A 72,089-nucleotide genomic window follows, 5' to 3' on the forward strand; every position below is an offset into this window, starting at 1 on the left:
ATGCACGCATAGTCCTTCACTCTGCTCACTTTTGTCAGAAACTGTATATATCCTGTCAGTAAATTTTGAACCACTCTTTACATAACCCACTATGAGTACCCCAGCAGTCAAGGATGTTTGGAAAAGAGAGATTGAACAATCACCAATAAAAAAATAAAAGTTCGAAGATTCCGCCATCTCCAGAGAGGATCTGGATGCTGCTATAGCTAACGGTATCAAGCTAGTGCTCAAAGAGCAACAAAGTACACTGGATTCAGTTGTTGCTAGAGAAGCAATAGACTCTGTACTGACCCCAGCACTCCGTGATTTACATTTGGATATACAAATGACCAACGACTCACAAGTTGAAAAGCTAACCAACATAGCAAAGCAGACACGGGACCGGGTCGATTCATTTTAAAGCAGCTGCACATGAGGATAGGAGAATAGTCACAAACTTAAGAAAACAGTTGGAACAACTCACCGAAAAAATTAAGGACATTGAAGATAGGAGCAGGAGAAATAACATCGGTCTGGTACCGCAGTAAAGATAGTTTGCGGTTTGATAATCAGATTTCTTTTGGCTATAAATACGCAGTGACGCTGTCTTTCGGGCCGAAATCAGGGTTTTTTTTCATAGCGACTCTTAATTTTATAATGCCTATAGCTCCAAAAGTTGGACACTTAGAGGAATGAAACCGGTGTCATCTTCACCAGCTTGATCTGTGAATTTTTTCACAGCAAAGCTCTTGTCCATAAACCCCTAAGTCTGCCAGTAAGGAATGTGAAAGAAAGGCGATCTTCATGTTTAACGTCTATTACCAATAAACACGCAGACTGCAGGAATACAAAAACATTGTTTTAGGTTGAGCTCGATTCGTGAAAACTATATAATATATATAATATATATAATATAATATTGTCATACGGTTGCTGTTCCAGTGAATAACGGTTTCCAATTCATTAGGTAAATGTGCTTATACACATATATATAGCCTACTTATACACTTTGTTTGACAATAAAGTTTAGGTTGTTTTGCCTTTGCTTGAGTACTTGGCTTCAATATTCTGATTTGCCAAAGTTTCACAGTTTAGCTTTTGTCAGTTAACCCTTTCTTGATCCCTTAACTATTCTGATCTTAAAAATTTGGTCAGTTAACCATTCCCTGATTCATTTACATCACTATTTCGATTTGTGAAAACGTTCACAGTGCAGTTATGGTCAGATAACGGTTTCCTGAGTCAGTAACATCACTATTCTGATCTGTGAAAACTTTCACAGTTCAGTTTGGGTCAGCTGACCCTTCCCTCAGTCATGTACATCGCTATTCTGATCTGTGAAAACTTTTACAGTTAAGTACAGGTCAGCTGACCCTTCCCAGGGTCATGTACATCACTATTCTGATCTGTGAAAACTTTCACAGGTCAGTTTGGGTCAGCTGACCCTTCCCAGGGTCAGCAACATTATGTACATGACCCAGGGAAGGGTCAGCTGACCCGTACTTAACTGTGAAAGTTTTCACAGATCAGAATAGTGATGTTAGTGAGCCAGGGAAGGGTCAGCTGACCCGTAGTGAACTGTAGAAGTTTTCACAGATCAGAATAGTAATGTACATGACCCAGGGAAGGGTCAGCTGACCCAAACTGAACTGTGAAAGTTTTCACAGATCAGAATAGTTAAGTTAAGGGCTCAGGGAAGGGTTAGCTGACCCGTAGTGAACTGTGAAAGTTTTCACAGATCAGAATAGTGATGTACATGACCCAGGGCAGGGTCAGCTGAATTGTGAATGTTAATACATTAACTAAGGTTAACTAATGAGGTTTTATTGTAAAGTGATACCTATGGGTCATTATAGTTCTTTTGCACTTAAATATGTGTAGAACGTTTAACTTTATATATTTTTCTGTATTGCTTTGTTGTATTTAAATGTTCAGTAATTTTTGTTATAAGAAAAAAGTAATTTAACCTGTTATACTGTATTATTACCACTTTTTTAAAACTAAATTTCAATGCATGATAAAAGCATTATCAATTAATCGCAACAGGAAATTTGATACCGGCATATCCCTACTGGCAGCCTTCTCTTGTGCTCCTAATAAAATTAAGGGGCTGCTTATCTTAGTCGATAGGAGGTTACATTTCACTATTGAACATACCGGGAATGATGATGAGGGTAGATTTGTTTTTATACGCTGTAAAATACATAATGACAGGTTAGCATTGGTCTCCATTTACTATCCGAATGAGGCCGAATGCACTGGATAAATCTCACCCTGATACTACAGCTAACCCATACTCTAAGTTATTGAATAATTTATTGCGGAACTTAATGTAATCGATCTTTGGAGAATCCAGAATACTACCTACTTTTTTTTCTAATAGACATAAGACTTTCTATAGGATAGATTACATAGTTCTCAGCCCATCTCTAATTTCATCTAACTCTTCCATCTCTATATTACCAATTTTATTGTCTGATCACTCTGCAGTGTTATGTAACGTTCACCTTCCCAACATTAAGACCAAGGCCCCTAGATGATGTCTAAACACATCATTACTAAACAATCAGACATTCATTAATTCACTAAAAGATCAAATAAAGGAGTTAGAAATTAATATATCTTGCGATGCAGACCCTCAAATATTGTGGGAAACGATGAAGTGTGCAATACGAGGATTCTGTTTATCTTTTTCTTCCTCTTTTGCCAAGTGAAAACATGCCAATTTACACAATTAGAAATTAAGATCTAATCATTACAAAACTTACAAAATCAACATTTTTCTGATCAACAAGTTACACGATTGTCCTCCTTGAAAGAGGAATATGACTTACTTTCACAATCAAAGGCATTGTTTATTTTACATAGGACGATGCAAAAATATTATTCAGAATCGGAGAGACGTAGCCACTTATTGGCCCTCAGGCTTAGGGAATGTGAGTCTAAGGCATTCATCAGTGCAATAAAATCTTCGGATGACCAGGTAACCACAAATCCTATGTTAATTAACAACATATTTAAAGGGTTTTACACAAATCTGTACAAAACTGAAACCAATTTTATTGAGTCAGTTTGTAGAGAGTACTTGGATTAATTAGAACTGCCTCGGATCACACAAATGGATAAAGACTCTTTGGAGGCCCTGTTAAGTTTGGAGGAGCTTCATGAAGCACTAAAAAGCCTTCAGAAGGGCAAGTCACCAGGCCTAGATGGCCTTCCTCCTGAATTATATTTAGAAATATGGGATGTGGTAGGGACTCTCATGCCTGATTCATTTAATTTCGCAATTGAGCATGGTAAATTTCATAGAGACCAAAAAACATCTTTGATATCATTGCTTTTTAAAAAGGGTAAAGATCCGTTAGATTGCTCTAACTACAGACCAGTATCACTCATCCCATGCAATCTAAAAGTTTATGCTAAAACTCTTGCCTCTCGCATGAAGAAAGTAATTCATAACTTAATCAAAGAGGACCAAACCGGTTTTATTAAGGGATGTCACGCGTCCCTTAATAAAATATTAAGTAATATGCGTTGACTGTTTCATGTTCTCAATTTTGCAGACTCTCTTCCGAGCACTTGACGCAGAAAAAGCCTTTGACAGGCTAAAGTGGAACTATATGTGGGCAGTTCTGCAATGTGTTGGATGTGGTGAACATTAAATTTCTATGATTAAGACTTTTTACCATTAGTCTTAACTGGTAATATTATCCACCCCCATTCCTTTTACAGCATGGAACAAGGCAGGGATGTCCACTTTACTTTAAGGAGATCAATTCCATACTTTCCCAGTTTATCTGGAATGGTAAACGACCTAGAATAAAACTTGTCACATTGCAGCTTCCTATACTTTCAGGAGGATTGGATGTACCAAATTTTGAATTATATTATTTGTCATTTCAATTTAAGGCTCTTCATATTTGGGTTGATCCTCAATCTAAAGCTTCATGGAGAGTAATCGAAGCTGACAAGGTTGAGACACATAGGCTCCAAGATATTTTATTTGCTGGCACAGGAAATAAAAAGGATAAATATAAATTTGGCCCAGTTGTGGCCAATTCTATTAGAATCTGGAAAAGGGTGGAACGCCTGATGGGATCGATTTATACATTTAATAAATCTGTATGGAATCATGAATTAACAGATTTTGACTGGGAGAGGGTGTTGTCTAATCTAATCTTAACTTCTAAAAACTTGGCTCATCCATTTCACAGTCATCCATAGAGCATATATAACTCCTTACAAGACGTTCAAAATAAAACTGCAATCGACCTTCTTTTCTCCACATGTTTTGGGAATGTCCAATTGTTGTCAACCTATGGACACATGTGAATTCTGTTTTACCCTTTTTACTACAAATTGATAACATGTCTAATCCATGTTTATGTCTTCTCAATGACGTTTCTAACTCCTGTTTAAGTTCATTAATGAGAGAATTTTGTCTGCTGGTTTTACAGCTGCAAAGAAGATGGTAATTGTGACGAGTGGGGCGGGGTCGAGAGCTGTGGAACGGAGCGAGGCCGGTGGAGTGATTGGAAAATGAGCGACACCTGCTCCACTCACCAGTCCCACGGAGGAGATTGGGAGGATACAAAAGAGGAGCGACGACAGTGAAGGACGAGAGAGGACCAGGCCTGGGTTTTATTTTGTGGTTTGGTTTTTTATTTGTGCACGGCAGTCGCCCATGAGGGGCTGTCGTGCTGTTTTGTGTTTATTTGGTTATTAAAGTTTGATTTGAATGTTTGCCGGTTCCCGCCTCCTTCTTCCCATGATTGTGAAGTTTTATATTGTTACAGTTATATAAAATTTACCACATATCGTGTGCAAAAATATTTTGGATCCACAGCCTCCTTAAAATAGTGACTTGTGAAGGTACAGCAGCATGAATGAACAGGGCTAGGCCTAGTACCATCAATACATGGCTGTGTTTTTCTTCCAGGATTTTGGACTATATAGACGAATGAACACAAAAAGTTTTTTTTTTTCCAGATTGTAAATTTATTGATGTGTCTGTTTCTCCTCCTTCCCTGTTTGGTTTGTTTGAATAGATGTTGTTTTGTTACAAACTAAAATGCAAATAAAAAAGTTGATCACACACACAAAAATACGTATACAACAATGGCGGAGCACATGGTACACTGTTGCTGCTCAAGAGTTTGCTAATGCTTCTTCAGCAAAGTGTGGACTTACTTCATCGATATAACCAACAGCGGAGATGCATCATATACAACATTTAATCGTCACTTCACTACTGTTACTGTTTACTAACAAGGTGACAGCGCCAACTACTGGCCTGTCATACAAAGTAATACAGCAATTTTGGTAATTTTTCGTGGATATGTGTAAATGCGAATTGTTTTAAAATCATTGTCGTAAATACATAAAACATTTTAAAAATGCAAGGGAAATACTTTTCCGTTTTTGACTACATCGTTGTCGTGTAAACATAGACTTAATTCAGCCTTCCACAATTTAAGACCTTAGAAAAAGGTCTTGGTTAAATCACAGCAGAAAAGTCTTAAATTCATGGCATTAAATGTTTCATGCACTGCAAAAAAACCTTCTCTATTTTTGTTTTCCAATTCAAGTATCTAAATTTACTTCAGTCAAAAGACATGTACTTCAGTTTTAAAAACTAAACCAAATTAACTGATTTTATACTTCAGACCAGAATACACATCTGTCAATGGAGTATGTAGGCAAACTTGTTTTTCCTTGATTTTCCTGTGCCCATTGTTCTTGTTTTAATCATAATCAAAACGGTTTGATCAATTTCTCATTAAAAAAGATTTCATCTTGTGTCATTTTGCTTCTCAAGTAAATCTATCTTGATCCATGAATCTTCAGACATTTGCACTTTGATATAAATATGTATGAAGTAAATTTTTTTTCTGTGTTGTGATAAGGTGTTGTGGTAGTTGTTTTTTATTTTTTTTGGTTGTTGGGAGAGGTGGTAATAATTTTTTTTATTATAAGCTTTTGTGTTTCCTTTAATGTATACCTTAAATTTTCTTCATTTGGTCTTGATAAGGTCTTTAAAACGTCATAAATCTACCTTCATAAAACCTAAACAACCGCTGATTTTTAAATATTGTTAATCAATTCTACAAGGTTGCTACAGATTGACTATATCACAGTGCAAATCCATCTCAGTAACTGATGTTATTGGAGGCGTCATATTGCACAAACAACACACATTCATCACAAGTCAACATTCAAACTAACTGCACATTTCATACTGCGAAGGGATGGCTTTCATTGCGTGAGAGCGCCCAAGCATGTCATTTGTTACATTTGTTCTCCATTACTTAGAATGTTTCGCCATCAATAATTTTGTTGTTTGTTGTACAGATATCACCTGATCCATTTGTCTAGTATTCACTCTTTCTCTGGGAATAATATTCTTTATTCTGATTCCATCAGTTAATAAACTGTATGTTTTATGGGGGGTTGAAGTTTCAAATCAAATACAGAAACCATAATAATCCAGATATACAATGAACTCTCTGTTACCATCGATTTTGTAGTGAAATATGGTGTACTTCATTTCTGTCTGCTTCTTTTCTTTCTATTAAAGGGGAATTCCATATTTTTTAGAGCCATTATAACACTCATCTGTGGAGTGGAATAGTGGAAATCCCCTCGTCTGCATCTGTTGGGGTACGTGCTGTTGCTTTATTATGTATGTAATGATGATGTGCAGCTTAACATCTGACCCACACTGAATCACAGTTTGTATGGAACTGATACATGAGATCACAGATGACATTATGTTCCAATCAAATTATTTTTAAAGATGCCAAAAATGAAATAAGTCTTTAGTCACTTCCTTTCTATACACAAATTCATCATAATAATACTCTAAGGAAAATCCCTCCTGCATTTGACTCCATGTTAAGTAGAGTGAATTTTAAGTTATCCAAGATTATCCAAATCTTCCACTCCCTGCTTATTGTTCATCTTGTCATAGACTTTATATTGACATAAATGCTCACAACATCAAGGTCATGGTTTTGATAACTTAATATGTATCTTATACACAGAAAAAAAGCATTTGCCAAATGCAAAATAAATTGATATTCTTATACACTGGACTCAAATATGTTTAGTGGCTTAGTTTTGCCTCTCTTGAAACCAATGTAGCCTATGTATCAAAATGTATCAATTTGTCAGTCAATGTAGCCAAATTTCTGTTATTTTAAAGTAAGGTTTTGTTATCTTAATACACACAACAACAGATTATATTTCTATATCGTTATTGGCCGACAAATCAGTGTCAGTCAATCAATATCAGTGTTCAATTAAAGTTGCTAAATTGGAGTTTAAATATGTTATTTTTGCGTGACTTTAGTAGCTATAATGACAGTGACAAATTATAATTTACATCAGATCTTGAAAATATCTTAAATAAATAAAATGAACAAGAACGACTGCAAGAGACAAAATGAAACAATGGGAATGATAAGACCGACCGCGACCCGAATATCATAAAAAATATTTTTGGATGACTCGTAACCGTGGGTAACCGCAGGCACCTGCTCATTTTGGATCAACCAGCGCATCACTGCTGGGAGGGGACATGTTTAGTTCACTTAGTTTTGTCTTGGCCACGAAAAATGGATTTTGTTCCCTCAACATAGGATCTCGAGGCCACGACTTCACATCGTGCGGCCACGACATAAGGATGTCCTCGACAAAATGATTTTGTGGCCATGACATATTATCAAAATCCCACGACAAAACGAAGTGAACCGAACATATCCCCTCCCGGTCACCATAATTTTCTACCCCTGAATGTAAAAACGAAAAATTCTTGTTTTTTTTTTTTATTTAAAAAGAAAGAAAGAAACAACGAAAATGGTGTTCATGTATCTGTTTTCAACATTAAATAAATAAAAAAAATTTATGAACGCAACGTAACATGGAACTGTGTGCTTATTTGGTTTTCTACCAACGTTGATTATTTTATAAAATGTATGTAGAAATTTTATGAATATATATAAAATATCATATATATTACGACGATTTTCCACAGCCATTACAGTGGTGAACATTTTCAGTTAGTAGAATAAAGAATAGGGAAAACATTTGATGGTAAATGTTTGAGTGCCTGTCCTGATTGTTGATATCGAAACATCAAGTGAAGGGCTTGATAATGGTTATGATGTGAATACAAAGTGTTGAAAACATTTCATCACAATTTCAATGAGTCATAGAAGTGTCAGTGATTTTAAGGACGTGGAAAGAGTGTTTTCTCAGACTCAGTGTTTTCTGTGACTTCCCAATTTGAGTCAGTGTTTGGACAATCACCCAACTTGACATAAATAGTTATTTTGTGTGATTATAGTCAAGTATTTATATCCTGTTTGATGTGAGTGAGAGGTTAAAGCAAGGAAATTATTTGTATTACTGTTTGCTCACATTTGCACCTCAAGATTTTATTTACTTAAGTTTCATCTTTATCCTTCAGGTGGAAATGTCATGTCTAGAAAGCTCCTTTAGTCTGTGGCCGACAGACTGTGTATGAATTTTTTTTCTTGAGTTCATCTTTATCCTTCAGGTTTTTTTGTTGTGTATAGGACTGGGAATTCTTTGGAAAGTGTAATCAATTTTAATGTACACAATCCAGGACATAATATTAAAAGAATCACTTCTGGATGTCAACCTGGATTTATTTATCAACCTAGAGAAACATTGCAGCCCTCCAGGCATACTGTATTGAGAGACTGGAAATGAAGCAATGACACCATTATATCATATCCTTACAATTAATTTAAGAGGGACATGATGGAAAACCAGGACAGGTAGTTTTAATAGTAGCAAGCCCATGGGAACTTGTGGACGGAAGACAAGAGATGGAAGGAACAAGAAAAAATGGAAGACATGAATGTAGGGATGATGGGCTGGACGATCACCCAGAACACCCCAGCAACCGTCCAAAATACACTAGCAACCGCCTAGGAATCACACAGAACACCCTATAAATTAAGTTTTTAACTGGGCCACAAGGGAGTCCTTTGGTCCACACAAAATTTTGTGGGGAAAAGACATAAGTGTTTTTGTTGTTGTTGTTTTTTTTTTTTTGCATTATCAAAATTACTTCACATATCGTTTATGTTTTTAATACCTTTACCAAATGAGTAAATGTTTGAGACATGAGATTAATCAGAACTATTTTACAATTAAATTTTAATTAATAATAAAACATAAAAAAAACATACTCCTAACATTATTAGTGGATAGAAAATATACACTTTCAGTGTAATTAAATAAATATTCAGTAAAATGTACAAAATAAAAGACAATTATTTAATATTTTAATAAAATTTAATATTTTATTTTACTGTCATCATAATGCGTTATGATGTTCTTATAAACCCCAAAATAAGTTTTTCACACATGAAATTATATAGCTGCCATAAAATTATTTATACAGATTATTTTATAATGTAAGAGCCGGTATTTACGCACAATGTGTATGGTTTGTCATCTGCTTCCACTTATTTTAGCAGTATGATGTTGCAAACTTGTATTTGTTATCATATTATTTTCATTTATTATCATATTCACAAACACACTGTAGTTTTACTGTTTACATCACTTTGTTATTCTTTTACAATGTTAGAAAAAAAAATGTAGATAATCAGAAATACCAGGTGCTGGTAATTTTCTGTCAGGACATTATCCGTTAATTTTACAAACATTTCCTTTAACCTTAAAACAAAACACAATGCAATGTATCATTTATAAGGATTATAATTATTAATTCCTTCATATTTACACAGTATACTGGACCTTATATACATCTGCTAATGAAAGTTCTGCGCATTCACAAATATCTTCTGCATTGAAAAATAAGTTGGATAATATACTTGGGTCCTTGGTATCAAACGTTTTGGCAACCTCTGCCCTGCGAGTTTCTTTCAGATAAAACAGACATGCATTTTAGTCTGGGACTAGGCTTAAGTCTTGTCTGTGAAACCGGGGGTTATGTTTTGAGGGCACAAACTGCTGCATTAATAAGTGTCTACCTTTCCGTTTCATGCTTGTCAACCTCCACTAGTTTCCCTCATTAGGGGCAATAAAAACAGTCAGCAATCAAAACAATAGTGACTTAATCAGGCAGACATATTATTATCCCTGTTGGCATAATCATGAGGGTTATTTGAAGGACAGCTATCCTGATGTTGTGAGGAAAGACTGATGCATAAAAGACAGTGGACATACAAAATGTTGGGGAAAAATCAATAATAATAAAAAAAAAAAAACTCTTGTGTCGTCTTTTAAATATCTTGATTTTATTAGCAGTATTTTGACAGTTAAATGGTCCATTTTTCTCAGGCTCTTTATGGTTGTGAGGAAATAAAGCTCAGGCTCTGCTGGGGTTCTGTGCAAATGTTTAACAACAAACCTTTCTGGCAAAATGAAACAAATCAAAAATTATATTTTGGCAAAACATTTTTATGAACTAGATGGAATGACTGTTAAAACTGTTAAGAATAATAAGTGCATTTTCCAATAAATTACCCATGATGCTGTACAACCAGAGTATAACAGAATAAGGAAAAAGAAAATAGATAAATTAAGTGTAAAGTCAAGTTTTCATCCACATGTGCAAGAAAGTGTCTATAGATGGCGCTTTTGCAGGTTGTAAGGTAAATCAGCAGACTCTGAGGCTTTAAACCGGGTTTCTTCATTTGATTCCTCTCGGTTCATCTGTTCATGCTTTTGGATGCTCATTGGATGTGTGACTGACGGCCATTTCAGCTTCATGTCGTCCATTTCAGAGTTTCTGGTCACTGCAAGATAAAATACTGATTGAACACATTACCATAACTATATAATACAGTGCTCTGGATGAGTGACGTTCCAAAAGTGATCATATTTCTTACAATGAAGTTATTGTTTTTTTATGTAGGCCTACTTCCATAGTTCCATTACACAAAGGCACAAGGCAAACATAGGGAAAAGTTGCACATCTCAAAGCATGCAAAACAGAACAACAGCAACAATAAAAACACAAAATGAATTAGGGCAGTAACATAAATTTGAAAAGCTTTAGAATTTGTATTGTTTTTATAAGCTTCTTATTTTGTGATCTCATATTAGAAAGGGTTTCTAAGTATATTTTAAGATCAGTTTTACAAAATGTAATATATGATGGTTTCTTTTGAATTACTTTTGACTTATGAATATAACAGATTTATAATGTAAATCTGTTTATCAGAAAAAGATGGGTTTTGATAAAGTAAAATATCATGAGGTTCTAAATTAAGGGCTTTGTTTAATTATTATTATTATTATATCTATTTTAAAGACATAATTAAACTGTTTGTCAAAAAAGGAGAGACCATTATCAAAAAATTGGATATTTTGTACGCTTGTATTATTAATATTTACATCAGAGAAAATGTTTAAAATTATTATGCCACTGGGAATAGCCTTAATTACTTTTTAAAATTGTTTTTAGTTTACAAAAAAGCCACATTTCGTAATAAAATTAGGGTAAGTGAATAATTGCCCATTCTTGTCAATAAGCTGGTTTAAAATTAATGTTATGCTGAACCCAATTCTTCACATACAATGACTTGTTATTATGAGTGATATTACCATTGTTCCAAATAAAACACCTGCTAGGAGAAAAATTGTGTTTGTACAAATGTGACCAGTAAAGTAATGCTTGTTTGTGATAATTGGCCAAAGCTATAGGAAGTTTGCCAGTTATATAAGGACACTGCAACAAAAAAAATGCAATCCCCCAAGTTTTTCAAATGATATGGGACAATATTGAAAATAATTATTTGATTATTTTTTTTTTTTTTAGTTTTTAAGGCAATTACTTTTTAAAATTTGGTTGAAAATCATAACATTAAGAACATTTAACCCACCATCAGGTAGTTTATTAATAAGGACACTTTTTTATTTTATGAAGTTTGTTTCTCCAGATGAAATTAAAGAGTATTTTATCCATTTGTGAGCATATATCCTTTGGGGCACGAAGTGAAGAAAGGAGGTATGCTGCTCTCGAAAGACCTTCTGCCTCACTTAATAAAATTCTTCCTTGAATAGAAAGATCTCTCGCCAACCATGAATTATACCTCTTTTGCATTTTTTCCACAACAGGTATAAAATTTTAATAAAAAATAAAGTAGTTTATCAACCCAAATAGTTTATCATGCTTTTAACAGGAATATTACATACAGTGGATATGTTGTTGTTTTTAAGCTGTAGGATCTCACACTTAGATTTAAATTCAATACTCAGCGCTGCTTTGTTTACAGCAGTAACCAGGGAAATGCTTTATTTGCTGTTCCAGAAGTGCCACCTGCTGTCAAAGAGTGAATCTGCATTTCATTCAGTCCATCTACTGTTTCTGTTTAAAATTACATCTAATTTAATATAATTTAAATCAAAAACTGCTCATGTATGCAGCATCTTTGTTTGGATTGTGATTAAAAGTGTTCCCTCTAATTTTAAAGGGTTTTTTTTTTTTTTACTTTAAAAGTTCAGCCTATAATGGAGCAAAAAACATCTTGTTCATGTAGTCATATTTTCATTCTAGGTTCTCTTGTTTTAAAAAAATAAAATGAATATTAACAATTCAGTATCAAGGTCTGCCTATTTGTTTGTATAAAAAAGAATTATCAAGACTGGCGAATCTCAACTGACTTTTGACAGTCAGTGTGAACATTGATGTGTTTCCCAATGTTCTATCCAGTGGTGAACCTTAAGAGAAAAATTTCAGTAACTTGTTAACTAATAATTTTGATTATTGTCAAAAGTAGGCTATTAGTACTTCTGTTCCAAGTTGATACTGAAATTTTAAAAACGTAACAAAACCGGGTGCTCTGCAGCACTGGTAGAACTAAGTACAGACTCAATTCAGAACTCGCTCATATTTATATCGCTTTCCGTGAATAGTGATATGCAATAGCCAATCAGAAGTGTTTAACTTAGTCAGAATCAACAAATTTTCCACTTGACCATTTTAAATACTTAATTGAAAAATATTTTAAGAATACAAGTCAATATTTTTTAAATTATATATATTTTCGTTAATATTATTAGCATTAATGAACTGATTTTTTATTTATTTATTTTTTGCTATGGTACTGATATTGGTTTTGAATTTTATAGGTAAGTCATGGCCATAACTATGTTTTTAAAGACTTGGAGAGAGGAATTAGATAGAAGGAATAGAAGGAATTAGAGCATGATCCTTGTCTTTTATTCCGGCTGTAATTAAACTAAAAATGTCCTGGAAAAGTCCTGGAAAATGATCACAGAAAAAGAGCCCTGTATGACCTTGACCTATATATACATTCACTCATTCAGCAGTGACTATTATTTGTGTGCTACTGCTAACATCTATACAAAGTTTACTGAGCTAAAATTACAGTCAAGGCATAGTATTTTTATGACTAACAAGCATTTTTAAATGAACTAAACCATTACAAATACCTAAAGGGATCCAAAACAAAAATGACAAGCATATAATTATGCTCTTCAGAGTGATTAAGCAAACAATTACACCTCATCTCTCTGCATGCTCAATGAGACGGTTACTACAGCAATGCTCCGACGACACACCGCAGAGCGCTGAAGCGAGGAAACTAAATAGATAAAAAATTAACAAAAAATAAATACATTTTGGGATAAACCCCCTGAAAAATCAATGTTAATGAATATCCTGAATGACTTTGATGAGCTCCTCTAATTTGTCGCAGTGAGATGAAGTGAAGTAACAGACAGCTGTGCTTCGGCGTGTCACACACCTGGTTGTCCGGTGCGCTGTGAGCAGGCGCTGGCGTCACCGTGTGGCTGAGAGCAGGAATCCTGCTGGGCTGCCCACGCAGTGTCACTGTGATAGTGGTGGGAACTTTGAGTCCTGCAGACAACACACACACACACACACACACACACACACACAAACACGCACACACACACACACACACACACACACACACACACACACACACACACACACAAAACTCCATGTTTCATGGGGACTTTACACAGACATAATGATTTTTATACTGTACAAACTGTATTTTCTATACCCTAACTCTACCCATAAACACAATGCTTACAGAAAATACTCTACACTTCACATTTTCATAAACAATAATAAACAAATAATAATAATAATAAAATAAATAAATAAATGTGTAATTTATAAAGTCACAAGGACCAGAATTTGTCCCTACAAGATCAAAATTTATTGGTATGACTTATTCTTACTATCCTGACATAGGGAATACCAGGACAACAACAACATACACACACACTGGTTTCAATGTTTTATGGGGAAATTCCATAGAAGTAATGAATTTTATACTGTACAAACAGTATATTTTATCCTATAATCCTACCCCTAAACACAACCCTAATTTATTTATTTATTTTTTTTCAAAAAACATCATGATTTTTAAGCTGTTTTCCTCATAAGGGACCTAAAAGTGTACCCACAAGGTCAAAATTTTGGGTATTACTATACTTTTGGGTGCATACCAGGACCACACACACACACACACACATTACAGGAATCTCGTGCTATGAAATATCTATATATATATATATATATATATATATATATATATATATATATATATATATATATATATATATATATATGTATGTAAGAATGTGAAATCTTTCTCCTAAATCTTATAAATACAGGTTGTTTGTAAACATATGTAAGAATGTGAAATACTTATTTAAAAATAAAATAAATAAATGAGACAAAATTATTAGGTGATGTATTAGTATGCAAGCATGCCTCTTATTATTTGCTTATTAAGTACTTTTACTCGTTTATAAATCACTCAATGACCTAGGACCAAAATATATGGCAGATATTTTCACTGAATATAAACCTAACAGACCACTCAGATCATTAGGATCGAGTCAGTTAGAAATACCAAGGGTTCACACAAAACAAGGGGGGTCTGCAACAAGGGGAGTCCACCGTCCGCAGTTAGAATCAGCTTCCAGAAGGGATCAGATGTGCTAAAACATAAATCACATTCAGATCTAGACTCAAAACTCATATTTTATTTGTGCAATTATTGAATGAGCACTGTGCGATGTCCGAACTGATTGCACTGTATCTTACGTATTCACTGTATTTTATGTAAAATCATTTTCTATTTTTAACTGCTTTAAATTCATTTTAAATAAGTCAATTTTTAAATAATTTCCAATGTTTTAAAATTGCTTGTTTTATTTTTGTTATTTTTCTTCATGATTTTTTTACTTTCTTTTATGTAAAGCACTTTGAATTACCATTGTGTACGAAATGTGCTACAGTATATAAATAAACTTGCCTAGCCTTATTAATTAGAATAAAATGGACAAGGGGCCTTCACCATACTCATATTTATATTTAAAATCATATTTAAAGTCTGTTATGTTTTGTCTTTAACTTAATGTGATAAAACACATTCACCATGAACAAGTAATGAATAAATTCGTGTTTTTACATATGAAGCAGGGAAATGCAACTCATAGGAGTGACACAGGGGATAAAATAATAGAATTATTATTATTATTTTTAATTCACCTCCTATAAAGCCTAAAGTCAAAACTCAGAAACTTACATTTTTGTTTATTCAGGCATTTCATAGTTTATCTGCACTTTTATCTTGAGTCCCGAGTCCTATGAAAGAGCCATTCTGTTTCGTAAAAATCTTTGTGTATAAATCGTGTCCCAAAATAAACAGTAAAACACTTAACAAGAAGATTCCCTTAACTTTCCTACCAACTATTTTCCAGAGGTGGACAAAGTACTCAATTACTTGAGTAAAAGTACAGAAGTACTTTCTTTTAAAAGTATGAAAAGTAAATTTCCTCTTTTTTATGTGAATGGACTGTTTTATTATTGTTGTGTGTAATACTTGCAAAACCTTTTGGCTCTGAAGCAACTTACAATACATTTCACCTACTGAACACACTTGTCTAGCTTGTAGTATCTTTGGAATGAAGTGGACATTTGAACAGAGTGGACAGTGAAATTGCTGTAAACAAAGACTGATAAGAAAAACAAACTTGCTTTAAAACCCATCAACACAACTGTAGCTGTATAACTTTACAACAGCAACACTGCTTTAACAAGAAAGCAAAACAGCAAGATTTATTTGACATCAAAACAAACATTCAAAAATGCTTTCTAATCGCTCTCGAGGCACTTTGATGTCTTGTTTGTGCTGCTTCAAGTCAAACACAACAGTTCTTCTGTGGCTTTATAGGTAATATTTTCATTTACACAATTTTGCAAAATCAGACAATATTGTCTAATATATACCACAATATTAATTTCTTATTATTGAATTGTTGTAAATAGATATCACATTTGCAAGTGGTCAGTGTGCTGGGAAATCACTTCACATAACCATACAAGAGTGATTACTGATAGGCTGTATAAAATAAATAAATATGTCACGTTTTAGAGAAGAAAAAAAAAATCACCCACTGACTTTCAAAGCTGCTACATAACGACTTTCTACTTCGAGGACCTTGGTAGAAATGTAGTTAGGTGAAAAGAATGATATTTGTCTTTCAGATGTAGCGAAGTAGAAAAATAATACTTTAGGACAGATACTTAAAAAGTGTACTTAAGTACAGTAATCAAGTAAATGTACTTTGTTACTGTCCACCTCTGCTTTTTTATGTTTAGTGTTCTAGTTGCATAAGTGTGCTTTGTTTCTGTACAGTTCTGAGTATTAGGCATAAGTTTAATAATAGCCTTTTTAAAATGACCTAATAATAATTAAAAATGCTAAAAAGTTAATAACTTTTTGTTTGTTTGTTCAGCTCCACCAATATTGAAAGACTTACCGAATATAAATGAATCTCTGCTGATTTAATTATTTTAAAGCATTTAGTCCATTACATTTCAGCATTTGATCAAAAGATGGTACCACAGTGTATTTTACAGTGTTTTTTTTATTTTTATTCATGTTGTGTATAATGGATTTTGTAGACAAAAATCAAAGGTCACAGACAAATGTCTGTAGGTTTGTGGGATGTGACTGCATTGTGATGAAGTGTCAGCTGGGGCCGCCAAAGTTCCTGCTGCATAATGGGTGCATGAAAAGCAACACCAATGTACTATACAGTATACTGCCTACTATTATATACTACATACAGGGTACTATCACTATTAAAAATACACAGTGTATATATATATGTATATATATATACACACATATATATACACACATATATGCTATAATAATGATGCTGTCCATCTAAATACCATTAAGTTTTCATTGTGAATCGTTAAATTGTCAAAATGTCTTAAATCTTGTCAGTCAAGTACATCACTATCTGTTCACAGTATACACTGCTTAACATAAAAAAAATACAGAATATTAGCATCTACACTTACTATTGCATTTGACTAAACAACTATGGATTAATAATCCATAATTAGTTTTTTGGTTTTGTTATTTATTCGGAATGTATTTGCATAATTTCAACTGCTGCAAAGAACACTTATTGCATGCAATTGGGAGATGAAAACAAAGCAGAATAATAATGACACAAAGAGGTAGGAAAAACGGTTTGCTGTTGGGGATTTAATGAATGTTTTTGTGAGTAGAGCAAGCCTTATGATTTACAAACTCCTCATCCAACAAAAAAAGGGAAACAAATAACAAAAACTGAGAACAGAAGCAAAATGAAAACAGAAAAATGGAACATAAACAACAGTGAGGTGGTCACATTAAGCATGAATGAAGCTGCTGTTGTGGGAACTGATCACGACTGTCATTTTTACAGCACTGCCATATAAATATTCTGGTCCTCTGGACATAACAGCAGTTTGAGTTAAAGGTCGACCCCTAGGGCACTTGTGTAAAAGTACATTAGTTCGCAAGCTGACAAACTCTTAGCTGAATCAGCCCGATATTGTAGAAGATCACCCAATAAAGCTCTTCACATGCATTAAAAAACTACAAAGTTTATGGTACATATCTACACACTCAGCTGGATGTTTATTGATCTCTCAGAACGTTTATCAGCTTAGATGCTTCACATGGACTCGACCTCTGACCTTACAGCTACTCTAGTCCCTACTCATCGCGGACGCCTCTGTTTGGGTCGCTGTGTCATCATCGGCGATGAGGACGTACCCGTGCTCTGACTGGAGACGTGGGCCAGTCCTGGCAGACTATGGGCTAGTTTGGCCAGGCCGCCGTTGGTGAGGAGATGGTGGATGGCTGTGGTTTTGGTCATCCCAGAGCCTGTCGACACGACCGGCACCGCCCGCACTAGTGTGCCGCCGCCTGGGCTGAGTGAGCTCAACACCTGCCCCTGACACACCTGAACACCACCACACACAGACAGGAGCGCTTCAGTGCCAATTATACATCAGGTTTATTATAAAGGAAGCAATAGAGATATTAGAGATGGGCCGGCACCTGTGTGGTGGAGGGGATGCCTGGTGATTTAGTGTTGATCTCCTGCAGACTGAGGCTGAGGCCCTGCAGCAGACTACTGGCAGAAGGAGCTAAACACACACACACAAAGAGTCAGAAAGGATTCTTTGAATTTTTGATCTAAATCATTGTTTGCTATGTATCACAAAAATCTGCCGTGTCATCGCATTCATGCTTAGACATACCACTGTATCAGTTCCCTTATTTGCACATATTTCATTTGAAGAAGACATGATACTGTGTGCATACACGATGCTGGTTCATGTTTATAGCACGAGAGAATATGAAACATATTCACAAAATCTTCAAACACGCTTGTTCCAGTCCAGATTTGAACTACGATGCACGCAGCAAGTGTTGTTAAACTCATCACGGCGTTTTGTGCAGAAACTGCGCTCTCATGCGTGCTCCATGTGTCGTTACACATTAAACGGGTCATGTTTACCCGAAAGCGCAGAAACTCTTTCATAAGATTTGAACTCTCCACTGTAATACGACCTCATGCATATTAGATCATAAGTGTACATTCTCATGAATAATACTAAGAAAAGCTCAGAAAACTGATGCTGTACTGTAGATTTGTACTCTCCAGCCACGGCAGCCGATCAAAGTTGGTTCAACTTTGCTTTTTGAACTGGAAGAATGAAATGGCTCCAAAAAAAACAAAAACAGCCACTTTTCCATTAATAATAAACAAAATGAGTGCTACTGTTGTTTTCACTGATGTGCAACCTGTACATATATGCTAACATCTCAAAACTGTGTTTTAGGGTTTCATGACCCTTTAAACAGAGCTTTCAGATGACCCTGTCGGCAGAATGTAATGGTGGTGGTACCTTGCGTGGCGGGGGCCTGAGCCTGGACAGGAGAGGAAGAACCCGACATTACACTCCCCTGCAGGCTGTGAAACGGCCCTTCACTGGAACCCAAAGCTCCAGACACATCTGCCAAACCTCCTGACCTAAAGGAGCACAGGACACCAGCTCAGAATCAAACCACCAACACACACACACACTGATGCCAGGGTTTTTCCTACATTGGAAATTTTGATTTAAAAATGATTTTTTTGTCCCACCAAAGCTTATTTGATGTGTAATTGTGTTTTGTGAGTGAAGCAGGCTACAGACGGAGTGACGGAGAGAACGAGCACAGCGCCCCCTCCCCCGCGGGTGCACTCTCCGTCTTCAGTTCTGTCTTTGCTCTCTCCCTCGCATCAAAATCAACTGACCCTAAAGGTCGGAAAACCAAATCCATGTTATCACGTGGTGCATTCGGAGAATATTTTTGGTGAATTACTGCTGGGTGTGAACTGCAGTCAAAAAAAAAAAAAAAAATGGCCTTATCTTCTCTTACAACTTGTGACAAGCATTCCGCACATGCAGCTGACATAACTTTAAATAAACGCAAAAAAAAAATAAAAAAAACATCTCTCCAGTTATGAAGTGCTTTGTGTGTGTGTGTGTGTGTGTGTGTGTGTGTTGACAAATCTTTCGCGATGTCCTAACAGCCAGGATTCCCACACAACATGTCCGCTAAAATCCGATTCGTGACCTAAAGCCTGGCTCACACTACAGGATTTTTAGCCCGATTTAGCCCCGATATCCCCCTCCTGAGAATCGGAGCAAACATCTTGTTGAGCACCTCGATCGGTCCCGATGTTCGGCGTGGATTATCTGGTAATGGGAGGTGTTCACCGATCGAATCTTGCACCTCCCGATCTGCTCTCGCACAAATCGAGGCAGCCCTGATTAATATCAAACATGTTTGACATTTAGGATTAAATCGGGATGATGACGGCTATGATTACGTCAGTACTTTCACAGCCAATGCACAAAACAGCTGTACGGCTCTGTTGGATACTTTCTGGACATTTTGTTGTAACACGACAGTCTGTATAATGTGTCGAAAATGCATCACAACCGTAAGGAGAAAGAGAAGCGCTGGAGTAAAATCGCCTTAGTTTTGAATGCACTGGTGGAGTACAGAAAGCTGCAAGCACGCTAGCTAACATATGTAAACAAATATCAGTGACGAACTGCTGCGTGAGATCACGTGAGGCGCTCCCTCCGGATAATCTTAATGCTATCTTGTGGTGTGTATTGCGCCGCGATGTTCAAATCTTGTAGTGTGTGCATGTTTAAGATTTGAGGGAAGATAATCTGCGAAGATTCTCCTAATGTGTGTGTTACAGCCAGATTTCATAATCGGTTAGGATTTTAAAAATCCTGTAGTGTGAGCCAGGCTTAATGTCTCCTTTGAGTCGATTCATTATAATGAATGGTTAAAGCAGTTGGTCTGCCGTCAGTGTCTGAATCGGTGTATAACAAATCATTACTTCTTAGAAGAACATACACATCTGAAATGAGAAAGTAAGTGTGCTTACCCCATTTGGCAAGAGTGTTTAGTAAAATTTAGCCTTAATAATCCACAGTATGTATAGGCCTATGACAATGTGTAGTAAATTACCTATAAAATCATTTAGTTTAAAGTTAGACTGGAGTGAGATGAAACTAGATCAAAGCACAAAGCAAGCTGTTGCTAGCTAGCTGCTAATTTTATTATATTTTATATGGCACAAAATTACACTATTACACCTTTTAATGCTACGTTTTTAATGCTACTTTTTAATTGATATGATTATACTATAATAATTATCAGGTCTATCAAAAAAAGGATTTTATCTTTCAAAACTATGAAAGCCAGTCGTGGAAAAATCACAGCTTTTTTTGCAAAGACGGCAAGAAAGGATGACAGTGAGAGTGACAGGTAATATCTGTGTCTGATAATTGCATAATTTGTAAATAGATAAATTGTGACACCTTTGACATTTCAAATATACTTTGGTATCGATGATGTTTACATGTAAAATAAGTTGTAATCGCATTCTTTTACTATCTAGCCTGACAGTGATCGTTTTTTCATGAATAAATAGGATTTAAAAAAAAAAAAAAAAAAAAAAAAAAAAAAAATCACAAACTGTTTCTTTGTATTTATTTTAAATTTAACATTTATTGTCAGTATTGGGCTTGCGGATCATGTGGGTACTAGGGTACTCTTTGCTGTGTGTGGATGACCATGTCGGTCAGCCACCACCGAAGACCAATTTTGACCCAGGAAAAACCCTGCATGCTACATAAGAAAAAACTGTTTATTCTAAGGTGTCCTTGTTACAGTGTAATTATTAATTTAAGTACTGAGTAATATTAATTAACTACATGTAACTACAGGTTACTTGCATGTAATTATGCATAATTAATTGTTATTATAATAGTAAGTTCATGTAACGAGTATCAAGGACACCTTAAAATGTGTTACCGAAAAAAAGTTTTCATTTTCTACAAGTTTATACGCAAGTTCTATGTATAAGTGGAAACTTACAAAATACAGTGCAGATGCAGGATAATGGAGTTACGCAAGAGCTGGTACATTATCTGATCCAACATGGCACAACATTGTATAAATCATGCAAATGTTGCAATAAAAACGGCGATATAAATCTTTGCAATTGGGTAATATGTATGATGTAGCTGATGAAGATCATCATTACACAATATGCTGCACGATAAATCAAAAAATAAACGACTGGCTGCTATTTTTTGTATGCACAGCTTGTTTTTTAATTTACGCGAAATTTAACGTTAATCGCGATTTATCGCACAGCCCTATAAGAATACAAACCGCACTGGTAATTAGCTCAAGATTAAAGACCTGTTCACACCATCATAAATGTTCAGAGTGAAAAAGTAGTATTTGGTGTTGTTTGATAAACACAGCAAAAACAGAAATCTCAAAGATTTGAAATCGCATGTGAATATCAGACTACATTGTATTTGGTGTTGTTTGATAAACACAGCAAAAACAGAAATCTCAAAGATTTGAAATCGCATGTGAATATCAGACTACATTTCTGTAGTCAGAAGTTACCTTTGTGCACTGAGAAGCTCAGACAGCTCTTTGGCCCCCGATACCGTTTGGCCCACTGTCAGTCCCAGGGGCTTTCCTGACAAACCCACTGCACAGAAAACACGAACATAAATGTAAATACCTTGAGGTGGCAAGATACAGTCTAAGACACCTTTTCCAAATTTTACCTGGGACTAGCATTACGTGATTTTACTGAACAAGTACACTAGCATTCAAAGGTTTGGGGTCAGCAAGTTTTTCTTTTTAAATGAATACTTTTATATTAATAAGGATGTATTAAGTTGATCAAAAATAACAGTAAACACATTTATAATGTTACAAAAGATTTCTATTTCAAATAAATGCTGTTCATTAGAATTTTCAAAATTGATAATAATCAGGAATGTTTATAATCAGCATATTATGATTTCTGAAGGATCATGTGACACAGAAGAATTGAGTAATGATGCTGAAAATTCGAAATGTTTTAAAAAAAAAAATATATATATATATATATATATATATATATACACACACACTATCGTTCAAAAGTTTGGGATCAGTAAGACTTGTAATGTTTTTTAAAGAAGTATTTTCTGCTCATCATTTATTTGATCAAAAATGCAAAAAAAAAAAAAAAAAAAAAAAAAAAAAGAAAAAAACTGTAATCTATTAGAATATAAAATAATGGTTTCTATTTAAATATCCTTTAAAGTATTATTTATATCTGTGATGCAAAGCTGAATTTCCAGCATCATGACTCCAGTATAAAAGTGTCACATGATCCTTCAGAAATCATTCTAATATGCTGATTTATTATTAGAATTATCAGTGTTGGCAACAGGCAAATATTTTTTGGAAGCTGTGATACTTTTTTTCAGGATTCTTTGATGAATAAAAAGTTAAAAAGAACAGCATTTATTTAAAATAGAAATCTTTTTTAACAATATACACTACCATTCAAAAGTTCTGGGGTCAGTAAATTTTTATTCTTTCTTTTTTTTGAAAGAAATTAAAACTTTTATTCAGCAAGGATGTGTTAAATTGATAAGAAGTGATAGAAAAGATTTATATTGTTAGAAAAGATTTCTATTTTGAATAAATGCTGTTCTTTTTAACTTTTTATGCATTAAAGAATCCTGAAAAATGTATCGCAGTTTCCAAAAAAATATTTGGCAGCACAACTGATTACAACACTGATAATTCTAATAATAAATCAGCATATTAGAATGATTTCTGAAGGATCATGTGACACTTTTATACTGGAGTCATGATGCTGGAAATTCAGCTTTGCATCACAGATATAAATTATGTTTTAAAGGATATTTAAATAGAAACCATTATTTTATATTCTAATAACATTTTGCAAGATTACAGGTTTTTTTTTTTTTTTTTTTGCATTTCTGATCAAATAAATGAGCAGAAGAGACTTCTTTAAAAAACATTACAAGTCTTACTGATCCCAAACTTTTGAACGGTAGTGTATATTAGAGGTCGACCGATATATCGGGCCGATATCTGTCATTTTTTAATATATCGGCATCGGCCGATATCCGTGTTTAGTAGCGCCGATTTAAATTCAGGCACGTCGGCGGGCAGCCCCGTGTTATTGGTGCGGTGGAAAGTGCTGTTGCCGCATGTGAAGGACCCCAAGCCAAAACTTTTGGAAGATTCAACAACAGTCCTGGGAGATAAAGGTAGTCAGAGAATTTTCACTCTGTAAATGGGGTGGAGTAGGTGGCAGTTCTCACAAACACTGCAGCGTGATTGAGGGCTACGTTACTCCGCCCCGCTCACAGACAGCACCTTGCTCGGAGAGACAGCTGTCCTGGAGCAGCACAGAACGGTGAATGACGTTTGTTCGGAAGCATGGTTTGATGCAGACAATAGCCAGGTTTCCATCCAACTCATTTACATTTAGGGATGTCAATATTTGATAATTTCCATGATCGATCGTCGTTTAAATTAACAATCAATGAATAAGCTTAATGCTGCAAAATGCGTCTGCAGCGGTATTATTATTATGTGCAAAAGCCACTCGAAAAAAAAGCTTTCTCACCCGAATTAAAGGGGTTTTAGTCTGAATAAAATGCTAGTAGCAGGACTGTAAAATGAATATGTGATTATGATCATTTGATAAAATGAAGGGAGCGCGCTGTACATTTGAGATCATTTTACTGTGTTGACTGTTTTCCCATCAAGGCGACCGCGCTGAATGCGCCTCTTTAAATGGTTTCGTGGTGCTCGTTGTTGTATTTTAAAACACAATTGCAATGTTTTCAAATGACACTATAGAATTAAAATAAAACGATCCCAAACGTAACTGTGGCGCTTGTGGCTGTGCTGCGCAGTCAGTGAACCGCTTTTTTTCACATTAAAGATTTTATGTGAGTATTAATGACCAGTACTTTATTTGATCCTGTTCTGCAAAATGTTCGATTTTGAATTTTTGCATTCCGGTAGGCATATTTGTTTTAAAAAATCCTGCATTTACAGTGCATTAGATCGTGACAGTGGGTGTGTGCGTGCAGACGAGGACGAGCGAGCGCGGGTTTGGCTAGATGTGTTTGGAGGTTGTTGCTCACGTCTCGTTCTGCACATATCCAAATGTTTCCATATTCGCAATGTATCTGAATGTTAAACTATAATATTTTTAATTTTTTTAATGTAAACTAGACGGAAAAGATCATCCTCTTCACATGAGCAAAAACGTCCTTGGCATAACAGCAGAGTGGACCGGTATTCTACGGTCTATTTAAACTGACCAGTGTAACCTTTGATATGTTTGGCTGACTGTACTTAATCTTAATAATGAACAGACTGCGATGTAAGTTTGAAGTTAGTATGCACTTTAGATGTTCTGTGTCATTTATACCAAACACAAATGTTGCTGGTTGCTAGTGTGTTTGCAGCACTACTTTTATTTATTTTTTATATATATATATTTTTTTATATTTTTCAGTTTAATTGATTTTTATTTATAAAATTTTATTTCTTTTATTTAAATGTATATTTAAGTTTGCATTTATGTTCCAACAAACTTGAAAAATTCTGCTTGAAAAATGCTCTAAAACTTTTATGTAAATGATTGACTTGATATTACCTGTTTTATATATTTAATACTTGGTCAGTTTATTGATTTGTTTGGTTAACTTTAGATATTTTTTTTAATTTTTAATACCGTGCAGTGCACAAAATTAAGAGTCGAGAGATGGTTCAAGTCAGTGCTCAATAAATGATGATAAGTTTAGAAATGTTGTGCATCCACTTATTATTAGTGTGACATGTAAAAATGAGGGGGGGGGAAAACTTCAAGATGTCGGCCCTAAAAATCGGCAGCACATATCGGCCATCGGCTGACCCTGACCTCTAAACATCGCATCGGCATCGGCATCGGCTATAGAAAAACCCATATCGGTCGATCTCTAGTGTATATATATATATATTATTGTATCATTTCTCAATATTGCTATTTTTGGTTGTTTTGATTGTCATTTATGATTGTTTTCTTCATTTAAGTTTTGTTTATTTCCATAATATCAATACAGAAAACTAGTAAGTTGTAAACAGTGGCAAGACATTTTTTCATAAAGGAGATAATTTGTAGCGCATGTGTATATGATTGACTTCCATAGCATTTTTTTCCAGTAAATGATGACAATTAACATTTTTGGGTGATCTATCCCTTTAAACTAAACATCCAACTTTAATCAATTCACAAATCAGATTAACAAAGTCATCAATCTCCCTGAAAACTTCATAAATCTTCATTCCACCCATCAATATGCCGCACATAGTTTAACCAGCGGCTCAGTAGGCTGAACGAGGCCTTTGTTTTCATTACCTTCCTGAGAAGTGGAGCCAGCCGTATTTCCCGCCGCGTCTCCGTGGGAGACGATGGTGACTTTGATCTTGGCTCTTTTGGAGGCTTTGGTGGGAGTGGGACTGGGAGTCTGTCTTCTCTTGAGGTGAAGCCTCAGGTCGTCTCGGTCCAAACCCTCCACCTGCTCACTGGGCACCGGCACTGAAACACACAACGCTGAAGAGTTAAGCACCAACAGTCTCCAACAACCTCTCGAGCTCACCGAGTGCTCAGAAGGTGCCAATACAGGTTATATGAAATCCTGCAGAGATCTGTGGGTACAGATTAAGATGCTTTCAAAACACTCAGACACAAAGTCATTTTGACATCAGTGTTTGGTTTGTGTCAAAGATGCTTTCAGAACTCCAGTGCACAAGAAGGAAATGCACTCAAGATTGCATAGTTAACATGATTTAGTACATTTGCAATTTTAGTGTGAAAATTATCTGGCCTTTTTTTTTTTTTTTTGCAGAAGTGAACCAGTTATAGTATACTGTATTTGTCATTGCTGGTTGTATTGACAGAAATGCCTTTTGACGAGCGCCTTGCAATCCTTGCATTTCTTGTAATGCATTTCTGGCAGACAAACACAAATTCTGTAGTAAAAACTTCCAATTTGATTAAACTGATTTGAAGAAATAGCAATGCTTGTGTGAAATAAAGTTAAATATTATCTAGAGTTTTCATATTGTTGAATCACAGTTATTTGTACCACGTTTCTGAACTAAACACAATGTGAAAGATTGTGTAGATAGAACTGGATTTAAATTTGAGTTTGGACTAAATGCAAATCTTTAAATAAGCACTCAAATTATCTGAACTTTTTGTTGGCCGATGCTAAGTGCAGCATACTTTTAAACCAAGGATTTAATGTTGCTTGCTTATGCATGTCCAGTGATATCTGAACTCTTCTGTCCGCACCTAATTATTCACCCAGGATCTTTTGCAAGTATGGATCATCACACACATTTATGCAGGTTACAATGCACACCAGAAGATCTAACAGCTGGATTTGCAGAAGTCTGCTACTGTTTATTATATATTAAAAGACTTAAGAAAGGTGACAGTATATGAAAAATTATTATAATGTATGCCTTTCAATTATTAGACAGATCTGTTAAACAAAGACATTAATGAAGGCAGAGAATGGGAGCTGGGTGCTACTTCTGACTCATATCAGCTGATGCCAATAATAATAATAATAAAAAAAAAAAATAATAAATAAAAAAAAAAAATAAAAAAAAATAAAAATAATAATAATAATAAATAATAAATAATATATATATATAATATATATATATATATATATATATATATATATATATATATATATATATATAGAGAGAGAGAGAGAGAGAGAGGAGAGAGGAGAGAGAGAGAGAGACGACTTTAAATGTGCTTAAGGGTCAAAAGCCAAACAATGCACCGGTTAGGGAAAATAAAAATATGACTAGGGTTTTTTTTTTTATTATTATGCATTTATGCATTCACTATTGTTAGTCCCTTTAGCAAACACAAGCTGGTGAAACAGTAAAAGGGGAATATGTGACACAGACATGACAGACAACCTTTAGTAAAGAAGGACAGATAAATGGGGCAGACTGATGGAAGACAGAAGGTAAAAGAGAAGGAGAGATACTCACCAAAGAGACATGAAGGGCTGCCAGGAGGAATGCTTTTCCTCACCAGCATATTATGTTTCATAAAAGCAGCAAACTGAGCTGTAGCGAACGGAAGACAAAGATGGAGAGAGTGAAGAAGGAAAGTAGAGGGGATAGAAAAGACAGGAATCACACACAACATTACTGCTTGATGGGATCTGAGATTCTCCTCGATATAGGGAGGATGTGACTGTAAATCCCAGAGGGTTAACGTAAGCTTTTCAACTGTAAACTGCGTAGCCCTTGTCATTTAACATGCACAGGCATCGGCAGAACAGCTCAGTGTCAGGCTTAACATGACTCAGATACACACAGGATACACTTTTGCATTCAAAAACAAAAACAGAAGTTAGGCAAGGGACGAGAGACACATTACTACCGGTTTTGTTACCAGTAATGCATAAAATTGGTTGCCGGTCATATATTTTGTGCATTTATGTCCCACCAGGCAAAAACAGCCGTAGCACTGCAAATAAAAGCACGGATGAAAATGCATCCTGTGTGTATGCTGTGTGGAGGGTTCTGGGGCTCAATCTGTGCATTTACACACCTTGCGCTTGTTTGTGTGTGAGCACAGTTCCTGAGCGCTGCATGTGCGTCTTCAGCAGCTGCGTGGCAGTAATGAGACTGGATTTCTGAGCTGGAGAAAGTCCGACCATCTTGGGTTTGGGACTGGCTGTAGGACTACTGCAGACACTGGACATATCCTGAAAGGGAAACATAATTGCAGAGGTCTGAATTACTTCACATGATCCATTGCCTCTTTATATTAACTAAATGCTCAGATTGATTTTAGACATGTTACTATGTGTTTAATTGGGTCTTTATATTAACTAAATGCTTGTGTTGATTTAGCGTAAAGAAACACGGAATTCCTAAAAATTGAATTGACAGTATACCACAGAGTTTAGCAAATTTTGGATGAATAAATCAAAAGTAGAGCTTTAAACTTAAATTAAAATAAAATAATAATCATCATCATTACTTTAAGGAATAATCAAAATTTTTCTTCAATGTTTTAATTCAAAGAGTAAATATCTGTTTTGCAGCATATATATATATATATATATATATATATATATATATATATATATATTATATATATATATATATATATATATATATATATATATATATATATATATATTATTTCAATTAATTAGACACTCTTTTTGATTACTACAATTAAATTAAACCATTAAAATAGAAAAAAAACATAATTTGGGAAAAATTAAACCGAATAGAAATTTTCTACGTAGTTGAGGATAAAGCTAACAAAACTTACACATATCTCCTGGTGTATCCAACATTTGTTTTCAAAATCTTCTCACCTCAGATCCAGACGGGGAGATGGGTACCCTCACAGCAGGTGAAGAGGGCCGTGACCTCTCAAGGTCAAAGGGCAGCTCACGACGAGGTTTCTTCTTCTTCTCTGCATCCAAATCTCGAGTTTCACCGGAGCCATGGCCATGGCTCTCAGTACGGGTCAAAACTCCTGTCAGAAAATCAACTATCTCATCCTGGAAACAAAGGGGAAATCAACTATCTCATCCTGGAAACAAAGGGGAATAGAGGACACACAAGACAGAGCAGTCAGCTTTCCCTAAAATTAGACTTTAGCTGGTTCTGACCTTTAATTTCATCTTGAATGACACGTGAAATCAAGCTTAACTGATTTGAATACTATGCTCGTTGATTTTGATGGGAAGAGAAGTGAGAAGTACTGACTTGAATGCAGCGATCCACCATGGTCTGGGTCAGGCCTTCCATCTTCATCTTAGTGGAGTTGATCCTGTAAACCAAGCCGAATGCTTTCAACCAGTCTATACAGAGTGCTTCCCCAGAAACACACACCTGAATGTCTGAAGACACGATCACAAACCTCAAGTTGTCGTCTGCCCCTCCGACAACTACCATGCTGTTATCAGCCTGAATCTTCTCCCTGAACTCCTCCATGTTCTCAGGACTGCACTGAAGTGTGTTCTGCCCGACCACAAACAGCACTGGAGTCTTCATGTCCAACAGCGGATCATCGACATCCTGACAAACACAGTCCGAACATTATACTTCAGCCAGCAATGTTTAAACCATCTGCTGAATGTTCTCATGCTGCTCATCATGGCAAAGAGCAGGGAGAAACTATGAACTGTGTTTCCTCTTACCCCTCGTGGCCCATTGACAGTTTGGAGGGGGAAACCCAAACACACAACAGCAGTCACATACTCCATAAGGGACACCTGGACACAAACACAGACATAAATTCATCAGTTCACAGCCGATCATAGATGGCAATGCAGAAAACTAATGGAGAGTTTAGAGAGACTTACATGACAAGAGATCAATGACCCCACATTCCAGCCCACCAAGATGATCGGCTTGTGAGGAAAGTGATTGTGAACCTAGAGCAAAAGAACACAATTACCAAATATGAACATGACAATTTAAAATGACATAATATGAACATGACAATTTAAAATGACATACATTTCTATATATATATATATATAATATAATATATATATTACTATATATATATATATATATGATTTTTTTATTTAAAATGACATACATTTTTTTTTCTCAAGTGTTTTAATAGAACATAATTTTTAATAAAATTTAGTTTTTTAAAAATTTAAGATTATTAAGATTTATATAATTATATAGATTTTTTAGTTGTGTATACAACAAAAATTTCAACATAAGGTGGATTGTTATTATTTTCATTCTAGACCAATTTCCACAAAAAGTGCTCTCTATAAATGTTACACAGATTTGTACAAACGATTAAGGAACTTAAGTACAAGCTTTTAATTTCTTATATTTACTAGACAATCACAAATTGATAAAATAGATTTAGGACATCTTGCATTTATCTGATGTGATCAGCTAAGGGGAAAAAAAAAAGAAGAAAAACCTTTTAAATTCTTATACAATAATACTTTCAGAAAACAACAGTAAAATTACAATACTAATATTTGTCTTAAAGGGGCACTGGGCAATTTTTGAATATTTGATTTTAGATTTTGTGTAATGTGTAATATCGAATCTCTAGAAGCTAGTAGGCAGTAAGGGGTAAGTCTAGTAATGATAAGGAGAAGAGAACGCTCAGGACGGATATTAACAGATCGACTACAGATAGCAAGAGATCGCAGATAAAAAAAAAAAAATAATAATAATAATTAAAAAAAGAGGAGATTTTCAGAGGAACAAAAAACATTAAAAAGAAGGGTTACGATCAGGCAAGAGGTAGAACCCGTGTAAATATTGGAGCAGCTTTCCAGCGGTGGAGAAACTCAAGGAGCGTGAAGGCCTGGAATCGGACGTTGCTTTGCTTTCAAACATTTATATGCAGACCTTAAAGCTTCCCTTTTGTTGATAACAAATTTTGTAAGATGGTTGGCACATGCTGCATTTTCAACCCAAACTCAGCACTTGTACAACTCTTGTGGAGCTCAAATTTGCTGCTAAGCGTTCATTCTGAACACTGAGTGCTATTGAAAGCTACACGAAGCATAAAATAAGTGCATTTTAAATGTATCTGAAAATGCAGCTAATTTTCTTATATAGATATACACATACGCACACACAATTCACATGGATCACTGGAGATCAGAAAATACAATCACTGCTTTATATATATTTCTCTAAAGCAAAAGTGTCATTGGCTAGCTAGTAGGGCTGCTCCCTTATAGTTGACTAATCATTAGTCGACAGAAAAAAAAATAAATAAATAAAAAAAAAATAATAATAATAATAATAATAATATTAATAATGAAAATTCCACAGGCGAAATCACGCAGTCCGTGACGGACAGATCATTAAGGGCTGGTCTATGTGGGCCTACATCGGGCAGGACATCCAAACGCTCACCTATCATTCATCGACCTCAAATATAGCTTATCATCTGAAATATGTAAGTCTTAGCAACTTTACATGGCCGCTCAATCTAATGTTAACCAAGAGAAATGTGCACTATTCAGTGTCTGAGCAGAGAGGAGCTGAACAGCAATGTGCTCACTGCAGGACAGATTGAGGCGCCGCTGCACTCACTTACTCTTAAAATACTGGTCATTTTTGCTCATACAGATAAGAGTAATACAGCATTCAAATCTGTAAAGACTCTACGTTTATTTGTTAGCACTTACAATAAAAACAAATAGCGCTTTTGTTAAATAATGAAAGCAAACAGGATGCACTTTCTGCCGTCTCGTTCTCTGTGAACTTGAGCGCGAAACACCGTGTATATCTTTACCTTACAGACATGAAAAAATGTATCTATAGAAAGTGTAATGTCTGCTTTCAAATGAACCTATTCAAATGGAAAACAAATTCTCAGATTATAGAATCAGTGTGAAACATGCATACAGGCGCATCCACTACTGCGGAGATGATGAGTCAGTGTCGTCGACTTCATCTCTTAAACCAAAAACAAAGAAAACACTAGTTTATAAAATTATTCAAATGTTAATGCGGTCTCCTTACTGTTTTTCACTGACACATTCATGACCATTACTTCTGTCGATGCGCTGTGGCAAGCTTTATTCATGCACATTAGCCTACATAGGCAATTAAAGGCTCATAAAAATGATTTATATGGTTTATTAGTAAACGTGTGATTAGTCGACTAATGCTTAAAATGAACGACTACTAGTCGACCAGAAAAATCTTTAGTCAAGGACAGCCCTAATAGCTAGAGCTGTGTGTTGTTTTGTACCTCAATGACTTTTCCTCTGACTGTGCCGATCATGTGCTCTACACACTGCGTGATTCCGATGTTGGCTCCACTGCCCACATGAACGTTAATGGGAATAACCTGAATCACCAAAACAAATAGACACAAAATGTAGAATCAGTTTTATTTAAATCAGAAACTGAAAGGACTCTATGAATGGACAATATTTGATTTACAAATTGTGTTAATCTCAATGAAACCAAGTCTACATCTGAAATTATGATGAAGAACACAAAATCAAAGTGTTTGAGACAGCTGTATTTGCCTGTGATTTTGCATACCTTCCCTAGACAGGAGAGCTGAGACTGCCAGAATCTCATTCGTCTAGAGGTAGAGAAGGTGGGATTTGTTGGTCCTGATGGAGCTATCAGGATCAGGGGGGATCCAGGAAGTTTACTCTGAAAAAATAAACATGAGCACGCAAATCAGATTCAGACATCAATCTAGACATCCATCAGGAGTATAGCAGACATTTCCTGTTAAAGACTTTTATATTACACAGAGTTCAAATTTAAGGAAGTCCAGGTCCAATACCCTCAAATTCAAGGACTTAATGTGGAGACAAGTGAGAGCAAGGTTACATTGTGTCACCTTGTAAGATACATTGTTACAGTTTTCATGAGTCAAACACAACAAGACGCGGAATGAAAAAGTTTTTCAGGAGTCTCAGCAGCAGAGGCGGTGCAACTCTAACGATATGTGAATAATCCCGCCCACTTTAAAGCGGTATTGAACTGCAGTGGAAACGCAAGCCAAGCTGAGTCGTACCACACAGTGGAAAAGCACCATAATTGTTGTATTTCTGTTTTGCATAAAACTGAAGAATATTTAGTACATCCTATACTGTATTCTAAAATGATCTGATATTAACTTTTGCATGGATTTAAAAGAGCTTAGGCTTAAGTAACCAGAAGTTTTAAGATATATGAATATGCTTTTAAGTTTTTCTTGCTTCATGGGTTTGCAGCTTAACAAGCAAAGCAATTCAACATTAATTTTACGGTGTGTCTGTGAAATGTTGAGGTACCATCGTAGTAGTTTCATGCAAATATGAACGTCATGGCAACGAACAACACAAAGTACCTCATGCAGGAAACACTTATCGAAATGAGCGAAATGCGAAATACTACCACAAACAAATATCTCCCGTCCTCAATAACCCTGTAAAGCCTGACATATTAAATAATAGTCAGAAAAAAAAAAAATATATTTTTTTTTAATTGAAGTTTATTTGAACCTTCAAATAAAACATTAAAAATGAATCTTCAAAACAAATATGGTGCAGATGCTGGTATTCATATAGCCAAAAAGTGAGATTAAATTCAGATACCTTGTAATGTAAATCAGTGGGATATTTATAACAGTATAGCAGACCACTTACATCAAATGCATATAAATTTCAGTTGCCACTCTACATCTCCTAACAAAATGTCTTAAGACAATATTTAAATGTTTAGTTTTGTAATCAAATTCAAAGCTCTGCAATTTGTATTATTGGGTCAAACAAATAATGCAATGCAATACAATGATGGTTGAGAGCAGTATTGTGCAAGTTACTCTGGAAATTTAATTACATTACAGATTACTCTCCTTTTAAAAATAATCAAGTTCTGATGAATTTATTTCAAAAGTAATTAGTTACATTACTTTTTTCTGTACAGCAATGAAATTTACATGAAATAGTATGTTTCATGTCGCCTAGCCACAACATCCCAGCATAAACACTCCTAATAAAATGTGTTTTAAAGCATCAACATTCAAAAACAACTGTTATTTTTAACTAAAAGCAAGCACAGGCTGCTGCGTGCATGGTCTGACATGGCAGAATGCGAGCAAAGAGCTCTCCCTTTATAATCTCCAAAAAGCTGACATCTCAGTTCATCGCGATCTCACACATCTCTGTTATACCACAATGAATATACACATAATGAATCGTTCACAATGTCTACAATTTGTGTGTTAATGAAAGGATTCATGAGCATGCAAATTTCAGCACTACACAGGAGCGCCGGCGTCTGAGCGGTGATTGGATTCTAACACCTCTGATTGGCCACTGCGTTCCAGAAATCAACACTGCTCAACGCTGCAAACACGTGTTATAAATAGAAACTCTGCCTATGCCTATTATATTAGTTGTTTTTGTTTCAATAGATGAATAACAATTTATTTGTTTTTAGATATTTTTTGTTTGGATATTTCTATTTTTCAGGAGTCCCATGATTCATTTTATTCTCCTGCGTCCTGCACACAGACAAGTCTCTACCCACCCACACTCACCCAGATCTCGTCGCGCGCTGCACTCTGTTGCATCGGGTCTCACGGCAGTGCAGGTCTCTAATCCACTGGCACTGGACTCCACAGTATAACTTGATGCACTGCTCGGTCCTTTCTTGAGAAGTTTAACCGTGCTATGCTGCCCTTTCAGGTGTTTTAAACTGAATGTGGAGTTCTTTGCGGTTTAAAAGGTTTTCTTCCCCTTACATAATTGACAACTCACAACAATGTTCCTGCCTTTGACAGAAATAAACTCAAAATAATGACTCATTTCCAACTACAGAACGCATACTTTTCTCTGTCCATGCCGAGTTTGTTTTGGTTGGTAATATCCGCCTCGCAGACGCTATCCAGTCAAAACAGGTCTCAGGTAGATGATGTTGAGTGTGCTACACCCTTTTTACAATCTAGATTCTAGATGGTAAGTGCATTCTGTCGGCAGTTATGTAATGCAGCTGTAACGTATAGAGACCTTGGGTTGGACCTATTCTCTAATTTTTATTTTGGAAATTCTAACACGTTAAATTTCTCTTGTTACTAAAAAAAGAAATCAAATTTCATTAACATGTTACCAATTAATGCATTACTGCCCAACACTGGTCGAGAGATGAGTTATATTTGATACTGATAATTAAATATTTTTAAATATTTTAATAAGTAAATATAAGTGTTCATCTTGAGATATCACCAACAATATAAAATACTTAAATGCATAACATACTTTTAAAGAAACAGTAAATATTTCACAGCAAAAAGACACATGACCCATTTTTATAATTATATTAAAAGAACAAAATAAAGTGCATTACATACTGGTTTGTTGTGTGATAGTACACCCACAGCAGGGTCCCATGGCCGCTTAAGGAGCAAAGAAAGAGCCTCAGCTCCTGCCGCTCCTGTTTTTACAGAGGATGACAGCAACATCCTGTCGATCAGGGATGGTACCTAAAAGGGTAAACGTGGAGATGTCATAAAAGATGATTAAAAAAAAACAGTGTAACCTCTTCCTATGGACTCTACACAAACCGTGGTAATATGATAATAAGGCATCCCACCTTGCTTTTGAGTGTCTGCAGTACATCAAGGTAAGCGGCCAGCATAGCAAGACTCAAAGACTCCACAAGTGTGCTATGAAGCCACTGAGTCAGCTTTATGTCCCAGTTGATGCTGGCCAGAGCGTGGCGGACCTTACGAGCACATTTATCCACAGCTATCCTGCGTAAGACAGGTTCATTACAGGCCTGTGAAGAGCAGAGACACACAGGGTAAGAGAGAGAGCACTTTTGCATAAGAATAAACTTCATGAGGTTTCTCATTTGGTTTTGTGTCCGGTCTGCTCTGACAGCAGGGATAAATAATGGTAAAAGCAAATAATATAATTTTAGAAAATAATCATGCATGGCTAAACAGGATTATAAACTTTTAAAAAGGAACAATGCATCTCATATCTTTTGTTTGTTGACATCCAACTGATACTGATATTAGTAGCCTCAGGTAAACAATCATATCGAGATCACAATAAAATTTAAGCTGATAATGATTATAAGCTCTGGACATTTTTACTCGATAAGGATTAAATCACACACAGCAGAAACAAACACGAAAGCAGCCAGTCGGTGCATGCCATGAAATCTGCATGATCTGTGCATCTCTGTGTAAATGAGTGGCATAGTTTCATCTACTACACAAACGCAAATGTGCGATGCTTGCAGTGTTCTGTGCTGTTGTGAGAATTTTTTTTTTGAGAAAATATAATATAAAACACACTGTGAATGTGAGTGTAAATGTGAGATATTTTTGTGAAAAAATATAAATAAATGTTCAGTTTAACTTGAAGAAATTATGATAGAAATATATTACTACTGTATACTAAAATGTACTTCTTAGAGTAATATTAATAATATTTTAAGGAAATTTATACAGCCAAGATATTTTTCATCCAAATTAATTGTCATTTTTTAATTTGATTACAATTTAAAAGATTGATTAAATTGTTAAAGTTGTATTAATACATTTAATTAAGACACCACTTTTAAAGATAAAATTGTAATATATCATAAAACAGAAATCGGAAAAAATTTAATGAAAGACACTAAAAAAATTTCATAGGGGCCATAAATTAAAAGGTCGCTAGTCTTTGGAGTTCAATAGTGAACAAACAAGTTGTGTTTACATTCATTCTCAAGGTCTAAAAAACGTGGAAAGTATTTTCTTCCCATTGTGATAAATAGTGATTGTGTATAGAATATATTCTGATCAGGTCATTTTAAATAAATGTGTGTTTTTTTTTTACCAAATAAAGGTCTAGTGTTTTTTTTTTACCATATGTATATGTGTAAATAAGGTCTAGAGAAGACCAAATTGTGTGTGTGTAAATATATATATATATATTTTTTTTTTTGAAACAAACAAAAAATTCTACGATATCATAATTATTTCTTCCCTTCTTCTCTGTTGTCTGTAAACTGTAAATTACCAAACCTAAAGTGCCAAGAAGCAGGATCACAGAATGTATTTCACCTACAAAAAAGGTAAGAAAATCTGATGTGGGACTTCATATTTTATTAACTTGGGTTGAGTTTTCCTTTTGTTAAAAAAAACAAAAACAAAATGACGCATGTCAGGTTTGGGTAAGAAGTGATAAGGTACAGATCTTAGGACCCTCAGAAGACATCTAGTATACAGTCTAATGGCCCTTTTCCACTGTGTGGTACGACTCGGCTTGGCTTGCGTTTCCACCGCAGTTTAGTATCGCTTTGGAGTGGGCGGGATTATTCACATGTCATTATAGTTGCACCGCCTCTGCTGCAGCGACTCCTGAAAAACCTTTTCATTCCGCGTCGTACCACCAATCTCTCGCTGGATCCGCTCCTCTGCTATCAACGAGAGGAATGTCTGCACTTCCTCAACAAATAACGAAACAGACACTTTTTGTTGTTAAAAAAGGCTGCACTCGTTCAAAACCGTTACATTCAATCCGTCGCTGGCTGTGCTGATTTAAATCTAGCGGTTTTGTTGTGTTTGTGTTGCAAGTTCAGTGACGACTCTCTCCAGCCAATCTGTGATCAGCAGAGTTTACACGTCACGTTTTGGTAACGGTACGGTTCACTTGGAACCTCAACCGAGGTGGTACTAAAAAAAGTACCAGGTACTGTACCCAGTAGAAAACCCCCCAAAAGTGAACCGTACCGTGCCACACCATGCAGTGGAAAAGCTCATAAGACCACATAGTTACAGCCGGTGAAAAAATAGTTCCAAGCACCTTTAATAATCAGCAGCTCTTGCATTTAACTGAACAAAACAGAGCTTACGAGTTAAACCCAGTTTTGAAAACTCACCCCCTCATTGGCCAATCTGCTCAGTCTTTCTGCCTGCAGTGCTTTCAATACTTTATTGAAGAGCTTGTTCTGAGCCAATGACCAGCCAGTCCTACAACAAATTGAAGAACAGACGATCATCAACAGAGCAGCTCAGATGTTTGAGAAAACTATATTTTTCTTCTATTCTTGTAGTTATCCTACAGCAGCTTTTCTTACTTGTTGATGTGTTCTTCCCAATCATCGGGAGGAAGTGGTCCATCAGCGATGGTTCGAGCAAACAGAACGTGACGATCACACTCGTTCATCACACTTCGGGCTTTCTGATTGTCATAGAGAGGCATTGGCATGGGTGTGACCGTCTCTACATCAATGGAAATGTCCGAATCCCTGTAGTGGATAAAATTTTTTCAATTCACAATTATAACTTCATATGCATTTACTTATAAACAGACCAGCTTTAAAATATCTTGGGACATATGATTTCCGCACAACCTCATTTATCAAAAAATTTAATTTCATTACATTATGCTTAAAATAAATATATAAATAATTGATTCACAAATTGTTAATGTTTTATGGTTTCATTTGATTACCACTATTTTTGCTAATAAATATATATACAGTCATGTTCCAGAAAATTAAAGCACACCTGATTGAAGTATTTTATTGTTAAAAAAATGCACAAAATAATTGAAATGTTATGAGTTAAAAATAATTAAACCACTGAAATGGAAATATTTAAATGGAAAACATTTTGGGGAAAATAATACAAAAATTATACAGAATCATAAAAAAATACAACAGCAAAATATAAGGGCCAAAAAAATCTAACGTGTTATTATTTATTTTATATATATAAATTACTGTTAAATTATACACGTTTCATGATTTCAATTAGACATGCTTGATTACTAAAAATTAATTTGCAAAAAAAAAAAAAAAAAAAAAAACTAAAAAAAATTAAAACAAACAAGCAGAATTTGAGAATTCATTGGGGCTTCACATAATTCATTTGAGCTCCAGGAGAAATGGTTTGAGATGCTAACTTGCACCTGATCGCTTGTGATCAGATCACCCAAAACAGATGTCAATTCCAAGTGTAAACAAGGTAAAATATCTCCCCTCCACTGATAATCTAGAATCCTTCACTCACACAGAAGGCTCCGGCTGCCGTCGAGGGGTGACGAACAGCATGCGGGTGGGCCGCGCGCTGCTGGCATCCGGGTGCGCGCTCCAGGGTTTGGCATAGCTGTGGTCAAGAAACACGAGGTCCAACTCCCGCTCATGAACCGACAGCTGGAAGAGCAGGGACGTCCCCATCCTCCGGGCCGACGTCTGGAAGTCTCTCTCTCCTCCTGGACGGAACATGGTCCACTAGCCCCACACGGAGGCTCTGCGGTTCCTGCAGAAATGGGACGCTCGCACCGTAAACATCAACCCTACAATTAAACAATCAGTATCAAGCACCTCACTAAATGAAGCATTTCTACTGAAACTCACACATATTTCTGTTTAAATATTTGTAACGATGAAGCTGCAATGTAATATCAAATTACGTGCTACATTTATAATCAGGTACTTTTACATGCGCTTTAGTATTTAGTCCACACATCAAAATAAGTGTACTTTTTAAAAGATTTTGTACTTCTTTTAAGATTTGAAGTACACAACAAGAGCACTTCCTTTTCACAAGGCGAACAGTTTCTGCTAAAATAAATACCACAGGTCCTAATAGTTATTTATACTTGAGTAAAGCGCTAAACTATTGAGATCTTTTTTATATTTAGTCATTTTACAGACGCTTTTATCCAAAGGGACTTACAAATGAGTGATAAATAAATGATCAGTTATGATGTTACTGGCATTTATTTATTTATTTTTTAATAAGAGTGGTGGCTAATGCTAACTTACCACAGATTTAATGTAGCAACAACAGTGGAAACAGCAAAGTTATGGTAAATTCGTAGGGGGTCCATGCTTTTACAACCCCAAGAACAACACACACACACACACACACACACACACACACACACACACACACACACACACACACACACACACACACACACACACGCCAGCTGAGCTTTTAAATCTCAATAAATTACCTGAAATAAACCCCTGTATTGCTTGAACTGTGAAGCAATACGTAGAAACCGGAAATGTTTTGGTGTGGTTATTGCAGTGCTATAATATGATCTGGCAGGCTGTTAGCTCGGAGGCTAACTCATTTCACAATACTTACTGTCCAGTATTAGACTTCTTTCATATCATTTCGGCCCAAAGAACGGTTCTCTGATTAATGTAGATAGTACTGAAGAAAATCGGGTTCATGCGACGAGAAACCACTAAACTCCGACGGAATGATATCCACTCTTATAAAGGCTCAGCTATGGCCCGACCGTCTTTTGTTTTACTACCGCGCCACAGCGGAGCAACGGAAAACCCGGACTGGAGTGTGTTCTGCGTCGGCTGGTTGGAGCTGCGAGAAACCCGGACTGGAATTCACAATCCAGATGTTAAACGCTGATTCAGAATCAGAAAGGGCTTTATTGCCAAGTGTGTTTACGCACTGTTGTGCAGAAGGCGGACGGAGAAGTCTTCTGTGATCTATTTTGTATACTTATGAGACAGGACAGATTTGAATTGTTTTACCTAACCTGAAAATAAATAAAATAAGGTAGAAGCAGTAGAAGATTTAGCACCGTAAAACATGGTGCCCAATGTGTCGGGGGCATATTGATCATTGATTACTGGCCAGGATCAATTACCAATTGCTCAACCTGGACAATACGTTCTAGACACAAGAGTGTAGAGTTTCAAAGAAACCTGGGCTTCCATACCACCTCAGCAGTGCCGTGTCGAATTGAGGCAGTAATTAAAGCAAAAGGAGCCCCTACCAAGTATTGAGTACATGTACAGTACATGAACATACTTTCCAGAAGGCCAACAGTTCACTAAAAATGTTTTTTTTTATTTATTTTTTTTTATTGGTCTTATGAAGTATTCTAATTTGCTGAGATCAGAATCAACAGTTAAAAGAACCAAAGACTTAAACTACTTCAGTCTGTGTGCATTGAATTTATTTAATACACAAGAGTTTCACAATTTGAGTTGAATTACTGAAATAAATGAACTTTTCCACAACATTCTAATTTATTGAGAAGCCCCTGTATAGTAGAATTTTAGTATAAAAATGCTTGATAAAATTATTAATTATAATACCAAGAAAACAGGCAAAAATGGATGAAGATCAAATAGATGAAGAAAAGAAATTTAGTTTTAAAGAAGCTGAGGACAATCTTTCAGAAAAACAGGAAGATGAAGATAATAATAGAGAAGATTTATTAAGGTCAGAACAAGATTTAGTATATGAACTAAATAAACAGAGATTAAAAATAGGGAAAATTGAAATAATGGCTTATGATGGTTTAATAGAAGAAACTAAAAGAGTTATAGTTCTTAATCAGTTAATGCAAACAAGAGGTACCAGGAGGTACAATTTTTAATGTACTAGGAGATCAGGTGCTAGCAGAAATAGAAAGTACACGAGAACAACAGGGTATGCAGAGTCCAGGTTCAGTGATATTAACCTCTGGATCGCCTTATTGAGCTTTAGCACATGCTGTAATGACAGATTGTAGAGCAAAATTGTGTACCATCAAACACTTTAGAGATAGAAGCTGAAACAATAATGTCATCCTTGATTCAGATAGCAATTAGTAGAGGGTTAAGATAATGCATTTAACCTTAATGGGGACAGGACAGTTTAGGCATTCAGAAACAACAGTGATTAAAGGGATGTTAACAGGAATAATAAATAATTCAGAGACCGAATCAATGAAAATAAACTTGTTAGTGAATAACAGGAATAGAGACAAATAAAAAAAAAATTACAATGAAACAAAAGGGAGCAGCAGAACCCTTCGGAACGGCAGTTTGTGTCAGAGGGAGAGGAGATAGCTCATCAAAGTCAGTCTGAAATGGAAATGAGCAGTGCAGATGAAGAGCAAGAAAGTGAAGACTCATACTCGTCAACACTAAGTACAGAAAGTGAGGTTAGTGAAACAGAATTAGCAACAAGAAGAAAAGATACAAGGCTAAAACATAACAAAGGAGGAATATTATAATTAAAAAGAGAAATTGAGAAAAAAATAATAAAGAATTTAAAAACAGAAGTGAAACAGTTGAGGAGGGAGTTAGACACAGTAAAAGCAGGTTATAGCGAGATTAGGATCAGGAACATTTGGACTACTGTGGTAACTTCTATTTGACACATCTGCAGTAAATTCTTATGATTAGATTACATGTGTCTGTATGTTACGTTTCTCTTATGGACTGTATACTTTATACACTCACTCTTTATTTGTTGATTTGTTCTTTATAAAAAAATAATAATAAAAAATTCAATGCAGTATGGTTTTTATTGCACAGTTACATGATTTGTGGGTTTTAAGTGATTTTCCACTCAGTTTAATGTACTTTGTTGGCATAGTTTGTGTGTACATTACCAAAGCATTTCACAAAATGAATAATGGCAATTATAGTAATACACAATGCAACAATATGAAATATTAAGATTCTGTATTGGGTCTGGGCTATATAAGGCTCAGGTGTGGCTCAGATTTGGGGATTCTGGTTTACTTAAGGCTGAGAATTGGTACTAATAATAAAACCTGTTTTGGCCTAGTTCAGGGCCAGCTAAGGGTGATTAACTGGCTGAGAATCGGGCTGGTTATGGCCATGTGGGTCTCTTGTCTTTAATCCAGTTCTGGGCCACTTCAGGGCCGTCATTCTTTGCGGTATTTGGGCCGAGGAAAAAGTGATTGTGTGGCCGGCCAGAAAACATTTGCTATGTGGGTATATGTTAGGGTTGTCATCGTTAACGCGTTAATGCATGCAATTAATTTTACAATCCGTAATGCGTTAAAATAATTTAACGCAATTAACGCAAAATTACTGAAGCACAATTTATATTCTAACCCTTTAAAGGGAATGGGAGATGAGACTCTGATTGGTTTATTGCACATTACTCCCAAAACACACCCATGACTCATTAACCCTCTGGTATTGTTCTGTCATTTTAGACCATATATATATATATATATATATATATATACACGACGCGCAAAACTCCGCATTTGAACAGTCAATAGCAAATACTTAAACTAATAACAAAACATACTTACAGTAGCTGATTCAGAAGCGCCAGATTGTCGTAGCAAAGTCTGAATTACCTCCTCTCCTAGGTTCATGAAACGATCATCCATTAAATGAGTTGCTGTTCTGTTGTAAGTAATCTTAAAGATTCCTAAATGCATCTACTTTCGGAAGGCCAAATAAAGTGCTTTTGCTTTCGCCTAGAAACACACAGCATCTCCCTGACATGACTGCCTCAACACTAACTGTGGTTACTGAATACACACTTTTTTTCTTTGTGTAAACATTTGTGCGGCATTATGCAAATATTTCCACATAGTGACGTAGAGATGTGGGGGCGTGTTTGAATGAGCCGTTTTAGGGGGCTGTGGCAGAGTCTTAACTTTGATAAAGATTATCTCTTTGGATTTGAGACTTTAGTCTTTTCAACTTTTCAGATCTTCTTTATGCACCAAGAGCTTGTAACACTACAAAGAGAAAGGAAAAATTTAAATCGCACCATATGACCCCTTTAAAAATCGCTACTTTATCGGAATGGTATGAAACTCACTGAATTTTACGGCAGTCACTATGTGACCCAAAAAAAAAAAAAGTCTGACCTTGATTCGAAAAAGCTAAATGGTCATAAAAAATTGTCACACTTGTGTTGTTCGCAGTCAAAAATGACCGCCATTGGAAATGAATGGGAAATATGCAAACATCCGAAAATACAGATCATTTTTTGTGTGTACAATCTACAAATTATTCACGATGCAGAAAAAAAGTGCACAGCAATGAAGGGATGACACTAAAATATCAAGAGTGCAAAACAGACACACAATAAAATATAATAATAATATAAAAAAAAATATGAACTAGTGTGATTGTAACACAAAGCATGTTTTTGCAAATACATGAAATCAAATCAATAATTTAGCCACAATGGAGTAAACAAGGGAGGGGTGACACCCTAAAACTTCAAGAGTACAAAACAAACACACACACTCAAACACACACTCACTTACACACACACACACACACACACACACACACACACACACACACACACACACACACACACACACACAACACTATTATACACACACAAATTAACTGGTGTGGCTGTAACAATATAGCAAAATTGAGCCAGAAGACTCAAATAAGAGGTTGAAATCAGATTGATTAACCTCTGATAAAGCATTCCGTTTCATATTCGTAACATTTTTGTTGAACTTTGATGTTATGCGTAATAAAATGTCTTTTTTTGTGTTCAGGTTTGACTGTAGTAAAATGAATGCAAGAACTGACATTTCAAACCAACATTTAAAAAAAAAAAAAATGAATATAAATCCAAATCCATAACTAAAAGTATTTATGTCTAAAAACAACTAGAGAATTTATAAGCTTTTTATATAGAGCTCTATCTAGTGGCTAGACCATGGAATTTCAGATGTTTTTCTTTTTTTACTCCCACCAGATGACACTGATCTGCCTTCAAAAATTTGATTTTAAAGGCATTGCATCTATTTTTAACATGAAATGCTACCATAATTGAAAAGCAATATATATATATTTTTAATTAAATAGTATTATTTTCAGTGTGAAAAAAATTATCAGAATTATTGCATAAATATTAAATAGAACCATGAAATTCTCTCAAAATACAAAATACAAAAGAAAAATATTATTGAACAAAAATATTTTACATTGATTTCACTGAAAAAAAAAAAAAAAGTTGATGATCAGTGCAGATGTGTATTGAAATGTTTGGCCAGAAGGATGTTCCGCCCCTCTTCTGTTTTCTTTATAAAGACCTAAAGTGCCAATGACTGCATTTCATCAGAACAGCATCAGTGCTAAACTTGCAACAATGGTAAGTTTCATAATGCTACTGATCAATATAGAATTTATATGTAAACATTTACTGTTGTGTACTGTTTTTTTTTTTTTTTTTTTTTCTTCTGTAGTAAGTTCCTAGTTATATCTTTACAGAAATCTTTGGCTCTGGTTTTGGTATTTTGTGCCTGTGTTTCTTTAAGCGATTCTGTCTGCTCCGTGACACCTCTAAAGCCAGGTAAATAAAAACACAAACACATAAAACCATATTTTTAATTATTTCTTTAAAATTCAACACAAAGTCAAAATTCACTCTTTTTTTAATTTATAGTGCACATTTCATCCAAGCATTATGATTAAATCATCACTTAGTTGCTTTGTATCAAAGCAAATGTTTGGTTTAAACATCAAAAATAATAAACGCTTCACTGTATCCTTCTGTTTTAAAAAAAATAAAATAAAAAATAATCAGCCTATTTCTGTTTTACCTTTAATTTCAAAGGTATTGGAGAAAATTGTGCTGGATCAACTTCAACATTTTCTGTCAAGTAGTTGTATCTATGAGATTTTTCAATCTGCTTTATCAGAGCTTAATCCTTTTGGGTCTGATCTGATTTTAACCTCTTATTTCAGTCTTCTGACTCATTTTGGCTATATGGTTATTGCCATACCAGTTCATTTGAGTATGCATAATTCTGTATGTATGTGTAAGTGAGTGTGTGTGAGTGAGTGGATGTATCTGTTTTACACTATTGATGTTTTAGAGTGTAACCCGTTCCTTGCTGTCCACTTTTGTACTGCACTGTAGTCAAATTATTGATTTTATTTTACATAGTTGCAGTGTAACAGTCACACCACTTCATAGGTGTGTATGTGTGTGTACAAGTTTGTGTCCGCGAGTGTGTGAGGTGGTGTGTTGATTTTGCACTCAAGATGTTTTAGAGTTTCACCCCTTCATTCATTTTTTCCTGCATTGTGGGGGATTTGTAGATTGTACACATAAAAATGTTCTATATTTTTTATTTTTTGTTCACATACCAAGTGGCATAAAACTTACCAAGTTTCGTACCATTCTGGTGAAGCTACGATTTTTAAAAATTCTAAATGTAAAATTCTCCAGGCAGGAATGACCGAAGACCGCACAAGGGTTAAACGATATCAATCTGCTGATTCCAGAGATTCTGTGGTTCTTATTCTTTTAGAATAATCTGCTGCATTTGATACTATCGACCACCCCACTCCTATCTCTACATAACCTAGCTACCCAAGAACAGGAAATATTCATTTATAACAATGAGACACACATCCACTCATCATACTGCATATTTAAAAGGTGGTGTATGTACACTATTAAACACTGCATTTCTTCTTAACAACTCTTAATTTCATTGAATTTAAATAGGGGCGAAATTTTGTGTCGATGGCTATGATAACTCCAGGCATCCAATGGGAATTACTTGGACAAACCCCAGATGTCTGAGATGTACCTGCTTCCCCGGGAAAATGCGGTGCTGTCACATGTAAGACACTTAACATCCTAACTACTGTTGTAACTTTAGAAAACCAAATACATTGTTCTTTAATTGTTTTATTAATTTAATCTTGTCCTTCAGTTTTTTTTTTAAACAAAATAAACAAAAACAATTGGCATTAATTCAGATAATACAATATTGCAGAAAATACAATATTACTAAAATAAAAGTGCGCTTAAGAACACTTTCATGATTGTTTCTTAACACACTCAAGTAACATACTAAAGCATGTACTTTATTATAATTTTTACTGTAGTGTCATTCAATATTACATTTGTAACAAGTTGATATATTTTAAAAGTACTAAATTGCAACTACACCATTACAAATTTGTAATTACAAGTATATTAAGTTTCAATAGAAATGAAATTAAAGTATGTTTTATTTTACAATAAATGTTTGCCAGTACATGTAGCACACTATAAGCATATTTCAAAGACAAAACAAGCAATTAAATTACATATGAAATGTACTTAAGTCCTATTTAAGTGGGTGGAAAAAGCACACTTAAGTTCAGCTGATTGCATTAAATTTAAAGTTAAACTATAATACATTGTCATTTAATTAAAAATAATGTTTAATTCATCCGAGAACATTACATTAGGTTCACACTTAAGTATATTATTTTAAAGTATATTATTTCTATAATAAGTACTCTTTTTAAATGTATGCTTAACAATACATCTTTTTCACAAAGGTTGTTCATTGTTAGCTTCATTAACTTTGAAAACAGCTTCACATATCTTTTTTAAACCCCATGCTGGCCTGTTTGTGTGCTGTATTTTTAACACATTTTTCATAAACATTCATGTTTACAAGCTGAAGGATGAGTTGAACTTAATTTCTGTGATTTTGAACAGCATGTTGTGGGTTTTATATTTCAAGACATTTCCTCTGAAGTGATGTGTTTTTTTGTTATAGGGTGCCCCGAGTGACTAACCTATCTCTAGGCTGCATTGTGAAGTATGATTACAAGAAATGCACATTTGAAGTGTTTAATCGAACAAACCCCAAGATTAAGTGTTCTTATGGCACTGTTGAAAAATAATTTGTTGAGTAATGTGTACTTTTTGGATTAAAATGGATATCAGCTGTTTTTGGATCCAACTTGGACTACACTGTAAAAAACATATTGTGCCCATTTTACTCAATAAAATGGAGGCAACTCTTTGCATCAACTTTTTGAGTATTTTGAAGTCATTTTATTTTAGTTTGTTCTATTAGACTTTACATGTTTTAAACTTGCACTCTTACATAATTAATGGCAACTCAGTTTTTTCAATTTACAAACTATTGTTTTAAATTTATCAAACATAAACCTTGTTGTTTTTAAAGTTATATTTATCAGTTTCTTCTTATAAGCTATATATCATATATATAGATTTTTTTTTTTTAATTTTCAAAATGTATTCAATCTGTATTTAAATATTTCTACAATAGTGTAATGAAACAGTAAACAAGCATCTCAAAACATTTATTCACTTTACAATGTTACAACAGCCCAACAATGCAAAATATAGAGTATCATTAATACTATTTTAACACTTTAGTTTAGGGACCAATTCTCACTAATAACTAGTTGCTTATTAGCATGAATATTACAAGCTTATAGACTGTTTATTTGTACTTATAAAGCACATATTAATGCATTATTCTGCATGACCATATTTTAGATCCCTTAATCCTACAACATACCTTAACTTAACAAATACCTTATTAACTATTAATTTTAGAGAGGGAAAACTCTTAGTCAATAGTGAATGTGTTCCCTAATTCTAAAGTGTTACCACACACATCCTTTTCAGATGAATTTTTAATCACCTTTACATAAAGCTGTTTACAGGCTTCAAGTACAATAATAATAATAATAATAATAATAATAATAATAATAATAAAAATAATAATAAATAAATAAATAAACACCTAGTGTACTCACTCAGAAAACTTTAAGTGCTATATACTTCTATTGTAAATTGTGTTTTGAACAGTGATTTGAAAAATGTTAAAATATCAAATTCGATTACATTAAAAACATTTAATCAGCAAATAAAAATGAATAGCATTCAATAGCGTTTTTACACAGTAAACTTTGAAATTTAAAATTTATGTTCTGCAGTCCACAATATCTTTACACTGCTCCAGCTGAGCACACTTCACTTGGGGTAGTTCTCTCTCTCTCTCTCTCTCTCTCTCTCTCTCTCTCACACACACACACACACACACACACACACACACACACACACTCAACCTGATGTTGTTCCAACCTGTAAGAGATATTTTTAATGAAATCTGAGAGCTGTCTGTCCCTCTCTTGACAGCATTTGCAACTACCACTTTGATGCTTCAAAAAGTTCATGAAGCGATCGTAAAACTAAGCCATATGAATTAAGCAGGGCCGGGTTTCACAAAAATGATGGATCTTAGCTTTTAAGAGCGCTCTCTACGTGTGAGCCCAGCCAACATGTGTATGTGGGCCCCACATGGTTTATGTTGGGTCTATATGGGTACCAAGTGGGCATGGTCCCAAAATGGGCATCTCATCTGGGGCTCGCTTGGGTCAGCTATGTAGGTCCCAAATGGGCAAAAACAGATGGGCTCCCTATGTGGGTCGTAGTTGGGTCACAAATGGGAAATGAGTGCATGGGCTCTAAATGGGCAACACAAATGGGGCCCATATGGGTTTAACATATGGGTTAGATATGGGCAAATAAAATTAATCCCATATAGGCTGCCTATACTGTCCCAAGGTATTAACCACAAAGGCAACCTCTATATGGGTTCTGAATGGGGAAACACATATGCGGCCCACTTTGCAAAATCATATGGGTAAAACATGGACAAACACAATCAGTCGCAAATAGGCTGCCTACATGGGTCCAAGGTAGTACCCACATAGATAATATTTGAATGGGTTCAGAATAGGAAAGGCGTGTGGGGCCGTCTTGGCCAAAATATGGGTCAGACATGGGCAAACACAATCATTCCCTTATAGGTTTGCTACAGGGATTCAAGTTAGTACCCACATGGGTAATCTGTGTAAGGGTTGTGAATGGGGAAATACATATGGGGTACAGATGGATCATTCATGAATGATCTGTTCATTGCGTCTGTCACATGACAAATGACTGAAAGACTCTGAAGTTAAAGTAATTATTTATGTTCCCTATAAATTATCTTTGACTGCATTATAATGATTTCCTAATTTGGAATATTATCAAGATAGTGTAGGGGGAATTTGGCTGGTAAAAGCATAATATATAAAGGGGTAATGTGATGTGATTTCAATTTTTTCTTTCTCTTTGTACTGTTACAAGCTCTTTGTGCATGAAGAAGATCTGTAAAGTTGCAAAGAATAAAGTCTCAAATCCAAAGAGATATTCTTTATCAAAGTTAAGACTCTGCCATGCCCCCTAAAACTGCTCGTTCTAACACACCCCCATATCTATGTCACTATATGGAAATATTTGCGTAATGCTGCCCAAATGTTCACGCAAAGAAAGAAGGCGTGGTTTCAGTAACCTCAGTTAGTGTTGAAGTAGCCATTTCAGGGAGATGCTGTGTGTATTTAGGCAAAGCAAAAGCACTTTATTTGGCCTTCCGAAAGATTACTTACAACAGAAAAGCAACGCATTTTATGGATGACCGTTTCATGGACCTAGGAGAGGAGGTAATTCTGACTTTGCTAAGACTATCTGCCGCTTCTGAATCAGCTACTGTAAGTATGTTTTGTTATTAAAGTATCTGGTATTGACTGTTCAGATGCAGAGTTGTGCGCATTGTGTGTGTGCGAGAGAGAGAGAGAGAGGGTCACATCACAGAGTCAGCTGTCTTAACCGTCTATTGCTGCAAACACATAAGAGCATCATCACTGTGTCTGTCACGCAACCCTGTTCATCTTTTGGGCTTGAATTGATGGTAAAACTAAGGACATTATTAACTGTCTTTACATTTATTTTGAAAGATGAAGCTCACGATTATGGAAAGGGGCGTTACATTTCCGACGAGGGCTTGCTGTGTCCGGCTAATCACAATGCACTGGGTCAGTTGGCCAATCAGAGCAGACAACGGGCCTGCTCTGATTGGCCAGAAGGAGGGAATTAATAGAACACGACACGTTTGAGAGAGGCGGGGCATAGAGGACCTACAGTAATGTACAGTATTTGAAAAATAATGGGTTTTTTGAACATTAAAACATGTCAACATATTCTGTTATACCAAATACACAAAATAATGAGCTTTAAAAATAGCATTTGAATAAACTTGAAAACTTAAATAAAGATTTGTTCATTTTGATGAACGAGATCAAAGGAGAGAGTCAGTTAAATGATCTGAACTTCCCATTACTTATATGGGGCCCTATTTGGGTAAGACATAAGCATTCTGGGTAAGACATGAGCAAACATAATCAGTCCTATAGGCTGACTTGGACCCTATAGTACACAAATAGGTACTATAGTTACAGATTGGGCAGTGTGTTTGGGATCTATGTGGGATCTATCCAGTATTGTCTTTATTCTCCAGAGAAACAAGCACGTCACCATCTTTAGAATAATGTTCAAGTTTATCTTTCAATTCAATTCAAGTTTAATTGTATAGTGCTTTTTACGATACAAATCATTGCAAAGCAACTTTACAGAAAATTAAGTTTCTACAATATTTTGTAGTAGCTTATCAGTGGTGACTGTCAGTTTATGTGCATTCGGCAGAAATGTTCAGAAAAATCAATAAAAGACGTAAACAAACAGACGATTAACACTATTAACAGCAATTATGCAATCAAACTTATAGCAAAATGTGGTAGTTCTGTATGTTGTCTCTGGGTTAGTATCATCTGAGGTCTTCTAAGGGGTTGGCATCATCTCTTCTCAGGTGTTCTGGATCCAGAATGGAGCTTGTGTAAATCCTTGTCCCGTGGCAAAACAGAGAAACAAATAGAGACATAATTAGCATAGCTGCTGTTCCAGCCAAGTAAATTAGTTTAACCCAAGCTAAAGAATAATAATGTGCATTTGATCAGATATAACTGCAGTCCAAAATTATGAGATGCATTATTTGAATGCTTGGCCAAAGAGGTGTGTTTTTAATCTAGATTTAAACAGAGGGAGTGTGTCTGAACCCCAAACGTTATCAGGAAGGCTATTGCAGAGTTTGGGAGTCAAGTGCAAAAAAGCTCTACCTCCTTTAGTGGACTTTGCTATCCTAGGTACTACCAAAAGTCCAGTGTATTGTGACCTTAGGGAGCGTGATGGTTTGTAGTGTGGTAGAAGACTAGTTAGGTACGCAGGAGCTAAACCATTAAGGGCCTTATAGGTAAGTAATAATATTTTGTAACTGATACGGAACTTAATAGGTAGCCAGTGCAGAGACTGTAAAATTGGGGTAATATGATCATATTTTCTTGACCTGGTAAGGACTCTAGCCGCTGCATTTTGGACTACCTGTAGCTTGTTTATTGAGGATGCAGGACATCCAGCTAGAAGTGCATTACAGTAGTCCAGTCTAGAGGTCATGAATGCATGAACTAGCTTTTAAAACACCCAGATTTTTGACTGTAGAGGAAGTAACAGTACATCCGTCTAGTCACAAATTGTAATCTACGGGATTCTGTGTAATATTTTTTGGTCCAATAAGTAATATCTCTGTCTTATCTGAATTTAATAGGAGAAATTATTGGTCATCCAATCTTTTTCATTTTTAACACACTCTGTTAGCTTAGATAATTTAAACGTTTCATCTGGTCTCTTTGAGATATATAGTTGAATATCATCAGCATAACAGTGGAAACTAATCCCGTATTTTCTAATAATATTACCAAAGGGCAACATGTATATTTGAGTTTCATCTGGTTTATTTTGGATATTTATTTGGTTTTTTCTAATAATATTACCAAAGGGCAACATGTATAAAAAACTAAAGCCTGCCCTTGGAGACCTGCAGCCTTGGTCTGTCTAACGCAGCACTAATTCAGAAGAAGCAAGTGCAGCCATGGTTGTAATTTTAACCAGTGCAGTTTCTGTGCTATGATGGGGCCTGAAACCCGATGAAATTCTTCATAGAGATCATTTTTTTGCAGGAAGGACAATTGAGCAGACACAACTTTTTCTAAAATTTTAGACATAAATGGAAGATTTGAAATGGGTCTGTAATTTGCCAGTTCACAAAGATCTAGTTGTCATGTCTTAATAAGAGGCTTAATAACCACCAGCTTGAATGGTTTTGGGACGTGACCTAAAGATAACGACGAGTTAATAATATTGAGAAGCGGTTCTTCTGCTACAGGTAACAACTCTTTCAGTAATTTAGTGGGTACAGGAGATAATAAACATGTTGTTGGTTTAGATGCAGTGATAAGTTTATTTAGCTCTTCCTGTCCTATAGTTGTAAAGCACTGCAGTTTATCGTTGGGTGTGATGGATAAAACTAAAGTATTAGACGCTGTAGAATCTACATTTGTTATTGTATTTCTGGTGTTATCTATTTTATCAGTGAAGAAATTCATAAAGTCATTACTATTTAACTGTGAGGGAATATTTAGATCGGGTGGTGTCTGGTTATTTGTTAATCTAGCCACTGTGGTAAATAAAAATCTTGGATTGTTTTAGTTATTTTCTATGAGTTTGTGGATATGCTCGGCCTTGGCAGTTTTTAGAGCCTGTCTATAGCTAGACATACTGTTTTTCCATGCAATTCTAAAAACTTCCAAGTTAGTTTTTCTCCATTTGCGCTCAAGACTATGAGTTTCTTTCTTGAGAGCGTGGGTATTACTGTTGTACCATGGCACAGTATGTTTTTCTCTAACCTTTTTCAATTTGATGGGTGCAACAGCTTCTAATGTATTAGAGAAGATAGTGCCCATGTTGCCAGTCATTTCGTCTAGTTCATGTGTATTTATGGGTATACATAGCAGTTGAGATAAATCAGGCAGGTTATTTGCGAATCTGTCTTTGGTGGCTGGAACAATACTTCTGCCTGGATGATAACTCAAAGCCATATAGTTAATATCATCAATACGCAGAATGCACGATACAAGGAAATGGTCAGTAACATCATCACTTTGAGGTACGATATCTATATCAGTAAGATCGATTCCATGCGATATAATTAAATCTAGCAAATGATTAAAACGATGAGTGGGCCCGGTGACATTTTCCTTTACTCCAAAACAGTTTAAGTCAGTAAACGCAAGTCCTAATGCATCATTTGTATTATCAACGTGAATGTTAAAATCTCCAAAAATTAGTGCTTTATCAGTGGCAACCAACAGGACTGAGAGGAAATCTCCAAATTCTTTTAGGAATTCTGTATATGGCCCTGGTGGTCTATACACAGTAGCCAGAGCAAGAGATACAATAGATTTATTTTGCATATCTGACAGTGTAACATTAAGAAAAAGTATTTTGAATGATTTAAACCTGTATCCTGTTTTCTGGGTAACATTGAGAATACCACTATATATTGTTGCAACACCTCCACCTCGACCAGTCTGACGGGGCTCATGTTTATAACAGTAGTTTGGTGGAGTAGACTCATTTAGACCAATAGAACAATTTGGTTTTAGCCAGGTTTCAGTCAAGCAGAGTACATCAAAACTATTATCTGAGATCATTTCATTTACAAAAACTGCTTTGGGTGTGAGTGATCTAATGTTTATAAGCCCAAACTTAAGAAATTGTTTTTGTTCATTTATTTTACGTTTTTCTGGTTTAATCATGATAAGATTTTTTCTAGATCCTACATTAAATTTATATTTTGACCTCACTATTCGGGGAACAGACACAATAGACATTAATAGTCTTAATAGATTGGACAGCGCAAGTACTTCTATCATTTAAGCGGGTAAAACAAAAGCCATCATAGCAGTTATTTGAGAATTGGCTTACTAGTCATATGGAGTTTTGAGTCCTGGAGATGCTGTCCGAGAGGAGTTCTGCTCCGACTCTGCTGGGGTGCTGGCCATCAGTGCGAAAAGCCTAGGAGGCTCCCAAAAAAATTCCAGTTATTAATAAAGAGCAGTTTCTGTTTTTTACACCATGACAGTGTCTTTGAACTTCCATTTGTGCAGTAGCTTGTAATGCTCAGCCCAGCGGGATGGGTAACTAAAATTGAAATGGGGTCTGACTTTTCTGTGTGAGAGTTAAAATGTGTTAAAAGAATGACAAACTCAAAATATGGTTAATAAGAATGGTGTATTTACAGGTTCACATTAAAATAAGTTAAAACACACTATAAGACCAGGTAAACTCAGTCTGTTAAAAGAATACAGGTATTTTGTCGTACCCTAAAAACAGTCCAAGAATCTCAGTGTGTGGTTGAGTCCCAATGTGAGTGTCCACCTGTCCACCTGCTGCAAGTGATCCAGAGAGGAAAGTCCAATGAAAAAGACACTCCACACAGTCCACGTGTGAGTGGAAGTTGTGAATGGCCTCCTTGACTGTCTGCCATGCTGCTCTTTTTATAGTGCTCCTGCTTCCTGTCAGGTGACTCTGTATATTTCTATGGCATCGCTGTCTAAGTAATTTAGCTGGTAAATAATAAAATAATAATAATAATAATAATAATAATAATAATAATAATAATAATAATAATAATTGTGAACACTGTGATTAGCTTGTTTGGTGTGTTTGGTTAGAGATAGAACTCAGCAGTACATTTAGGACTGTTGAAGAGTTCATGAGTCAGGAGTTGAAAAGCCCTGAAATATATAAAGAACTCAAACCACTAGCAACAGCTGCCTGATTCCACAGAAGTACTCCAGAGTTTAATGTTCAGTTGGTTAGTAACAGATAATGAAATGGCCCAAGTGAAGAAAGATATAATTAAAATTCATGTTTCTGATGAAAAAAAAATCCAGAAATCATATTAGCAGCATATGATACAGGAGTTCCGAATAAAGTTTCTTTCAGTTAGCATATTGTGTTCAGTTTTCTTTTTGGACCAACAGTACAGACTTTTCTTTTTAGGCACATGACTGAACTTCAAAGTTGAAATGTGATTGAAACAATGTCGGTTGCTGTTTTAATGTTAACACATTGTTGATATAAAGTCTAATGCTAAATCCAAATGTATGTGATGTTTTATAAACAAATTTCGGGAGGAGCGTGCACAGAAAATTAACACGGCCAGTTCATCATTAGTGATTACACCTTTTATCCAATCAGCACAAGAGAAAACTCCTATAAATCACCAAGTACGTCCTACCTTCATTATCTATCGACTTTCAGCATCCCTCCGCCACCCCGACCCTGCACCTTCAGCTAGTTTCTACCCCAGCACAGGGAGAAGTACTCAGGGGAGCGCTTTTGGGCCGGGGCTGGACACCAAGCTCGGACCCCTCTCCCCGGACAGGCAATAAAGCTCTTTCAGAATCAGAAAGAGCTTTATTGCCAAGTGTGTTTACACACACAAGGAACTCGTTGTGGTGTCAGGAGCTTCCAGTACAGAAAGAACAGACATACATATAATTTAAGGTAATAAAATTAAAGAAAACACTAAAAATAAAGAGAATAGACAATAAATAAATAAAATACAATATGGTAATCATATATAAAGAAAAAGAAAATATCAATAGACAGAATTGTGAATGTGCTATTTACAGATGAAAAGTTTTCAGAAGTTATTAACAGATGTACAGTCTGATGTATGTTATGTATTGTAGGTGGAACATGGCCTGAGGGAAAAAGCTGTTCTTGTGTCTGGCTTTTCCAAACAGTTATGAACAGAGGACAAACTCAGTGATGGCTGAGTAGAACTGTGTGAGCAGCTCCTGTGGCAGGTTGAACTTGCTCAGCTGGCGTAGGAATCACAGCCTATGCTGTGCTTTTTTTACAATACAGTCAGTGGGCCTCATTTACGAAATGAACGTACGACAGAAAATTGGGCGTACGGTTGATTCAGGGCAAAACTTGGAATTTATCGATATGGACGTGAGCGATGGCTACGATCAAATCTCACGTCTGGTCTCAGCTCGTGTACGCAAGTTTTTGAGTTTGTGCGCAGTAAATACAGTGGAGAATTGTAGAATGACAGTATTTTGTTCATTTTTATTTTCCTGACCACCAAACAAAGCTTATTAAACGATCGTTAACCAAGATTAGAATGTCTCTTTTTTTTATACAGGGCTTTAGATTTATATGCGCGAAAGCAGAGTAGGCTAAACAAGACCATGAGGATTCAATTGTCGCATCATGGACCTGCAGAGCTTCTGTGAAAGAAGAAAAACAGAAATTAAGTCTATAAAAGGAATAAAATAAATAGGATCACACAAAGTATATAGGCTAATATGCTATAATATAATTAACAGATTAACAGATTAAAAAAGTGTGCAACAAGTATAGGCTACGCTCGTTTTTGTAACACTCTAAATGCATTTTATTTATTTTCTTTATATCTTTATTTGATTTAATCTATCTGGGATCGCACTGGTGCCTCATATACACACAAACAAAATTAGTTCTACCGTTGCCTGACATTTCAGTCATTCATCATCAAACTAAAATGCAGGCAACCAAATATAAAAGTTAGAAAGTTTATTTTAAAAGGTCCACCGTAAAATCAGCGTGCAGCGCCCAAACAAACATTTTCAGGCATGTGAAGGATTTTACATGGATATTAGAACATGAGTGAATGGCTACATAATGAATAATAGTTACGCAAACAAATGTTACAAATATGGCAGAAATGGAAACATTTGGATTCTTGTGGTATGAGACAGGCTCGTGAGTCGTGAGCCCAATGCCGTTTCAGTTTTGCCTGACATTTGTATGCTGTTTATAATGAATGCCACTATAGCCTAACCTTGTGTTTTATTTTATAGTTTAATATATAATTTTATTCTTTTAATTTTTCATTCTTGTTCTGATCTGAATACCATTACATTTAAAATATCTGTTGTAGAGTGAGGGGAACTAAATAGGCTGTTTATATTTACCAGTATTTTAATATAAATTACATAAATTATTGTAGCCTAATTGTTTGCAATTACAAGGTTAACAGGTGTTTTTGGAGTAAGATCAATTTCTCTTTCATGAGATTACTTCCTCCTTTTGGCCGGGTTTCGTTTCTCCGTGTAGTAAACTCTAGTGGCAAGGCTTCTAAAACAGGGTGTTTTTAGGGGCGTGATATTCAAATGACGATTGTTTTCTGCAGCAATATTTATCAACGTGCGATCATTTGTACGATGGGATTGGCGGCATATGAATGTTTAATGAATCAAACGTGAACTCTGTCGTAATTTGATTTGTGCACATGGATCTGCACTCGTTTCTACGTTAGATTGATAAATGAGGCCCAATGTGAATGTCCCACTTCAGGTCCTGAGAGATGGTGGTGCCCAGGAACCTGAATGAATACTGCAGCCACAGTGCAGTGGGGTTTCTCCTGAAGTCCACCATCATCTCCACTGTTTTGAGCACCAGACAGCCAGCTGCTCAACCTCACTTCTATATACAGACTCGTCACCATCATGGATCATCAGCAAACTTCAGGAGTTTGATAGAGGCATCTTTAGAGGTGCAGTCATTTGTGTAGAGGGAGAAGAGCAGTGGGGAGAGGTCACGTCCCTGAGGGGCGCCAGTGCTGATAGTGAAAGTCCTGGATGTGAGTTTACCCAGCCATTAGTTTCATTATTATCCCGGTATTAAACTTAAGAATTCTGATTTGTTATGATATTCTTCATACTACTATTCTAGGATTATTTTATTATATTTGAATTTTACTAAAATGTAATACTGAGTAAATAGTTCAAATAAAATGATGGATGTACTATTTTATATAAGCTAAAATGTACAAGTTGAGTTTATTCATCTTTTTTATTATTTAAAATTATGACATGGCATTTGTTAACATTTTTGTGCCTGTGATAGAATGATCTGACTGACATAACACATTTATTTGAGAGTCTTATTTAAATAAAAGCATTTCATAGCCTACATCAGTGGTCGGCAACAGGCGACCCAAGGGCCAAAACTTATTTTGATAGCGGCTGGTTCTGAAATAGATCTGTCATGACAGCAACAGTTACTCACAATCAGAGTACGTGAGAGGAGTGCGAATTAGTGCGGTGTGATTTTGACTGGAGCGAGGTACAGATTTTTTAAAAGTCAGATCGTCGTGTTTTCACTCACTCCAAGAGCACTCCACCACGCGGCTCCGTCACGAGTACAATTCATGCCAACAGCCCGTAACATAACTGCATATTTAGCAAGAATTCATGTGTTAAACATATTTAGCTAGCTTGATAGAGAAGGATCACTCAAATCAGAAATAATGTGAAGGCTATGATGATGGCAATGGACATGAGCGGGAAGTTCTAGTTCTCAAGGAATTGGTTTGTTTCTTCTAGATATATATTTTCAGCTGAAAGCATGATTTAAATATATACTACAACACTTATTCACATGCAATTGCTCTCTCGGTAATGCATTCAAACAAATGTAATTCAGTGCTACTTCATCTGTATCTTATTTTGAATGAGTAGAAATCTGTAAGCAAAGCATGGATCCGTAGTTAAAATAACTGACGAAAACAGCTGTTGTTTTCATCTCAAACTAAATTTGCACCGCAAAAGCAGCAATTATTGCTTTTAATGCTGATAACCATGTTATTAGCTTGTGTAACGGGGTGAAGAATCACACAACAGCGGGGAATACGATAAAGGCCCCGGAGGTGTATTGTTAAATGGAAATGCAGGAGTGCTCAGTGGCTGGTGCGCTGCTGGTGGCAGTGTCCCAAGTGCGGCATGTCCGTGCATGGGGTGCTGATCAGTCACAGGCTTTCTGCAAGGAACAACCAAGAGATAACATTAGCATCCAGGCTTCTGGAGCGATCACTCACTTGTCTTCTTCTAATTTTTAAATGGCAGTTGACAACTATTTGTTGCATTACCGCCACCGCTGGACTGGAGTATTGAACAATGGTTACATTTTCTCTATAAAATTAAATTATTTTTAAAAGCCCTGTATTCTTTAAAAAAGAAAACAAAAAATGAAAAATCTTCCCAGCACTTCTTTGTAAATATATTTCTATATTCAAAGATAATTTCATTGGCCTCTACCTGAGCAATAAGCCTCTCCCTATCTTGATGATATTTCTGACAATGAATCATGCTCTACTATTTCTGGGCTGTGCCTGAGACAATGCTCACTGTTACCATCAACATGCTTTTTCATTAGAAATAAGGTACTATTAAGTCTGGTGTGCCCAATCCTCAGCCTGGACAACACCACTTCCTCATGTCTAGCTCTGCCTGAATCTGTTATCTTATTTACTTTAGGCTGTATACTAAAAAGATGTCTCCCAAATGATTAGCATCCAGTCCCAAAAGAACTGACATTTTTCATAAGTTCTTGTTTTAATAATGCTCTTAACCTCTGCTTTACTGTATTTTATGTCAACATCAATGTTGTCTTTACCTGCTGCTTTCTTGGCATATATATCAGCCAGCTCATTCCCCTCCACCCCCCTATGTGGGCTGGAACCCATAAGAATGCGAATTTTAATCCCGCCCTTTGCAATCCATTTGCTAAATGTAAAACATCAAGAAGAATGTCCTTCCTGGACCCTGAGTGGGAATTCTGGATACTTAGGAGAACAGAACTAGAATCAGATGCTATGACTGTTTGTCTATTACTCCCATTGCTTTCTACCCATAACAGGGCAAATCATATAGCTACAAGCTCTGCCATATATACAGCCAAATCATCATTTAACCTCTTAACTACAGCCAGCCCCAACTCAGGCACCACATGCGCCACTCCCACCCTTTTATCAGTTCTTTTAGAAACATCTATAAATATGATCATGTGCTGTCTGTAATGTTCTGCTTTATATCCACTAATTCTCCCTTTGTCCACTTCACTTTCCTGCTTTTCTTCAAGACCTAGATCCAATTTTAATTCCTCAAACGTCCAAGGGGGAACTGTAGAGTATGGTACTGTAGTGCAGATATTAAGATCACTTAACCCCATACTCTCAACTTTTTGTTTGATAATCCACCCAAAGCTTTTTACTCCCTCATTCAATCGCTCTTGACAATTTCTTAGGACTTGCTTTGTTATGTGATCATCATTGTGACCCATAAGATTAGCCCAATACACTAGGGCAAGCTGATCTCTTCTCAAATACAAGGGCATCTCCCCCCCTCCACTTGGATGGCTGCCACTGGAGAGGTTTTAACAGCTCCACTACAAATTCTCAGGGCTTGGTTTTGCATTACATCAAGTTTATATAATAATGACTTGGAGGCTGATCCATATGCTACACACCCATAATCGAACGTTGATCTCATTAGACCAGTGTAAATTGTTCTCAATGCTGACCCAGACGCACCCCACTCAACCCCACACAAGCACCTCATCACATTTAGAATTTTCTTACACTTTTCCGCCATCTTCTGGATATGGAAGGCCCATGTCAACTTCTTGTCAAACCATACACCCAAGTACTTAAAAACCTCTACTCTTTCCAGCTCTCTACCTGACAGGTTAATTTTAAATTATGCTCTTATGCTCCCCCTAGAAAAGAACATTACTTGTTTTCTCGACTGAAATCCTAAATCCCCACTGTACTGCCAATTTCTGGACTTTATTTACTGGATTTTCTTTACTATGAAGTCCACATTCCTCCCTTGCTTCCACATGGTTCCATCATCAGCAAACAAAGCTACTCCATCAGGCCCCTGCACATTTTTAAAAATCTGATCTATCATTATATCAAACAATATTGGGCTAACAATGCTCCCCTGTGGAGTACCATTCTCAGCTATATATTTGGCACTTCACTCCCCATTTATTTTAACCCTTAGACTTCTTTCAGACAAAAAAGCTTTTATCCACTCGAACATTCTGCCCCCAATCCCCATTTGCTGCAACCTGATTAACAGGCCATTCATCCACATTATGTCATACACTTTTTCAATATCAAAGAATCACTCACTTGTGTGTAGGTGGCGGCGGCTTATGTAACCGCCGCTTGATTGCTGACAGCCATGACCGATCAGCCAGTGACGAGGTTCCCAGGTGTTCCTCGTGTGTTTCCAGGGCGATGCTGATGAGGCCTCGGGACATGCATCACACTTGTCGTGTGGTAGGAAAAAAGTTTGCACACTAGAGTTTCAATAAGCCACTTTGAAACTCTCCTGTTATTTTATTTCATTTTTTAATATACATTATAAACACAGTTGTGCTACTTCAGTCATACTGAAATACTTTAGACATGGAGCATTGTGTTTTTTTGTTAATGACTGTCCTCCTACAGGATTTGACACAGATTAACAGCTCACTATCAGTTACAAAAGACACTGTAACAGTCTGTCACAGGCAATTCCAGTTGCATTTTGCATCAATAAATTTCTTAAATTATCCTTTGACTATGTTCTGGCCTGCCATCTAGTGGCAAATTTGTACTTGGCCCAATGCCAAATTTACTTGCCGACTCCTGGCCTACATATTCATGAAATTTATGATTTAAAAAACAAAACAAACCAAAACATTTCCAGGGGAGAGTATAAAAACTGCTATTTTTATTTTTAAGTTATATGTATTACTATTGTAGTACTAAACTATAGTAATCTAAGTCATGTAATGTAGTGAATTTTGCTTTCGCCAACCTAGGGAGGCAAAATAGTGTTGTGATGGGTACTCATGTCACCAATGACATTATGATATTTGGATCATGTTGTCACTTAAGGTGTGGTTATGAGTACATCACATAAAAAAGATTGGTGGGATCTCTAACTTGTAGGACCTCTTACTGTTTCATCAACACAAGGAAGACATAAGTGTAATAAAATAGATTTTATTAACAAAAGATAGACGAGAGTAATCAACAACTACTAAATGAATACCATAAATGAAATAGGAATAAAGTGCATAAGATGCAAAAAAATGCAAGTGATTATGTTGGGTGTTGCACTGTCAGAGCTAAGTTATCTGGAAAGATAAACTGTTGCTACTCTGAAAGAATTAAGGTGAAGAAACTTATTATGCATCAAACAAATATGGGAAAGATTATTTCTTATCAATTGCAATCAGCTATATAAAATCTAATGTAAATTAGAAAATCATATACTGATAATATACAACAATGCCAAAGTCTCTGGAAGAGGTTTGAATAAGTGATAGTTATGTTCTCTAGTGTCGAGTGAGCAGTCCGATGGTGGTGACTTCATCCACTGGTTGTGCCGGTAACAATGCAGTGGGGAAAGGAGCAGGAATCCTTTTTGACATCCTTGAAAACGAAGCGCTGGAGGATGCTGATCTCCTGCAGCACTAAAAGGTCCTATAATCTGAAACAAGCAGATGTGATCCTGGAGTAGCTGCAGAAGGTCCTTAGCGTAGAACACACTAGCAAAGGTACCTTGAAGTGAAGGTTTGCTGCGGAGCTTAACCTTGTTGCAGATGTCTGTGTGTCTTAGGCCTCTCTGGGCTAGAGACTCAGAACTTGGCCGATCTGCTTTGTCTCTCTAGGATGGAGACTCAGGATGTGCTGCATCTGTTGTTGTCTTGCTGGACGAACACTCTGAATGAAGTCTGAACATATATTATCTCTTTCCTCGCAGGCTGGAGGCTCAGAACGTGGCTGTATCTGTTGCTGCCTCGAAGCTGAAGACTCAGGGCTGTGTATTTGTTAATGCCTCTTCCCTCACGGGTCAGAGGTTCAGAACAATTGGTGATCTGTTGCAGTCCTTTCCTTGATAGGACTCAGACTCAGAACAGAGATTAATCTGCTATTGTCTCACTGGGCGTGCCGGAGACTCAGAACTTCGGTGTTTCTGTTAACATCTTTTCCATTGAAGCACTCAGACTCAGAATTTGCTCCGTTAGTTTCTCACCCTTACAGGCCGGAGACTCAGAACAAGGAGCGTCTATTGGGAAGGTACCTTTATCTCTTTCCGATGAGGAGAAGATTGCAGTCTGGCGCTTCTCCATTTCCAGGCTGTGATTGGGCTGTTTCCATCAGAGTGGTGGCATATGGTGTGGCCCACCCTTCTTTCCTCCTGTGGAACTTATTTGCATAGTCCAAATACACATTTAGAAAAGTGTCACTAAAGCTTTAACAATGCATTATTCACTTCCCAAACCACAACCAGAATACGTTCGAAAACGCCTTCAGCCAGCATGATTTAAAACGCTGTGTAAACATACTGTAAACATTGTCAACTTATTTCACAGGTATGATGAACAGATATAGATGGACGGATACTGACGTGCAGGCACTTGTAGCAAATTTAGCACTGCCAGTCGTTGCTGGAGATTCTTAGTCCTCCTTTCCGTTCTTTCAATCACTTTACATATACATCAACATTCCATGTCTATTATTGTGAAACCTGCGAGACACAACAAATACACAGCTCCGATCACAGCGTCCTACATCCTCCTGTTGTTAGCGTTGTTCTTCTTGGTTTCCGTTGTTGAACGGCGCGCACAAATGATGTCACTGTTGACCAGCTTATGTCACTTACTAGTACACACTGTCGGTGCGAATGCAACCCTTTAAAAGGTACATGGAAATAGTTCGTGCAAAATCATCCCAGTACTTTAGTACTGTACATTTAGTTCTGGAACTAAAGCGGTGTGAAAGGCTCTATGGTTATGAATGGATCTGGATGGAACTCTGTGTTCTCTCTTTGTTATACACACTGCTGTATCCAGAGGTCCTAAGGAATTTTTATGGCGGACACAGGCCAAAACCTTAGGAATCAGTATGTTGGTTGGTGAAGGGGAGAAACTACATTTTGACCAACGAGAAGTCCTGTCCTTCCTAGGCTATGTAACAAAGGTCTTTTTCTTGCCCTCCAAGAGGTGTCTGGCTGTTGTCCTGGCATCTTTACGTGATGGCGTTGGACAGTTTGCTTATGTTAGTCCACCAAGATCCAATCACAATGTAGCAAACCTTTGTCCATTATAGTGGTCAGTGAGGGGCCCCGCTATAAACTGGGCCCTGGAATGTGCTGTCCTCTACAGTAACATGAACACAATTTTCATCCAGATCTCTTTGGTCTGATACAACATTTTAATATAATGTAAAGGAACAGTATAATGTCAAGGAAATTTTTTTCTTGAATAAATATGGTATTTGGAAATGACCAGCTAAAACTATGTTTTCAGATGTCAATTCAGATGTTTTATTTTATATTAATGAATAAATTAGTTAATAAACATGGGAAATTAAGGTTAACCATTACCAAGTCATTTGCTACTAAGAGAATATAAATATGGACTAATGAAGCAGAGAAGGATTTAAAAGCCTGTTTCGACCTCACTGATTGGAGTGTTTTTGAAGCTGCTGCCACCAATCTGGACGAGCTCACAGAGACTGAAACATCTTATATCAGTTTCTGTGAAGACATGCGCATTCCTACCAGGACTCATCTAACCTACAACAATGACAAACCATGGTTCATTGCAAAACTCAGACAGCTCCGTCAGGCCAAAGAAGATGCTCGCATAAATTGGGACAGATTCTTGTATAAACAGGCCAAATACTCACTTGAAAAGGAGATCAGAGTGGCAAAGAGGAATTATACTGGCAAGCTAAAGAAGCAATTCTTTTCCAGTGATCCTGCTTCAGTGTGGAAAGGTCTGAAAGACATCACCAATTACAATACACCATCCCCCAGCACTGTGGAGAATCCACAACTGGCAGACAATCTGAACAAGTTTTATTTCAGGTTTGAAAAAACACCATTCACACCTCCTGCAAACCCCCCCCCCCACCCCTCCCGCCCTCCAGCACTCCAAATCAGTGAAAATAACGCGCGTCAGGTCTTCAGAAAGAATAAGAGAAGTAAGGCACCAGGCCCAGACAGTGTTACACCAATCTGTATGAAAACCTGTGCTGACCAGCTGGCCCCCATCTTCACACAGATCTTCAACAGATCACTGGAGCTGTGCAAAGTCCCCTAATGCTTCAAATGCTCCACCATCATCCCCATCCCAAAGAAACCCAAAATAACTGGACTTAATGACTACAGACCTGTGGCTCTAATGTCTGTGGCCATGAAATCATCAGAATGACTGGTTTTGGCTTATCTGAAGGACATCACTGGACCCTTACTGGACTCCCTGCAGTTTGCTTACAGAGCAAACAGGTCTGTGGATGATACAGTCAACATGGGACCGCATTACATTCTGCAACATCTAGACAGACCAGGGACTTATGTGAGAATCCTGTTTGTGGACTTCAGCTCACCTTTTAACACTATCATCCCAAACCTCCTCCTGTCCAAATTAACTCAGCTCTCTGTGGCCACCTCCTTCTGTCAGTGGATCACCAGCTTCCTGACAGACAGGCAGGAGCTAGTGAGGCTGGGAAAATTGTCATTCAGCACCTGTACAGTCAGCACTGGCGCCCCTAAGGGTTGCATCCTCTCTCCACTGCTCTTCTCTCTCTACACCAATGACTGCACATCTAAAGACCCCTCTGTCAAGCTTCTGAAGGAGGTGCAGATGGCACCAAACTCATCAGCCTTATTCAGGACAGAGACGAGTCTGCTTACAAGCAGGAGGTTAAAGAGCTGGCTGTCTGGTGCAGTCTTAACAACTTGGAGCTTAACACGCTCAAATCTGAGGAGATGATTATGGACTTCAAGAGAAACCCCCCTGCTCTCCCCCCACTCACCATCATGAAGAGCACTGTAACGACAGTGAAGACATTGAGGTTCCTGGGTACCACTATCTCTCAGGACCTGAAGTGGAACAATCACATTGAGTCCATTGTTAAAAAGGCCCAGCAGAGGTTGTATTTCCTTCGCCAGCTGAGGAAGTTAAACCTTCCAAAGGAGCTGCTGAAACAGTTCTACTCCGCCATCGTCGAATCCGTCATCTCGCTTCTATAACTGTCTGGTTCACCTCAGCTACCAAATCTGACCTCAGAAAACTACTTTGGATAGTCCGGACTGCTGAGCAAATCACTGGTACAACCCTCCCTTCTCTCCAAGAACTGTACTCATCCAGAGTGAGCAAAAGGGCTAGTAAAATCAATCTGGACCCCTCACATCCAGCACACTTCCTCTTTGAACTGTTGCTGTCTGGTCGATGCTACAGAGAACTGAGCACCAGAATGACCAGACACAAGAACAGTTTCTTCCCTCGGGCAGTCCATCTCATGAACACTTAAAAATAATCTTGGACCCCAAGTACCCTAGCAACCACATTGCAACACCCTAGCAACCACCCTTGGTACTCTAGCAATCACCCTAGCAACTATCCTTGGGACCCTAGCAACCGCCCTAGCAACCACCCCAGGTACCTTGGCAACCACATAGCAACACCCTAGCAACCACCCCGATTACCCTAGCAACGGCCCTAGCAACCATCCTGGGGACCCTAGCAACCACCCCAAGTAACCTGGCAACCACATAGCAACACCCTAGCAACCACCCCGATTACCCTAGCAACCACCCTCGGTACTCTAGCAATGGCCCTAGCAACCATCCTGGGTGCCCTAGCAACCCCCTTAGCAATGACCCCGAGTACCCTAGCAACCACACTGGGTACCCTAGCAATGGCACTATCAACCATCCTGGGGACCCTAGCAACCACCCCAAGTAACCTAGCAACAACATAGAAACACCCTAGCAACCACCCTGATTACCCTAGCAACCACACTGGGTAACCTAGCAACGGCCCTAGCAACCATCCAGGTTACCCTAGCAACCTCATTGCGAGTTTGGCCACTGCAAGCACCACTCAAATTTTCTTCAGAAAATGTACATTCTAGTTCTTTTTATTATGTGTGTCCTGTCTTGTCACTGTCATTCTGTTGCACTGTGGAGCTTCTGTCACTAAAACAAATTCATCGTATGTGTAAACGTACCTGGCAATAAAGCCGATTCTGATTCTGTTTCTCTGATTCTGAACTAAACAGGGTAGCATATATACCCTGTTTAGTTGTCAATTACAGAGCACTGTAAAAGAGAAACTGTAAATTCAACAAGCAATTACATTACTTAAATGTCAGATATTTTTCTTTCCTTAGTTCTGGTTATGTACTGTATCTAACAATAGTGGTAAAACAGAACAGGAACTCATATCTGTACAATGTTCTGTTCAAGCCTTATTTTATTTATTTAGAAAACTAGTCACAACCAAATCACTGATCACAACAACAATTCCAATTATACTGATATCTAATACCAATAAACAGGTCTAAAAGAAGCTCTAGTATTTTGGATATTTCTTTATGATGTTGCATAAAGCAGTGGATCAACTATGGTTATGGAGGTGATGACACTCTGTGCCAAATTCTGGACTTCTCACGTCACAAATTTGGAGACATACACAAAAAGGATGCTTGTGCAATTTCTAAATGTTTTCCAGTCAGATTTTAGACCATATTACAGTGCTGAGACTGCTCTTTTTAGAGTTACAAATGACCAGCTCTTATCGTCTCATCGTGGTTGTTTCTCTCTATTAGTGCTACTGGATCTTAGCACTGCCTTTGACACTATCGACCACAACATTCTTCTGAATAGACTAGAAAATTATGTTGGCATTAGTGGAATTGCATTAGCACGGTTCAAATCATACCAATCTGAGTATTATTATTTTGTAGAGGTATCATATCTATCACAAGTGCAGTATGAAGTACCACAAGGCTCAGTACTAGGACCGTTGGTTTTCATACTTTACATGTTACCCTTGGGAGATATCATCAGGAAACATAGTATTAGCTTTCTCAATTGTGCTGATGATACTCATCTCTATGTTTGTTTGCAGCCTGATGAAACATACCAATTCATTAAACTAACAGAATGGTTGATTTTACAAAACTGGATGACTAGTAATTTCCTACTGTTAAATCCTGAAAAAAAAAAAAAAAAAAAAAAGAAACAGAGGTGTTAATTATCGGACCAAAATCCTCTGCATGTAATTATCTAGAACACTGTCTAACACTTGATGGCTGCTCTCTCAATTCTTCGTCATCAGTTAGAAATCTAGTGTGCTTTTTGATAGCAACCTTTATTTTGAAAATCAAGTTTCTATTTTGTAATTACATTTAAAAAATATATCTAAATTACAACCTATGCTGATGCTCTGAATGTCAAATGCTGAAACTTTAATTCATGCATTCATGACCTCAAGGTTAGATTACTGTAATGCTTTATTGGGTGGTTGCTCTGTGCGCTTAATAAACAAACTCCAGCTGGTCCAAACATACAGCAGCTAGAGTTCTCACTAGAGACAGGAAGTATGATCATATTAGCCCGGTTTTCTCAACAATGCACTGGCTCCATATTAAACAGTGTATACATTTTAAAATCTTGCTAATTAAAGCCCTGAATGATTTAGCTCCTCAGTACTTGATCGAGCTTATATCACATTAAAGTCCTTCATGTCCACTGTGATCTCAAAATCTCTGGCCATTTGGTAATACCTAGAATATCAAAATCAGCTGCAGGCTGTAGATACTGTTTAGCGCCCAAACTCTGGAACAATCTACCTATCATTGTTCGGGAAGCAGACACCGTCTGTCAGTTTAAATCTAGATTAAAGACTCATCTCTTTAATCTAGCACACATACTGTATAACACACTATTACTTTTCTATTATTCAAATCCATTAAAGGATTATTAGGCTGCATTAATTAGGTCAACTGGAACTGGGAACACTTCCCATAACATCCAATGTACTTGTTACATCGTAAGAAGAATGGCATAAGCTACTATTAGTCTGTTTTATTCTTATTCCGAGATCACTGCAGCCACCCAGATCCAGTCTGTTTCCAGTGCAGATGGTGGATCAGCACCTAGAGATCACCTCTCCAGCCCTGAATGTCAGCGGAGACCATGTCAACTAGATGAACCCTAGAGATAGATCCCCTGTGAAGACCTTATCAACTAGACAGCCATTGGCACAAGACCACAAGAACCAGACAAGTCCTCTGCTCAATCTGAAGTATGTTGCAGCCTTGAACTAAATCACACCATGCTAATTTCGTCTGGTCAGAGGAGAGTTTTTTTTTTTTTCTCCTTTTCTGTCACGGATGGAGTTTTGGTTCCTTGCCACTGTCACCTTCGGCCTGCTGAGTTGGAAAGAATTTCTGGCAACATTGTTGACTTGACTGCACAGACACTACTGAAAGAGAACTGAACTGAGCTGGACGATGACATCACTGAATCAACAAGAAACTGACTTTAATAAACTGATTGTTTTCTATTGTCTTCTTTCATTATCAGCACACTTTTTTCCTGTTAGACTTGTAAAGCTGCTTTGACACAATTTGAATTGTATATAGCACTATATAAATAAAGGACTTGACTTAAATGTAATTTGCTAATGATCATGTAATGATCATGATTGAATAAATTACCTGTGTGGTTAATTCTAAACGTTTTGCAGTAAACTCTTGAAGATCCTAATCCTGTTGTCTGACCCCCAGTTATTGTGACAACTTGAGGCTGACACAATCATATATTGAGAAATATATCAGGAAACATCTGGTGTTGTTAAGTGGTTATGAAACAGTGTATGATAACTGCTTACAAAGATAACAATTTCAAACTAAAAACACATTTTGCAACCAATAAATACTCAATAACACAACATTCACAGAAGATTAATCATAAAGGGCCCTATTATACACCTGGTGCAATGCAAGTATTTTTTGCTAGTTTCAGCCCGACACCGTTGTCATTTTCACTTCTGTGCCACGTTATTTAATTAGCAAATGCATTTGTGCACCCATGTTCGTGCTGGTCTGAAAACGAGGTGTGTTCTGGCGCATTGTTGGCATGTTGCTATTTTGAGGCAACTGAAATTAGACTCTGCCTTTGACCAAATGGGCCCTATTTTAATGATCTAAGTGCATGGTCTAAAGTGCACGGCTCAATTGAGCTTAGGGCGTGTCCGAATCTACTTTTGCTAGTTTAAGGATGGAAAAAATGGCCAGCGCACACGGCAAAAGTCTAAAAGGATTGTCCCTATTCTCTTAATGAGTAATTCGTTTGTTTTGGGCGTAACGTGCCATAAACCAATCAGTCTCATCTCCTATTCCCTTTCAAAGCAAGTTGCACTCGCCATGGCAGATTGGCTATTTAAATAGTGGAATTTGCAAGCGAAAAAACTGAACGCTTCTCTAGTGATGGAATGGATCTGCTCGTGCGTTTAATTCTGATACATGCAAAGACTATCCATTATGACATGTAGACATTTTTATATTTATTTACACAACAATAATCTTTTACATTTTAACCAGCACTCCCATGGGCGCACCATTGGGCACTAGGGCGCAAATGCATTTGCTATTTATCCTGTTAAGTGTTACCGCCCCAACGGTGGGCCCCACAGCCATTACATAATTTATTGCCTTTTTACTAAATCAAATATGTTAGTAATCACCCTAATTTAGATATCATTTGAAAGCTTATAATTTTGAAATCACACATTGCGTTACCATGGAAATGGTACTTTAAAATCTTTTGGCGGTCTCCTCCCCTTAAGTGTCATATTACAAAATGTATTATGGTATTTTTACAATCAAAACTTTTTATTATCTTCACAAAATGCATTGGAAAGGTCTGAGTCTCAAGATTCCCTGTTTGGTGGTTATTTTGTGATAGAAGTAATGAGAAAGGTAGACATTTGTGTCAGAGAAAAATGCATACAATTTTTTAAATCGAATTTAGGTGTCACCCGCAATTACAACTGCATCGGGCTGAAACTAGCAAAAACACTTGCGTCAGTAAAGTATTGGTCATTATTAGACCAATATGTATTGCATAAATATTAAATAGTACCATGAAATTATCTCAAAATACAAAATAAAAAACATCAAACATAAATAGCCTGTACATTACATTGATTTCACTGAAAAAAAAACTTTATTTATTTATTTTTTTTGACCGTGAACAACACGTGTGACTCCCAACTGAACAATAATAGAGGGTTAAGAGAAAGACATGCATTTAAGACGTGAAAATTATTTTTCTGCTTAAAAGTGCAAGTGAGTAGTTAAAGTTGGTGATCAAACTAGTTGATGATCAGTGCAGATGTGTGTTGAAATGTTTGGCCAGAAAGATGTTCCGCCCCTCTTCTGTTTTCTTTATAAAGACCTAAAGTGCCAATGACTGCATTTCATCAGACCAGCATCTGTGCAAAGCTTACAAAAATGGTAAGTTTCATAATGCTACTGATCAATATAGAATTCATATTTAAACATTTACTGTTGTGTACTGTTTTTTTTTTTTTTTTTTTTCCTGTAATAAGTTCCTAGTTATATCTTTACAGAAATCTTTGGCTCTGGTTTTGGTATTTTGTGCCTTTGTCTCTTTAAGTGATTCTGCCTGCTCCATCACACCTCTAAACCAAGGTAATAAAAAACACAAACACATAAAACCATATTTTTAATTCTTTCTTTAAGATTCAACACACATTTTTTTTAATTTTTTTATAGTGCACATTTAATCAGAGCATGA

General features: G+C 36.3%; 3 protein-coding genes across 6 annotated transcripts in view; 2 read left to right on the forward strand and 1 right to left on the reverse strand.

The window, feature by feature from the left end:
* Nucleotides 1-10,258: 10,258 nt before the first annotated feature.
* LOC109094468 (KAT8 regulatory NSL complex subunit 3) lies at nucleotides 10,259-40,618 on the reverse strand. 4 transcript variants are annotated; one of them, XM_042762795.1, is made up of 22 exons: nucleotides 40,414-40,618; nucleotides 39,325-39,610; nucleotides 38,388-38,558; nucleotides 38,190-38,280; nucleotides 35,907-36,092; nucleotides 35,665-35,796; nucleotides 32,859-32,975; nucleotides 32,560-32,658; nucleotides 30,173-30,244; nucleotides 30,008-30,082; nucleotides 29,728-29,885; nucleotides 29,574-29,637; nucleotides 29,177-29,365; nucleotides 28,396-28,552; nucleotides 27,828-27,905; nucleotides 26,167-26,346; nucleotides 22,344-22,431; nucleotides 19,256-19,380; nucleotides 18,402-18,490; nucleotides 18,114-18,303; nucleotides 13,755-13,867; nucleotides 10,259-10,778 (listed from the first exon to the last, which is right to left on the reverse strand). In XM_042762795.1, exons 2-22 carry the CDS (start codon nucleotides 39,537-39,539, stop codon nucleotides 10,776-10,778), a joined length of 2,592 nt encoding a protein of 863 aa, XP_042618729.1. In that variant the 5' UTR covers nucleotides 39,540-39,610; nucleotides 40,414-40,618; the 3' UTR covers nucleotides 10,259-10,775. The 4 variants fall into 4 exon arrangements, with proteins under 4 accessions (XP_042618729.1, XP_042618728.1, XP_042618730.1 ...); XM_042762794.1 differs by having other exon boundaries at nucleotides 39,325-39,573; nucleotides 40,414-40,617; XM_042762796.1 differs by having other exon boundaries at nucleotides 39,325-39,573; nucleotides 40,277-40,414.
* Nucleotides 40,619-45,035: 4,417 nt separating this feature from the next.
* On the forward strand, nucleotides 45,036-47,853 carry LOC109094608 (beta-microseminoprotein-like). The gene is made up of 4 exons (XM_042762798.1): nucleotides 45,036-45,180; nucleotides 45,300-45,381; nucleotides 46,546-46,663; nucleotides 47,597-47,853. The coding sequence occupies exons 1-4, from the start codon at nucleotides 45,133-45,135 to the stop codon at nucleotides 47,721-47,723; spliced, it is 375 nt and encodes a 124-aa protein (XP_042618732.1). The 5' UTR covers nucleotides 45,036-45,132; the 3' UTR covers nucleotides 47,724-47,853.
* Nucleotides 47,854-71,707: 23,854 nt separating this feature from the next.
* LOC122145958 (beta-microseminoprotein-like) overlaps nucleotides 71,708-72,089 on the forward strand; it is a 2,206-nt gene continuing 1,824 nt past the window's right edge. The window contains exons 1-2 of the mRNA XM_042762799.1: nucleotides 71,708-71,785; nucleotides 71,902-71,983. Of these exons, the coding sequence (XP_042618733.1) occupies nucleotides 71,738-71,785; nucleotides 71,902-71,983 (130 nt within the window). The 5' untranslated portion in view covers nucleotides 71,708-71,737. The remainder of the gene's footprint in view (nucleotides 71,786-71,901; nucleotides 71,984-72,089) is intronic.

The sequence above is a fragment of the Cyprinus carpio genome, chromosome A8 (assembly GCF_018340385.1).
Source record: "Cyprinus carpio isolate SPL01 chromosome A8, ASM1834038v1, whole genome shotgun sequence".
NCBI lineage: Eukaryota > Metazoa > Chordata > Actinopteri > Cypriniformes > Cyprinidae > Cyprinus > Cyprinus carpio.

Bases quoted from the DNA above. Each gene is read 5' to 3' on its own strand.
- LOC109094468 (XM_042762795.1), bottom strand. From the start codon at position 39,539: ATGTTCCGTCCAGGAGGAGAGAGAGACTTCCAGACGTCGGCCCGGAGG. The intron at 38,559-39,324 runs GTGAGTGAAGGA...TATCCACTACAG, and splicing joins CGGCAGCCGGAGCCTTCTGT to GGATTCGGACATTTCCATTG. The intron at 29,638-29,727 runs GTTTGTGATCGT...CTTGGTTTACAG, and splicing joins GGGGCAGACGACAACTTGAG to GATCAACTCCACTAAGATGA.
- LOC109094608 (XM_042762798.1), top strand. From the start codon at position 45,133: ATGACTGCATTTCATCAGAACAGCATCAGTGCTAAACTTGCAACAATG. The intron at 45,181-45,299 runs GTAAGTTTCATA...ATATCTTTACAG, and splicing joins GTGCTAAACTTGCAACAATG to AAATCTTTGGCTCTGGTTTT. The intron at 45,382-46,545 runs GTAAATAAAAAC...GAATTTAAATAG, and splicing joins CGTGACACCTCTAAAGCCAG to GGGCGAAATTTTGTGTCGAT.